This window comes from Onychostoma macrolepis, chromosome 21 (assembly GCF_012432095.1).
Source record: "Onychostoma macrolepis isolate SWU-2019 chromosome 21, ASM1243209v1, whole genome shotgun sequence".
Taxonomy (NCBI): Eukaryota; Metazoa; Chordata; class Actinopteri; order Cypriniformes; family Cyprinidae; genus Onychostoma; species Onychostoma macrolepis.
In genome coordinates, this window is record NC_081175.1 from 10,165,318 (window position 1) to 10,226,265 (window position 60,948).

Here is a 60,948-nt window from a genome sequence, read left to right on the forward strand (position 1 = left end):
TGCTTAAAACTTCAGGAGCATGTCATTGATTCAGTCCATGTCATCAAAAACATTGTTAAAATGTACATAAAATAAAATGAAATAAATAACACATTGTAACAGTGTATTCTTATTTTTATTTTTTATTTCATTTATTTCATTATGTTTTGTTTTGTTTTTGATGGGGCTGGGAGTGGGGGGTCTCCAGTGATAACTGGCAGCAATAACATTGTTCCAGGTAGGTGAATCCTTTGGGATTATTACAGCATCACAGCAGCACCTTTGAACCACGTATTTAAGGTGAGGGCAAGTAGATGTTTCTTCAGAAAAGTATGTTATACTTTTTGATTAGTTAAGGTTTATATTACTTTGAACATACTGTTCTAGACGACCTGACATCCACATAGCAATTAATCATTTACAACTCGTAATAGTGGAACACTTCTAGAGTAAGTGTATAATATTTTATTTGACAGCTACCAGTTTTACTATTTAGTTTATTTATGTTCGAGTTAAAATGCTATTCATGAAATGCTAGGTCTGGTTGTTTCTCTCCTCAGGTTTTATGAAGAGCTGACAATGGACAACCTGACCTTTAGACACAGCGTTCTCCTCCTGGAGGGACTGAAAGTCACACCTCAATCTTCCTATCCAGTTTTCATCCTGCTTCTCTTGGCTTATGTTTTTACAATGATATCCAACATTGGACTTATAGTTCTGATCTCAACAGAGAAGAATCTACATCATCCTATGCATTTCCTGTTCTGTAACTTGCCATTGAATGATATATTAGGGACTACTGTAATTTTGCCACGTTTAATGCAAGACATTTTACAGGAAACCTCAGAGCGCTATATCACATATGTGGAGTGTGTTATTCAAGCATATTTTGTACATGTATTTATAGCTGCATGTCACTATGTGCTGATAATCATGGCCTTTGACAGATATGTTGCTATTTGTAATCCACTTAGATATTCATCTATAATGACAAATAAGACGGTGATTAAACTATCAGCATCAGCCTGGGGGCTGGCAATACTTTTGGTGACAATTATGTTAGGACTCACTGTGCGACTGTCTCACTGCAGATCTAAAATTGAAAATCCTTTCTGTGACAATGCCTCACTGTTTAAACTGTCCTGTGAAAGTGTGGTCATAAATAATGTGTATGGAATTATTTATACTGTGGCTGTACTCTGCTTTTCAGCGGTATCTATATTTTTAACATATGTCAAGATTGCTGCTGTATGCAAAAGTAGCAAAAACCAAGCACTGAACAGCAAAGCTATAAAAACCTGCAGTACACATTTAGCTGTTTATTTAGTCATGTTTTTTTCTGGTGCTATCATGACGTTTCTCCATCGTTTTCCTGAATACTCTGACAGCAGGAAACTAGCCAGTATAATGTTTCACATTGTACCACCAGGATTAAATCCCTTAGTGTATGGTTTACAAACCAAAGAGATAAGACAAAAAATTTCTAAACTTTGGTGGAGAAAAAAAGTTAATTCTTTGTAATTTCTTTGTAATTATCTTATAAGAATAACGTTTGAATTGGGAGGGGGTCTGTTTTCTTTACTTTTTTTTACTTTAGTTTGCAGTATCACATATAGAAAAACCATTCTAAAATTATTTGTCTTATTTCTCTTTTTATACAGTTTGTTTAATAGAATGACCGATATATAGTTTATTTTCAGTTGATATATTTCAATTGACTGATATACAGTTCAATTTTAAATTACTTCATTTCAGTTTTCATTTATGTATACACATACATTTATGTACACAGAAATATGTAAGCAAAACTATATAAAAAAAAAGCTATATTGATTCAGACCGTCTTTGTTTTCCCTCACATTCCCCTTACATACAGTATGTATATTTTTCTTCCTATTATCGGTCTAAAATGGTCTCACTGTACTAGTGTAACATCTTTAAGCTAACCAAGACTTGTAATAGCACTTGTTGTTGCTCTTTTGTTGTTTTTGATTGCTTCTGATGTCCTCATTTGTAAGTCGCTTTGGATAAAAGTGTCTGCTAAATGACTAAATGTAAATCTTCAAAAGTAGTATTCATGGTGAAGCTTTTCTTCAGCTTTTTACAGCAATGTATTGTAACATCTTTAATGTCCTGTTTCAGGGACTTTGTATCTTCTGAATTTCTCCATTGTTCCGACTTTGTAATTGTTAATGGGAGAACAATATCAATAATTTAGTAATTACATAAATGTTTCAAATGTAAAATGCTGGAATGATCCTTGCAAACAAAAACATGTTCATATTGGCTAAAACTACACTATGTAACATTTGGCCCTTTACGGTCAAAAAATAAAACTACATGCATCTTGCGAATGAATGTTGTTTTGGTTGTGCATGGTTTGCACTGCTGTGGGAGGAATTTTTACACAAGCAAAGTCATGTCCCTAATCTTCTAACTTTACAAAGCAATTTACGCAATGTATGTGTTATGCATAATTTACCTTGCATAGAGAGAAAAGTAACACCTTCGTTCTGGTGTTTCCCCTTCAGGAGGTCCACAAAGATAAAACCATAAAAAGAATCACACACACCTATTCTATGAAAAACACAGCATATTTTTGTGGTTTAGTCCTGTCTGACTCCTGACACTTTTTTTATATTCTTCATATTCTGTGCAGTGATCTGTTCACAACACTGTCAGGTGTACATTATGGGTCAATATCTGAACCCCTAAATTGTTTCTATTTTATTTTTTATTTTTTCTTGTGTCAAACTCATGCATTTAATAATCAATATATTCAATTAGAATAAGGCATAGGCTGTTACCATTCAAATTCAGTATCAACAACATCCATCTTTGCCATGCACTGGGAAATCACATACTCCTGAATAGGTACTTATTTAGTAAGTAATTATTTTGTGACCTTTAAAAAAGTATGTTCAGTTACACTTTATTTCGATAGTCCACTTTAGACATTCTACTAACTATAAGTAACTTTGTAACTACATGTCAACTAATTCTCATTAATTTGCAACTGCATGTCTACTAACTCTCAGGGTAACACTTTAGAATAATGGTCCGTTGTTAACAAGTAACTATGCAGGGAGTAATAGGTAGTACTACATTAACACTCAACTTAATACTATTAACTAATAGAGAAGTAAGATTAACTAAGCAGTAAGTAACAATTTTAGGACAAAGGTAGTTCCTTATTAGATATGTGATAATTATTAAATAAAAATCTCCCCATTGAGAACTACTTGCGAACTATGACCAATTAATAAAGAATAACCAATTAATTACTAATCACAACAGTAACGTCTTAAAAGTGAGCAATTGGGTTCTTTGTGGAAACTAATTTATGAATATGATATCCCCAAATAAGTCGGCTACAGTTTGAAATTTTGACTTCTACTCTTACCAAAGGATGGAAGTTCTCCGTTTATTTCAATCAAAAACAGAATAATAATAAAAAAACGATAATTCACTTAAAAATGTTAATAATTAGGAAGTGATGCTGACAAGCTCATGATTGAATTAGTTCCAAATTATGAACTCTGTTTTATGTCATTTCAATATGTATCCCACTCCAAATGACTTGCTGGTAAAATATCACTTGTGCTTCACACAAATGTATGACTGTATCATGTGTCAGATATAAAACATTACATAACTTATTAATTTGTGTGTGAGTAATTACTGAGGGGTTAACGTGTTTTTCACTTTAAAATAATGGTCCAGATCACTAGTAGTTCCTTAGTAGCACCTTAGCTTTAAAGTGAAAATACATTAACCCCTCTCAGACGTTACCTTGTCAGCCTGCAGGAACTACTAGTGATCTGGGCCATTATTTTAAAGTGAAAAACACCTTGACCACTCAGTAATTACTAAGTAATTTAATAAGTTATTTAACACTTTATTTTGATGGTCCCTTTTGAACATCCTGTTGACACTAAGTAATGTTGCAACTACATGTCAACAAACTCTCATAAGAGTATTAGTAGACTGTCTGATTCATATCTGCTAACTCCTTATTGTGTTGGTCTCCCAGCAGATATTCTACTGACTATAAGTAACTTTGCAAGAACGTGTCAACTTAATCTAACCCTAACCCTACCAGTCAACTAATACACTACTAACACGCTAATGAGAGTTAGTAGAAATGTAGGTGCAACATTACTTATAGTCAATAGAATGTGTTAAAGGGACCATCAAAATAAAGTGAAACCAAAATATTTAAATCTGACACATACATACATTTGTGTGATGCACTAGTGATATTTTACCAGACACTGTAATCTGGAATATGCTGTTTTGTGCTTAACACAATATAAATGCAGTCGATGCCTTCATTAAGGATGTAAATTGCTTTTGTCAAGAGAACATCATTATTTATATTCAAGAAAAGTCCTCCCCAGCCTACTGTCACTATACTGAACTGACACAAACTAGAGCTCATAATTGTTAACTAATTCAATCCTAATTATTAACATTTTTAAATTAATTATTATTATTATTATTATTCTGTTTTTGATTGAAATAAACAGAGAACATCCATCCTTTGGTAAGAGTAGAAGTCACAATTTCAAACTGTAGCCGACTTATTTGGGGGATATCATATTCATAAATTAGTTTCCACAAAGAACCCAATTGTTCACTTTTAAGACATTACTGTTGTGATTAGGAATTAATTGGTTATTCTTTATTAATTGGTCATAGTTCACAAGTAGTTCTCAATGAGGACATTTTTATTTAATAAGTATCAAATATCTAATAAGGAACTACCTTTCTCCTAAATTTACTACTACTTACTGCTTAGTTAATCTTGCTTCTCTATTAGTTAATAGTATTAAGTTAAGTGTTAATGTAGTACTACCTATTACTTCCTGCATAGTTACTTGTTAACAACGGACCATTATTCTAAAGTGTTACCACTCTCAGCAAGGTAGGTTTAGAGTTAGTACAATTATTTGACATATACTTGCAAAGTTTCTCATCGTCCGTTTGTATATGTTGTGGACCCACCAAAATAAAGTGTTAGAAGATATTATCCCTCTGGTTGTGGTCAGATTTCTGTCATACTTGTGTCAAACAATTGTTTATAAAGCTCTCATTATGCTATATTATCATCAAATATTGGATTCAATCTTTTTGTCAACTTGTTTCCTTTTTATTTAGGACTGGTTTCTATTTGCATCTGATTAATAGTAGGACTCATTTATCCAAAAGTAGGTACTTCATTTTTTGAGTGAAAAAAGCATTTTTTATGAATAATTTTCACATTATGAGATAAAAAATTATAAAAATTTGCACTGTTTATCACACTAGTGTGCTTTAACGTTTAATCAGGAAGTTTGCTTTTAAATGCTTTTATTTTGTACAAAACTGCAAAAAGTCACACTTGTGGTGTTCCCGGTCAAAAATGACCGGACTCCAAACAATTGCTTATAAATCTCTCATCATGCTATATTATCACCAAATATTGGATTCAATCTTTTCGTCAACTTGGTTTCTTTCATTTAGGACTAGTTTTGTGTTTCTATTTGCATCTGATTAATCGTAGGCCTCGTTTATCCGAAAGTAGGCCTCATTTATCCGAAAGTAGGCACCTCAGTTTTTTGAGTGAAAAAAGCATCTTTTATGAATAATTTTCACAATATGAGATAAAAAATTATGAAAATTCTCACACTAGTGTGCTTTCATTTTTAATCAGGAAGTTTGCTTTTAAATGCTTTAATTTTGAACAAATTGCACAAAGTCACACTTGTCAAAAATGGCCGGCCATTGAAAGTGAATGGGGAAGAATGAAAGTAAGAGAAACAACTAGTGTTCAGGAGCATTTTGTGCTTGCAAACATAAAGGCCTTGGACCTGTGCATGTGTGGATGCATGTATACTCACGCTATCACACACACTCTTTCACACACACACACATCCATGCATACAATCTATTGTGAATATTACACCTATTTCATCCTACCCTGAAGTGCATGCAATATGCTTTTATGATAACTCTCTCTCTCTCACACACACACACACACACACACTCAAACTTTAGCCTGCATTGACTTCAAAATAATATTTTCTTTCATCACATATTCTAGACAAAACATTATGACAAAAGGTTGAGGCTTTCATGGTCTCACAGAGTACTGGTGCTGTTTATTGTGATCTTCCCCATTCACTTTCAATGGCCGGCCATTTTTGACAAGTGTGACTTTGTGTAATTTTGTACAAAATAAAAGCATTTAAAAGCAAACTTCCTGATTAAACATTAAAGCACACTAATGTGATAAGCAGTGCAAACTTTTTTTTTTTTTTTTTTTTTATATTGTGAAAATTATTCAAAAAAATACTTTTTTCTCTTAAAGAATGAGGTGCCTACTCTAAGATAAATGAGGCCTACAATTAATCAGATGCAAATAGAAACACAAAACCAGTCCTAAATTAAAGAAAATAAGTTGAAAAAATAATTAATCCAATATTTGGTGATAATATACCATAATGAGAGATTTATAAGCAATTGTTCGGAGTCTGGTCATTTTTTACCAGGAACATCACAAGTGTGACTAGGTGAAATAAAACCCACAAAAATTTACGAAAATTAAAAAAAAAATTCTGAGAATACTTATACCCTGTGTGAACAAAATCAGTAAGTTTAAGTCCAATGCGAAAATCTTCTCTGGGTCAATTTGACCCGAACACAACCAGAGGGTTAAGCAGACAGTCTACTCAGTACCGTTTCTAGGCATAGGCGAGCTAGGCGGTCGCCTAGGGCGCCACCAACTGAAGGGACGTTGAAGAACGTTTGTAACCAGGCTATTTTGGGGTACCATTGACTTCCATAGTCAATTGTGCCCCAGAACTGCTCTGTTTCCCACATTCTTCAGAATATCTTCCTTTGTGTTCAGCAGAACAAAGACATTCATACAGGTTTGGAACTACTTGAGGGTGAGTAAATGATGACAGAATTTTCATTTTTGGGTGAACTATCCCTTTAAGCCAATTTACAAATAATGCATTCAGATTTGTGGAACTCAATCTCCACAAATTAGTATCGTTACTATGACAACCAATTTGAAAGTAACAAGAAACTGGTGTCTGAAAAGAATATATGAAGAGCTCTTTTCCAAAACTTTATAAATCCATTTTAATAGTTTTCATGAAAATGACATTTTTTTACCTACATTTTGTTAATATTCAATTTATCCTGTTAAAATGGTCTGTTGGCTCAGTCTGAACATGTTAAACAATGATTGTTAAATGAAACAACAATATTGTCGATTATAAATTCAAAGTTTATTTTTATTTTTTCAAAACGCTACAAATCCATCCTTTTTTTCATAAAAATGTTGGTTTATGTATTTTTAAAAAAGGTCGTCCCGTGACAGCTTCTCGGCCTGACAGAAACCAGTTGCACCAGCCTTGTGTTGACATCCCACAGTGAGTATTAACGGTATTAACGTGCCACCTGAGTGACGAACCTTCTTTTTTTGTTGTTTTTTGTGATTTTCTTTGTCCAGTTGGCGTTTTCTACCCGCAGGTGCAGGTCTCACTGGCTCATCCAGGCCATTAAAAGTGTTATTAGCGTTTAAAGCACTCATTTTGAAGACTGAGCACAAACAAACGCTTCAAAGCGTCGCCATGTTGGATTGCATCGAACGAATTCTGATTGGTCGAGACGACGTATCGCATTTAGGCTAAAAACAGGTTCGGTGCTTATAGCGGTTTGGAAAGGAACTGCATCTTGCAGTACATTTTAAACAAGGAAATATAACGATTTGGCATGAAACATTGATGGAGCAGTGAATAGGTTCAGTACACAGCAAAATGGCATGACAAACTCATTTTTTTTTAATTTGGCATTTATCGCGTTTTGGAAAAGAGCTCTTCATTTATTTATATATATATATATATATATATATACACACATACATACATATATATAATTGGGGGGTGGGGGAATAAGGATTTCGCCTAGGGCATCAAATTGGCTAGAAACGGCCCTGAGTCTACTAATACTCTAATGACTGCTAGTTGGCATGTAGTTCAAAAGATACTTACTGTTAATAGAATGTCTAAAGTGGACTATTGAAATAAAGTGTTACCGTATGTTCTATATAATATGAATGTGGGTAAGTATGAATGTAAATTGGACATACTACATTCACAGCCTGGTCTCATTATTATACTTAGGTATTAATACGTAACATTTACAAGCACAGAACGTACATTTTTGTACGTTTTTATTGATGCTAAAACGTACAATTTAGACGTATTTCAACATCTAAAACGTACAAATCAATACTTATTTTTAGCTAAAAAACGTAAAAATATTTACATATCTTTTATATCATTAAGATGTCCGTGTCAATGCATTTTTATCATTTTAGCAATAAGCGATTTCGATTTTTAGACCCCTTAACCTATCCCCAAACCTACCCGTTTTATACCGAATATGCATTTTTATCATTTTATCAATAAGCTATTTAGATTTTAGGGTACTCCACCCAAAATGAAAATTTTGTCATTAATCACTTACCCTCATGTCGTTCCAAACCCATAAAAGCTTAGTTTGTCTTTGGAACACAATTTAAGATATTTTGGATGAAAAGCGGGAGGCTTGTGATTGTCCCCTTGACTGTCAAGTAAATTACACTGTCAAGGTCCAGAAAAGTATGAAACGCATCGTCAGAATATTCCATCTGCCGTCAGTGGTTCAATCGTAACGTTATGAAGCAACAAGAATATTTTTTGTACGGAAATAAAACACGGATGACACAGAAGAGTGTACACATTTTGCGTCCAGGGGATATTCTCCAAAATGGTGCTATGGTGACGCAGAGGAGACGTTACGGTGCCTAATTGTTGAATAAAGCTGTTATTTTTGTTTTATTTCCATACAAAAAGTATTTTCGTCGCTTCATAACGTTACGATTGAACCACTGATGGCAGATGGAGTATTCTGACGATGTGTTTCATACTTTTCTGGACCTTGACAGTGTAATTTACTCGGCAGTCTATGAGACAGTCACAAGCCTCCCGGGTTTCATCCAAAATATCTTAAATTGTGTTCCAAAGATGAACAAAGCTTTTACGGGTTTGGAACGACATGTGGGTAAGTGATTGACTAAATTTTCATTTTGGGGTGGAGTATCCCTTTAACCTACCCCCAAACCTAAAACTACCCATTTTACAGCGAATATGCATTTTTATAATTTCATTAATAAGCAATTTAGACTTTTAGACTCCTTAATCTACCCCCAAACCTTAACCAACCCATTTTATAGCAAATATAAAAGGATAAAAAAAAAAAAACACAATTGACCGAAATATGCAGGAAAATAAACATTAGTAACAATGTAGCATTAAAATGTTTTTATAGACACTAATCCCACTCCTACCTATAAACCTAAACATTTCTGTACAGTATAAGAAAAGCATGACAGACAGATAAATGCAATTACAATCATTTATTTATTGCAAAAATGTCAAAAGCACTACCAAAAGTAGTCCAAATGACGATGCGTTGCAGCCGCAGTCCTCTCTGGCGGAAGGTTTGTATGAGGTGCAGAGCAGATTTTATGTTGTTAATCACTGAAAATATTATCCAAATTATTTTCCCAATCCTCTCAGTGAACTCGTAAAAGCGTGCGCTCGCATCATTCAAACACACCTCACCAGAAACACAGCATGTCACAATCTATAACGAATGTAGGAGAGCCAATGAGCGTTCGATTTGTCATAGAATGAGAAATCGGAATCCAGTTGAAAGTGAAGTTTATTCAAGATAACAGTGAAATCAAGGATAAAGTGAGAAGTCAGATGATCTCAAGCAGACGAGCAGGTCTCAGAGGCACGGAGACTGATAGGCACTGACCCGATCCAACACAGCAGGAGAAATCCAACAACTGCTCGGCAGAGTATCCGTACGGTAATTAATCAGAGTCAGGAAGCAATCAGGAAACAGAAAACACTGAAGAGAATGACAGGCATGAGCAAAACAACGATCTGACAACATGCACAGCAAACGCGAGACAGATAAAGGCAGCGGAATGCACAACAGGTGCGACCACACTGATTAGCTCATCAGGTTGCCGGAGCAACACTGACAAGCAATCAGACAAGTGACGACACGCAGACACACAGGAATGAACACACAGACCCGTGAACCGTGACGCGACTATCCTGCCGTAAAACCTGTCATTTGAAGCGGTAACATTTGAATTCGTAACGAGTGCGTCAGTCAGCGTGGGCGTTGCTGTTTACCAGAGGGTGGTGACCAGAGGGTGGTGCGATCCAAGGATGAGAGGAAATAGGGGATGCCCAGGGAACTCAATAGGCCTTGAGAGCAGAACGTAACTGAAAAAAGGCAAAATATGATGATGCTGGTAAACAAAACTTAGTTCTTAGTTCTTGAAGTGAGCAGAGTCCCTGGTTATCATATAAGTCACCGCATGTGTTTCTGCCCAGTGTAGACCAAGAGGGCTGGACAAATGGCCGATTTCAACATAAAAAATTTAAGTTGTTATAAAATTTGAAAGGTCCTCCCATCAGACGTTCCTTAGTCCTTAGATGTAGTATTCTGGATTCTACAAAGATCGATTGCATTAAGTTACATGATAAATTAATTCAATAACTAAGAGGATGGGTTAGCTGTAGTATCAGGGATTTATCCAGTGCAGGATTTAAAACAGTATTACAATCGCCACCCATCACTAAAGGACAGTCAGTCTGCTCAAGTAATATATTGGAAATATTTGGGAAAAATCAGTGAAAAGTCTGCCTCATTCAGGCAGTAAATGGAGACCAGTGCTAACCTGTCATTATGTATTTTACAGCGAATAAAAACAAATCTACCTTCATCATCATTCCCGGTATGTTCAATAGTTAAATGTAACTTCCTATCGACTAAGATAAGCAACCCCTTAGTTTTATTATGAGCACAAGAGAATGCTGCCAGTTTGTAATACTTGTTTTGAAAACGTGCCACATTGCATTGTTGTAAATGAGACTCTTGTATCAGGGCACAGGAAATCGATTTACGGTGCAAATATTCTAATATCTGGGTACGCTTAATAGGAGAATTTAGGCCATTCACATTCAATAGCTGTGTCCCAAAACTAAGTATACGCACTTCGGAGTGCGCATTTTAAGTGTGAATGCGTCACAGTGGGCTGTCCCAAACTGAAGTGCGTGGACTCCAAGGGGCGTATTTCAAGTGCGATTGTGTCACAGCGTCACGACGTAAGCTTTCCCAATTCAGAATGCGCCCTCCGAAGACCGCATTCCAAGGCCGATTGCGTCGAAGGCGAAGGCTGCCGTAATTCTAAAGCGACGTCAAATGCACCCTCCGTTTCCCAAGAAAATGAAGTGTCCATTCGATGGACTTAAAAAATACAAATTAATTAAGTTAGACACATTTTTTTTAGACACGGGACAGGTGAGGGAGTGAGTGAGGACAGGTGAGGGGGCGAGTGTCCCGGGACAGGTGAGGGAGTGAGTGTCCCGGGACAGGTGAGGGAGTGAGTGTCCCGGGACAGGTGAGGGGGTGAGTGGAAACAACAAATTTCTGTAGTTTATTTTTGTGATGCAAGTTAAAAACGAAATGGTAAGTTGTATACATTATTCATTTTTGTAATGTAATTTATTTGTAAATGAGCCTGAGTAATTTCTGTACATTTTGTATTTTTTGTTATGCATATTCACATGTGTAAATAAAAGGGAATTAATTATGTACATTGTTCATTTTTAATGCAGCTTACAAAACATTCTTCTATACATTTATTTTTTTGTCCTGTAAATAAATGTTTTACACATTAAAACCAATTGTTCTATACATTATTGAAAGTACTTTTTACAACTATTTACAACATAGCCTAGGTTTTGTTACGGGGCAAACGAGACGAGAGACGTGCAGATCCATGTGCGAGCTTTATTCACAAAGGCGTAGTTAGGAAACAAGCAAGGTTCAAAGGTTTATCACAAGCAGGGCAAAGAGTCATCAAAAACGGGCATGAGTCAGTCGACAGCGAACAATATCCAAAGGGGCTTGACAAGAGAGGGGTATCTGAAAACGTAAGCAATAGTCCAGGCAGGGGAAAACACAATTCGAAACAGGCAAGGCAAGGCAAGACTAGGAAAACTACAAATGGCTCTGTAAGGTAGCTAAAGATAGGACAGCGATAAATGCATACAATACTCGGCAGTGAAAGAGAGGAAGTCCATGGCTTATGTAAGGTGTGTGATTGGCTGCACCTCAGTGCGTCTAATGAGTGCAATGGATTGTGGGAACTGAAGTCCGGAGTGACATGTGTCTGTGTGGTGTGAGAGTTAATGTAAAGTGAAGACGACATCTGGTGGTGAGTAACTGGAAGTGCGTGGCCAGGATTCGTGACATCCCCAAGGAGCGGCTTCCAGACGCTCCTATTCAATCCAGGAGGGCGGTGGAGCGGAGGCGGAACAGGGGGAGGGACGGAGGGCCAGGTCCACGTGGAAGCGGAGCGGCCAGGAACCGAGGCAGAGCCAGCCGAGCAGGAAGCCAGGGTGGAGCCGACGGAATTGGAGCCCACCAGGGCAGAGCAGACAGAGCAGAAGACCACCACGGCGAAGCAGACGAGACTGGAGCCCACCAGGGCGGAGCAGACAGAGCAGAAGACCACCAGGGTGGAGCAGACGAGACTGGAGCCCACCAGGGTGGAGCAGACAGAGCAGAAGACCACCATGGCGAAGCAGACGAGACTGGAGCCCACCAGGGGGGAGCAGTGACCCCTGGCAGAGACTGGGACCTAGGGAACACTAAGACACACAAGACAGACAGAGCATTTATGGCCCCAAGGGCCAAGGCAGGGAACACAAGAAGTTAAATTGTTTCCTCCAACCTGATCTCACAGAATTCCGTGTAATGTTCACGGACTTAATTAACCCCGAATCTGTGGTGGCATCACGGAATCGCCGAAAATTTTGTGATGGGCTCACAGAAGGCATCAGCCGTGGTCCACGCACGGATTCACTGTCAACACCAGCGCTGCATCGGACCACGTAAAAAGAGTGACTCCGATGCAGTTATACTTTCACTGGAGAACATGACCCCACCCCTACCCTAAACCTACCCAGTTCTGAACAATAATGATGACGATAAATTTCCCAGTATCGCGTCGGCATATTGATGCTAAGGGTTTCCGTGCGTGGAGCACGGCTGATGCCTGTCACTGATTTACATTGGTATCACTTCTGTGAGCCCATCACGGAATTTTTTCTGTGAGCCCATCACAGAATTTTTTCTGTGAGCCCATCACGGAATTTTCGGCGATTCCGTGATGCCACCACAGATTCGCAGGTTAATTAAGTCCGTGAACATTACACGGAATTCTGTGAGATCATGTTGGTTTCCTCGGTGACAAGTGAATGGGTAGACAGTTCAAAAACAACAGAATTGACTGAAATTGAAAGGGTAGACATTCCATGACCAAAACCGGTAACTGAAACAAGACTGACAGAAAGTTCAGACACATTACTCAGAATTAGGCAGACAGCTTGCTCAAAGTCAAGAGCATTGATTGCAGGACTGGCAAGTAAAGCACAAACAGATACATTAGTTGAGACTGAATAGGGAGACACTTCTAAACTGGGGGTGTTGGTAAGGACTGATAAGACAGGCTGTTCAAAACCAGAAGCATTGGCAGGTACTGGATAGACAGACAGTTCACCACTGGTCTCTTTGACGAAGACAGATATAATGGGGCAAACATAGAGTTCATTTATGGTTTTAGGATTCATGACAGGCAGGGTTAAGAGTTCAAAGGCGGGGCTTTGGGCTATGACAAGGCTAATAGAGCCTACAGGGAGCTCGGGAAAGGTTTCTGGGGTCGTGACTGGACTAGTGGGGCAAAAAACAGATTCATATACTGTAGTTCAACATCAGACACAATGATTAAATCAGGACCGACAGATAGTTCAAAACCAGACACCCTGGCTGGTTCAGCACAGGATGAGAGTTCAGAGATGGCCTCCTCGGCAGGTTCAGAACAGGCCAAAAGTTCAAGAGCAGCCTCTGTGGCCATGACAGAACAACCAGGCAGTTCATAGGCGCCTCCATAGCCGTGACGGGACAGGACGAGGATTCGCAGACGGCCTCCATAGCCTTGACAGGACAGGACGAGAGTTCAGGGACAGCCCTTCTGGCTACGACAGGACAGGACGAGAGTTCGTAGACGGCCTCCATAGCCGTGACAGGACAGGATGAGAGTTCACAGACGGCCTCTTTAGCCGTGGCAGGACAGGGCGAGAGTTCACATACGGCCTCTTTAGCCGTGACAGGACAGGGCGAGAGTTCACAAGCGGATACCACTGACAACTCTGGAGGTTCTGCAGCGGATGCCGCCACCACTAGAGGTTCTACAACAGTACAAATGCAGAGAGTTTAGCAATGGTACCTTCGACCAGGACATGACAGGCTGTGAGTGCATTACTGGGCGCAACCACCATGCAAGGAACTGAAGAGAGCACCGCCGCTTCAAGAGGTTCTGCAGCATCAGCCACAACTTCTGGAGAAACTGCAGCGGGCGTCACTAAACCAGGAGGTTCCGCAGCATCAGCCGGCACCTCTGGAGACATCATAGTGGGCGTTGCAATTTTTAAAGTTTGCGTGGTGGTATACGTAGCCCAAACACACCAAAAAGCAAGCCCCATCGTAGGCAACGCATTAGACAGGGGAATCAGTTCAGGAACAGGAGGGCTAGAATAAATGGGTTTGGGGATACCAGCTGCACGTGCAGACACTAGTGGTGCATCCCTTACACTGGATACCAGACTGGGAAGTTGAAGCACTGACCTTGAATATCTGGGTGTGACGGACAGGACGTCACAAGACTCTGGATGATCAGCGGAGACGTGAAGTGACTCTGGACTCTGGATGATCAGCGGAGACGTGAAGTGACTCTGGACGAACAGCGGAGACGTGAATTGACTCTGGAAGAACAGCAGAGACGTGAAGTGACTCTGGACTAAAAGCTGTGACATGAAGTGACTCTGGACTAACAGCTGTGACATGAAGTGACTCTAAACTAACAGCTGTGATTTGACTTGATTCATAATGATCAAATGTGACTTGACTTAGCTCATGAAGATTAACTGTGACTTGGCTTGACTCATGATGATCAACTGTGACTTGACTAGACTCACGATGATCAACTATGATCTGACTGGATTCATAAAGATCAACGATAACTTGACTTGGCTTTTTAACATCAACTGTGACTTTACTTAGCTCTTTGAGATCAGCTGTGACTTGAATTGACTCATGACGATCAACCGTGACTTGACTTGACTCATGACGATCAACCGTGACTTGACTTAGCTCATGAAGATCCGCTGTGATTTGGCTTGACTCATGAAGATCAACTGTGACTTGGCTTGATTCACAAAGAGAAGCTGTGACTTGGCTTAACTCATGACGATCAATGATAGCTTGACTGGATTCATGAAGATCAATGGTGACTTGACTTGGCTCTTTAAGATTGACTGTGACTTGACTTGGCTCATGTGGATCGACTGTGACTTGACCTGACTCATGACTGGCAGCAAGGACATGAGTGTTGTTGTGGCCGCCATTTTGTGAGCATGCTCTTGCGTGGTTGCGATCACACTTTGAGTGCAGTGAACACTGAACCAACAGTCAATAAAGCATAATCCATAAAATCACTTAGAGACGAACGGGGACCTTCAAGGGTTAATCGTGATTTGAGCGACTGGTTAATGTCCTCACACAAAAAAATCTATGAGCACACAGTCCGGCAGATCAGAAAAGTATGCAAGATCTTAATCCAGACTGTTAATAACAGTCTAGCAATATCCATACCTGGCCATTGTCCACTTGAAAAGCCGCTGCATCCTTGTGCGGCCGAGTATTCTGTTACGGGGCAAACAAGACGAGAGACGTGCGGATCCATGTGCGAGCTTTATTCATAAAGGCGTGGTTAGGAAACAAGCAAGGGTCAAACAAAGGCAAACAGGTATATCACAGGCAGGGCAAAGAGTCATCAAAAACGGGCATGAGTCAGTTGACAGCGAACAATATCCAAAAGGGCTTGACAAGAGAGGGGTATCTGAAAACGTAAGCAATAGTCCAGGCAGGGGAAAACACAATTCGAAACAGGCAAGGCAAGGCAAGGCAAGGCAGGAAACTAGGAAAACTACAAACGGCTCTGTAAGGTAGCTAAAGCTAGGACAGCGATAAATGCATACAATACTCGGCAGTGAAAGAGAGGAAGTCCATGGCTTATGTAAGGTGTGTGATTGGCTGCACCTGAGTGCGTGTAATGAGTGCAATGGATTGTGGGAACTGAAGTCCGGAGTGACATGTAAAAGTCTGTGTGGTGTGAGAGTCAATGTAAAGTGAAGACGACATCTGGAAGTGCATGGCCAGGATTCGTGACAGGTTTAACATCAGAAAAACAACATCGATATTGAGCGCAGCCCTGCCTCCAGGTGTTCTGGGGACTTTGGGAGGTGAATCTCTTGGTGAATGGCCAGCACCTCATCAGCGACTCAGAGAACAATGCGGTGGACAGTGGAACGAGGTATGCCAAACACTCTGGAGACCACTCTGTATGATGCACCACTGGCCAGACAGAAGAGAAACACCAGGGTCTGGATTGTGGCACTTCTCAGACGATCCAGCAGCACTGTCAGAACCTCCCAAAAGCATTAAAAACCTGTCCAGCGCTGGCATATTCAGCTTTATCCTGCAGTACAGGGGTCTGGTCTGATTTAGGGAAAGAAGGAAAAGAGAAATTGTTTAGAGCTATGACAATGTAATTGGTAGAAGAAATATTGAGATACTTTAGTAAACTACTTGTAGTAACTACTAATACCACACTGGCGAAAAACTACTAGTCATATTTAAAAGAAAACCTTAGTTAAAGGGATAGTTCAACCAAAAATGAAAATTCAACCTGGAAAAACTTGAGGGTGAGTAAATGATTACAGAATTTTCATTTTTGGGTGAACTATCCTTTAAGTAAAAGTATTATATTGCATACTCTAATATACTTAAGGTATTGAGAGTAAAAGTAAAGGTATAGGCCTACAGTATTGCTCTGAAAAAGAATTAGTCAGGATGGTTTTGCATTAATATTACTGCTGCACTAATGTGTGTTGCATTTTACTTCTGAATATGTTCAAGGTTGTTAAATTTAAAGTTGCCTACTTCATATACTGTTGGGTTTAATCTACAACAATTTGTACAAGAATACTTAACAAATGTACTTCCTTGCAGTCCACCACTGATTATTTTGAAAATGAAAGCAACAACATTTTGTCAGAATATTAACAAACTGATGCTAACTATATAAGAGGCTGCATCTGAAGGACTCGGACTGGCCATGCAGGGCACTGGTCAGCTGTCACAGCTGCCGCTGAACACTGAGCTGTTCAATGTCCTATTTATTTATTTTTCACCGTTTTATTTTTATGCTTAACTGCCTAAAAAAAATCCGGGTTGCAAACCTGTCTACATATGCATGGTCAAGACAATGAACTATAAAATCTCACCTTTGTAAGATATCAGGCAGCATTTGAACTGCTATGTGTGTGTGTGTGTGTGTGTGTGTGTGTATTTTGTAGTTTTTCCATTATTCAAGTAATCTCCAAGCAGTACCTGCATTTAAAGTTGTAATCCGGCAATTAAGGACGCAGCAAACCAGTGTAATTTACCTGGCCTCAGTCTTGGCTAAGCCTGAGGCACATCACCGTCTCCCCCATTATAACATAAAACAAAAACAAAAATTATCAACTTTGGCTCCACCTGTCCTGTCAGGAGGGCAGCTCTCCTCTCACACCGTTGCTATGCGACAGGAGCAGCAATCCGGAACACCTAGTGGCGCAATTAGTCAATCCTGCAAAGGCGGAGCGTCTCAAGCACTTCCAAGGGTCCTTCATGCACTTCGGAGGCGTGGCCTCACACATGCATTGTGTGCTCACAATGGTAAGATTCTGTCTAAGTGAAAAGAAAAAAAATCAATGCCATACTGCCAGTGACATGTAAAGATTAGTATGTATCCTAGATACCAATCCACCTAGATGCATAGTCCTTTTAAAAGAAAAGCAGAATAAATAAAAGTATTGATGTCTGTTGAAGGGCATAGAAAAAAGCAAAAGCAAGAAACTGTGTATAAAAACCAAAGCAGACCACACATTACCGAGAGTGCAGGTCAGCATAAACAACAGAAACAAATGTCGATGCGTGACCAGTCCACTTCAGCACAAGACATGTCCCCAAAAGGCCCACTGAGCCAAAAGCGTAGTGATTGAACCTGCTCTCCATCAGCCAATAATAATAATAATAATAATAATAATATTCAATAATAATAATAAATAAAAAGAAAGAAATTAAATCATTATTATTTACAGAGGTGGGTAGTAACAAGTTACATTTACTTCGTTACATTTACTTCAGTGACGTTTTGGGGTAACTAATACTTTTAGAGTATTTTTAAAGATGGGTACTTTTACTCTTACAAATACATTTTTACATTTTTAGTGAAAAAAACTTTTACTTCGTTCTTGTGTCGACGCTCCTCTCGTTACTTTATCTTAATGCAATACAAGTTAAAAATGCTTCAATTTATTCCAAACACGCCGTCTACTTTTCTCTGGGCAATGAGCGATGCCCATTCGTGAATGATTCATTCTTTTGACTCAATTCTGTTCAAAGGCTTGATCAAACCAGTTGGTAAACTGGTGAATTGGTTCGCAAATCAGTTTGAATGATTCGTTCAGTTCCCTGCCGCACACGCTGAGTCGTCTGAAGCGATTCTCACTCAGAGTTGTAACATCGAGAGCGTTGAAGACGTGGCTTTGTATCTACAGTCAATTGAAAGCAAATCTTGAAAGGCTATTGTTTGCTATGAAGATCTTTATTAGACGAACACCCCGTATGCTACAGTTTGTTGTACCTTATACATTAAATAAGCTGTCACAGAGTATGAAATGAACACCCGCCGAAACGCGCGTTAGCTCTGCGCAGCGGTGCACGACCTGTCTAGACACAATTAACATTGATATTTTCACAATATTTACGCTTGCAGAAATATACATTAGTTTACATTTTGCAGAACAGACTGAAGAAGATCCGTCTATGTGCATTTGTTTTGTTATGTTTAGATGTTCGGTTATGTGAGGAGTTTTCACTCTTCTCCGTGTCAGAGGTTATATATATAATACATAATTAATATACTTTAAAATATAATTTAATTCAGTGATGCAAATCAGAATTTTCATCAGAGTTACTCCAGTTTTCAGAGTCAAATGATCCTTCAGAAATCATTCTAATATAGGCTGTTGATTTATTACCAGTGTTGGAAACCATTTTGATGCTTAATATTTTTTGGAACTTATGACATTTTGTTCAGGATTCTTTGATGAATAGAAAGCTAAAAAGAACAGCATTGATAATAAATCAACATATTGTAATGATTTCTGAAGGATTGTGGGACACTGAAGACTGGTGTAAAGGTTCATGAAAATTCTGATGTGCATCACCAAAAAAAAAAAAAAAACTACATTAATAAACATTACAAATGTTGAACGGCAGTGTGTGTGTGTATATACACATAGATCTTATCTATATAAAAATAGACTATATATATACAGTATATGATCCAAAGTAATAGTAACTAACTACTTGAGTAGTTTTTTTATTCAATACTTTTTTACTCTTACTCAAGTAACTATTCAGACTATTACTTGTACTTTTACTTGAGTAAATATTTCTATAAGTACTTTTACTTTTACTTGAGTACAGTTTTTGGGTACTCTACCCACCTCTGATTATTTACCAATCAGTGGACGAACGTACAGGGCAGGGGCAAGATTCCAAAAAGAAATTAACGAGTGTCCATGGCCACCTTGTTATTGTCCTCTTCAGGGCAGTTAGGATCACCACAGATCTCATTGTTAATTTTCTCTCATTGAGTTGAGAGAATGGAGACGGTAGCCGACGCCTTCCTTCTGCTTTGTAGTGCTGCAGAATACGTCTTCAGTGACAGTGACATAATAAAATCGAACACCATCTGCTCACCTTTGTGGACCAACACCAGCAGATGACATGGCAGCCCAAATCATCACTGACTGTGGAAACTTCACACTGGACTTCAAGCAACATGAATTCTGTGCCTCTCCACTCTTCCTCCAGACTCTGGGACCTTGATTTCCAAATGAAATGCAAAATTTACTTTCATCTGAAAAGAGGACTTTGAACCACTGAGCAACAGTCCAGTTTTTTTTCTCCACAGCCCAGGTAAGACGCTTCTGACGTTGTCTCTGGTTCAGAAGTGGCTTGGTAGCCCTTTTCCTGAAGACGTCTGAGCGTGGTGACTCTTGATGCACTGACTCCAGCTTCAGTCCACTCATTGTGAAGCTTTCACAAGTGTTTGAATCAGCTTTGCTTGACAGTATTCTCAAGCTAGCAGTCATCCCTGTTGCTTGTGCACCTTTTCCTACCCAAATTCTTCCTTCCAGTCAACTTTGCATTTAATATGCTTTGATACAGCACTCTGTAAACAGCCACACCTTTCAGTAATGACCCTCTGTGACTTACCCTCTTTGTGGAGGGCGTCAATGATCGTCTTCTGGATCATTGCCAAGTCAGCAGTCTTCTCCATTATTGTGGTTTCAAAGAACAAGAGATACCCGGAATTTATACTGTAGGGATGGTCATTAATTGAAGCTCAAATGTAAATATTCTAATATTTTGAGATACTGATTTTTGACTTTCATGAGCTGTAAGCTCTAATCATCAAAAATAAAACAAAATAAAACTTTTTAAATGTTTTACTTTACATATAATGATGTAAAATAAATAAAATATATGAAAGTTTCACTTTTTGAAATAACTTACAAGAAAAAATGAACTTTTCCATGACATTCTAATTTATTGAGATGTACCTGTAATTTTATGTTATGTTATGTTATGTTACATTTTCACTGTTTACAATGGCAGGGCCTGCCATCTTGTCTTTTTGGCTTGTTGTTTCTGATTGCACTTTAAACCCATAGGGGAAATCCAGATCAAATCCCAGAAGGGAAAAATCAAAACAAAAAGTTAAAACTTGTTTTGAACAATTTCTTTGTCATCTGCAGATTGATTTTAAGTAGGTGGGGAAAAAATCTATTTAAATCATAAATCAGATTTTTTTGTGAAAAAATGTGGGATTTCTTTTTTGTTTGTTTGTTTGTTTTTTGTTTTTTGGCCATATCGCCCAGCCCTATTGGAATGCATTGGAAAATATCTCTTGTTTTTCTCTTTCCAGGTTTGTTGAAAAGGGCTGCCAACTATACCAAAATAAGTACTGTGATTTATATTCAAAACACATCAAGCATGTCTAGATTTTTGACTTGTTCTTCACAATTCTAAATCAATCCATCTAGATAAATAAATTTGCAATGTCTGTTATATGATGTTTTTTAGAGTGTCAGGGACAGGAAAGAAAAGAACTGAGAATGTTCCATCTTGTCAGTAAACCTAGTGCAATTCTGTTCAGTTCAAATTACGAATTGATTTGACATGATATGAGATAAGAGATATACAAGAGACACAAGAGATAATGAGGGCCCTTGTCAGGGACAAAATGCCATTCCTCACATTGTCGATACAGACAAGGCTCACTACAAAGGAGTGATCATAAAACATGTGCATACGAATATTAGGCCCACAATAAGGCCTCCCTAAAAAGGGCCTAGTAACATGCCTGATATAAATCATCATTATGGGATTAAGTGTATTTGAGTAAAGATTGGATGGATTTTTGCACTCTCTCATTAATATCATTTTTTAAAATAGGAACGTCATATGTAGTATTTACTTAAATGTATTTATTTGAACAAACTGTTGGACAGGAATATTCTGAATGCCATATGTTCATACAATCATATTATATTCACAGTTGACAGGTTAGAAGCATGAAAAAACTGTTTTACATACAATGGAAAATATTAAAAATAATAATTATAGCAGTTTATAAGAATTTACTTTAAGATGATCAAAAACGCATTGTATATTGATAACCTAAATGTGCCATGACAATCCAGGCACATCATTCAGTGTATACATTTGCTCTTCCAACTACAGTGTTGTTTGTTGTTCAACTATCAACCAACTAATACAGTTCTTGTTCAGAAATAGGCTGAACAAGTGCTTAGAATGCTTTTAGACTGTTTAATTCTTTTGTACTGGTGATTTAATCTGGATGTGTGTGTTTGGCAGTTTGTGGGGAAAGAAGAGAATGATGCAACTCTCTAGATTCTGGGACATTCATTTTTTATGTTATCATATTCTTCAGTATTTTGTTCCTCATGTCTCGGTCCACAGTAAAAACCATCTCAGTACTATTCAAATATCCATTCAAATACAAGTGAAACCGCAAGTCTTTAAGTGGTATTTTTTAAATGAAATATTTCCACGTTTTTTTTTGTTGTTGTTGTTGTTGTTGTTATTGCAGCAAATTGCAAATTAAGTATATTGTTTTAACAATGTTAAAACATATATTAAATATTATAATCTGAAATTACTTTGACAATTTTTCTGGAATATAAATAGATAAAAAATTTACTACATGAAAAACAAAAAACATATATATAATGTCAATAGAAATAGTAGGTCTGTTGATTTCTTGCACTACTGAAAATACAATGTATGGGAGAAATATTTTGAACCATGTTTGGCATGTTTTGTTTTCACAAGTAAAAAAAAAAAAAGAGAGAGAGAGAGAACATATTGTACTGTATATGCCCAATTAGAATTAATTCAAAAATTATTTTTATTTTTACTTTTTAATTTAACAACAAAATGTTTAGACCTAAATTTAAGGTATATGTATTTTAATTTAATATAAACAGCCATAAATAAACCAATAATAAAATGTATGTAATAGTACTACACTTAATGTGTTTTAAATACACAAAAACCAGGTTATATATTCATCATTATTAAATCTTCAATCTCATACATTGTAATTTAATTTTACTTATTCCACAGCTAGCCATATTTTAACCGTGTTCATACTTTCTAACTAAATAAATTGAATGCCTTTTACAGTTAACAGATTTATGCTGATTCTAAGCCACAGAAATAACTGTTTTACTGTTGGTTTTTGAAGCAATAGTGCATCTACAAAATGCTCTCTTCATTGCATCTTGCAGTTCTTTATTCCTCAAGCTGTAAATGATGGGATTCAGCAGAGGTGTCAGCACAGAGTACAGTACAGCAATGACTATACGAACATCTGGGTCAAATCTAGCTACCCGATATGAGATATACACAAAGGAGGCTGAAATATACGAGATACACACCACTATCAGGTGGGACACACAAGTGGCCGCAATTTTGAGCTGCTGTGCCTTGCTCATTTTTCTCATAGCTTTGCCAATACAGATATACGAAATTAGGATGAGAAGGAACGTACTGAGAATTGCAATGAGGGCTACTGTTAGGGAAAAAACGCTATTCCTGGTGGTGTCAATACAGGCAAGGCTCAATACAGAGGAGTGATCACAGAACATGTGTCTAACAATATTAGGCCCGCAATAAGGCAGCTGAGAAGCCCAAATAGTTGTAGGCAGCACTATACAGACCCCAAAACCCCAAGAAGCAAATATCAACAGAATACAGAGCTGTCTGGTCATGATAGTGGTGTATCGCAGGGGGTTACAGATTGCAACATACCGGTCAAAAGCCATCACGGTCAACAAAGCACGTCCTGTCACTCCAATTGAGAGAAAAAAGTACATCTGTAAAAAGCATCCTGTCTTAGAAATGGTTTTGACCTCAGTCAGGAACACTGACAGCATTTTGGGAATGGTCACTGAAGTGTACACAATATCAGAAAAGGACAAATTATGAAGGAAAAAATACATTGGAGTGTTGAGCTTGGGGTCAGTTCTAACAAGGTATATGATCATGCTGTTTCCACTCAGAACGAAAACATAGACAGTGAAGAAGATGGGAAGCACGTATCTGTCCTTCAGTCCATCGAGGATGAAATATTCCACAGGCCTGCTGGTGTTCATTGTGCTGATATGAAAGCATGCAGATCCTGACCTGGTCAAAAAAAATATGTGTGAGAAACAACAGTAAAAAAAAGAAAAAAGAAAAAAAAAAGCTGTTTATTCCTCAAGATTTATTCCACAATGTGCAATATAGAAGTGTCCATGCCAATAAAGAGCCTTTATATTAAAGACTTTACATGCCATGTTATTATATTATATATAGCTTTATGCTTTAGATGTGCCAGAATTTCAGATTCTGTACTACATTAAAAAAAGTGTTTAAATATTAAAATGTCTGACGGTTTCTGTAGAGAAATTCAACTAACCTTACAATAGAATATGAAGTATAACGAAGTCAGTAATATACATAATTATCATTCATAACACAATTCAATTCTGCAGTTTAGTTGAATCAGAGGCAGCTGAGAGTCGGTAGGTCAGTGTTGTCACTCTGGTGTCTTCCTATGCAGCAAACATTAAACACAGAACGGGGCTTTAAATGCAGTAACTTTCTAGAAGGAAAAAACGTATGGTGTTTTTTTAAACATTTTAATTGGCCATTTTCTATGCCTAGATGATGTTGTTCATTCTATATCCTTGGCAACATCTCTCATGGTGCATCATTAGAAGTAGCAACTAATCTAATCTAATCTAATCTAATATAATATAATATTTTTTATTTTTTATTTATATTGTTATCTGCTATCACTTTGAACATTTAAATCTTAGCCTTTATATATATAATATATATATATATATATATATATATATATATATATATATATATATATATATATATATATATACATTAAATATTTGGTGAAACCAATGTTTTGAAACCTTTTGTAAAATTTTCCATTCTTGTTTTAACATGCTTTATTATTTTCTAAAGTTACATGAAAACTCTGAAAAATAAAATAAATAATAAATTAAAAATAAAATAAAATATAATTTTAAAAAAAGCATATACACATTATACACATATTTTTTTTTCAGAGTATATTTACATATGAATGAAGATTAGCCTTGCATAAGATATCAAATAGGGACATTCAATTTCAGGCCCAATTTATATCTTGATCTAGTCCTTTTATTTTTAGTGTGGTAGCAGTGGCGCCTCCAAGGGGGGGCCAGGGGGCCACGGCCACCCCTAAAATGACACTGGCCACCCCTATGTTATATAAAACTACTGTTTGGCTATAGATTAGGCGTCACTAAGGCATTAATTACGAACTGATCTAAGTTTTTATTAGATTAATATTACTCTGGGCTCTACAGTGCGACCATTTCAGTTGCATTTGAGGCTGAAAACTAGGCTACTGCGTGCTACTATGAAAAAAATATTTAGGAGAAACGTGCGACTGACCCAATCAGCAAATTTGAGTTTGCACTGAAGGAGCTTCAAAGGTTTCTAACGTACTCACAACGTGTTTGGCTGCGTTGAGTAATGTAGCCTATCACTTACAGACGTATCCACTCATTATAACAAACAACGCGAAGACAGACTGTAAATTAGAGATTCACTGTGCAGTGTAAGGAGCTGATTATAATAGAGTTTTGTGAGATCGCAAACTAAGATGAGTGACAGCTTTTAATGATTATTAAGGGAGTTTGCAAATGTGATGGATTTAATACAACAGTTCATTAAACAAGAAGTTAATATTAATTTAAGTGACTTATATTTTCTGACTACAACAGTATTGCCTTATTTTGCTCTATTTCGTCAACGAAAATAGTTTCCGACAAAGTAACAGCTGAGCCGCTGCGCATCTCCATTCAAACACAGCTGTGTTTTGTTTATGCATGAGCTGCGTTTTTAAACGAATCTAGTGTCAATAAAGACAGTCATGTACTTCGTTCCTGAATGAATCAGCCGTTCAAAGGAATCAAATAAATGAACGATTCAGTGATAAAATCAGTGACATGCCGCCACCTGCTGGCAGTTTTAGTTTAATTTTTAAAGTGTATTTCCTCTTATTTAAATAATTTAATATTTCTATATTCAAAATTTTATATTTAAAACATTAACCTCAACATGAATTTATGAATTTAATTGCACTCTCAGCTTCATTAAACATTTGAAAATACACCTACAAGCCACTTGTGTGTTCTTCTGTGCAACCTCTGTAGTATAAATTTATTCCTTAAATACTGATTGCATTTGATTGATAACTTATAGTTATTCTACTTTTTATTCTGTTGTTTTAATTAGAAATGTTAAAAAGCTTATACATTTTTGAATTGATAAATAAAAGATGACATACTTTTGATAAAGTTAGAAAAATGCCATTACAAAGGTAAAAACAAAATTCCCTGTAAATCACTTTAAGGAGTCAAATATCACCTCGCAATGGGATTTTTAATTATTGATTAGAAGGTGCTCCTACATTTTTGACCATACTCGTAAAAAGAAAAGTAAGCATAGAGCCCTGTTACTCCATGAGTTGATCTGTAAATTATTGCAGATTTGGGCAACATTTAATGCACTATCTTTGGCTCTTAAAGTCACATATGTAGAACAGTTTTTGTTACCCAGACAGACAAGTAGTATTTTATTAATTTATGTCTGACAACAGAAACAGAAAATATTTAAATTAAGCACTGACAGCATATTTCCACAAAAATGTAGGGTTTATGATAAATAATCGAAATGAAGAGGAAAGCAGTCAACATCCACCTTCTTCAGCAAAAGGTCTGTAAATTCTGAGAACATTTAGAGCTTCATTTACTGCAACAGTCAGTGTACCAATTGTTTTGATGAAGTGATGGGTTAAACATCTATGCTTCTTGTTTACTTTTACTCTCATTTGAAATGAATTTGCACTCCAAATAAATATGAGGGTACTTGCAGTTGAATTGCAGAGCGACTTTTTTTTCTATTTTGCTCTATACAGATTTTTTAGATTTTGCTCTGTATAGTAATAGCCTACTGAACTTTATATGCTCCCAGAATTAATGGTAACACTAAAAATTATTGTCTGCCATTAGATTTAGGCATGCAACACCTTTTTGTATTGTGCCACCCTAACATTTTATACTGGCCCCTTTCGGCCACCCTATAAAAAAAAAATCCTGGAGGCGCCACTGTGTGGTAGATGTAAATGATAATGACAAGTAGGATATTTACTATGACTCTAGTTCCATCTAGTGTTGAAGAAGGAAAGTAACTTAACTGGAAACACTACATTAACAACGTGGAGACATTCAATATATTCAGTACACTAAATGAATGTGTGCAGGCTTTGGAAAAATCTAAGGCAGAAATAGGTTGTTATAAAGTACTTCACACGTGGTTTCAGGCTGAGGACCATTCTGATTAAAAGCCATTTTAACTAGCATAATTAAACATCATGAGATAATTAGCTGTAATTAATTTCTTGCAGTTGAATAATTACATTTAAATCTATCCACTGCAATTTAATGTTAATTTGATGGCACTGCTACCACAGCATTTGGAGAATGGCATACTGCTGAACCTGAAAGAAAGAGCATTTGAAACAATAGATGTGAGAAGTGATTTATACTTCACCCCAGATTTGGCCTTTTGAGCGGCATATTGTAAATACATCTGTCAGTTTGACTGCCTGTTTGAGAAGGATCCTCTATTTGACCTTCCTCCAAACTGTCCTGCCATGACATGCATGAGCACTCTTGATTACTGAAATCAAAGCTTCTCCTGCGTCAGCAAGAAATGTGGCACTGCAATCAAGTCAAAGCTGCAAGGCCAGAAACCAGCTTACCCTGCAAAGTGCAGTCTTGGTGATAAGGAAACTCTCAAGTTGAACTTTTAGTATTAGCATTTAAAAAAGAATTAAGGCTTGAAATCACAGGTAGGATACCTGCATAACTATTAGACTCATATTCTTTATGAGAAAACATCTTTAAGTTCCAGGAATGACATTATACACATTGCCTTTCAAAAGGTTTGGGTAAGTAGTTAATTTTAGTAGTTAATTTAATTTAAAGTAGTTAATTTTTTTAATTAAACTTTAACTTAAAATATTGTAAAAATAGTAATATTGTGAAATATTGTTACAATTTAACGTCAATGGCTACCGTCAACTGTTTGATTACCAGCATTCTTTATAATATCTTCTTTTGTGTTCAACAAATGATTAAAATAATTTTCACTTTTGGCTGAACTATACCATTACTATTCTTAAGGCATATTTAGAAAGTTTCAGGAAGGCCCTGTAATCTGAAAGTTGTTTGATAAGCCTCAATCTGTGTGATGAATGTAATTTTTATAGCTCTACTATCCCTCCTGAGATCTCTATTGAAGTCAAGAGCTAATTAACCTTACCATTGCTGTGAAAGCACACAGAGCAAAAGGTTAAATGGTGGGGTCTAAGAAATAATGAATATTTAATATTGTGATTTGATGATTTATGGTAGACTTGGCCCCTATATCAAATTCTTCATTTCTGACTGCAGCGTTATTCATATTCATTAACTAAATCAATCGCATCCCATCCTTAAAAGAGGTTTTAAAAGGGCTGAAAGGGTTAATTGCATAAATCTCACTATTAACAAATTATTGAAGGTCAACATTCAGTTCAGTTCTTTTTGTGCAAGTATGAGATTTCCATGGATCACAGGCGTTGTCTTCTGTTGTCACTTTAATGAGAATTTTGATGGATTTACATTCTATAAAGGTTCTATTTTGCAGATTCATTACATATTCATAAAAAACACAACATTTGATTCATTCAGATATTTTCGTTATCCTCTGCCTGGTACAAAGACATTGGTTAAGCATAACTAAACAATTAAATACTGTAAGCATTTAATAGTTTTGTACATACAGTAGCCTAGTGCATACAATAAAATATTTAAATATTATTCATATATATTTTATTGTATATTACATTTAGATATTATATAATGTATTTATATAAATTATATTTATATATTTACACAAATCAGACAGTAGTATTTGGATCACATGCACTAACAGACAAAACATTATAGGATAGGCCTATATCTGAAATAGTCAGAGTTATTGTATAATTGGCTCCATCTGTCATTCTGATCTGAATTCAACAGCTTTCCATTCATTTTTTCCCTATATACTGCAGGTATCTTTTCTCTACTGTCTATTTTGTTTACATTGAAAACATCATGTTTAATACTGTAATATACCTGCTTTAATTTATTGAGAGCAGTAAAAACATTAGTAAGGACATTCAACAAAATCTGAGTGCATCCATGTCATAAAAATCCTGTTTGGCTGTTTGCTTGGCTTTGGCTACAGAAGTCTATTTTCCCTACAGGCAAAACACATTAGTTTGATGCTATTTGTACTTTGAAAAATAATTTACCTAACATTAATGCTTAATAAATAAACAAACAAACAAACAAACACATGAATACAAGGAAAATGTTATTTTTGGGACCTCGTGACCTGACAGATCAACCCAGGGGCCTCATTAATAAATGTCCTGCACCAAAAAACAGACCTTATAGAGGCTTCAAGTGCAAATAAATAATTCCTTTAGAGAGCTACACTGTGAATAAAATATTGTTTGACCTTTTAAAGAAATAAATATAACTTTAAACTTCTACCATTATGCTTTTTTTTTTGGAGTTTGGCATACAATGGGTCTGATGACATAACCAAACTTTGATTTATTCTAGATTTAGTATAAAAATGACAAAAAAAAAATATTCCTGGTAGCCTTATTAACCCTTTCAGGAGTTTAAAATATTCTAGCGGTCCCCCCAGAGCGAGTTTTTTTAAGGCGACCGTTATTTTAGAATGTTTGCCCTTACTGTTTCCATGGTCATGATTGTCACGTGACACACAGTAGCGACAATACCACTGTATGACAGATGGATCACTTTTATTTAGTTTTTCATTTTTTATTTAATATATTCACAAACTTGCTTACCATGTCATGGACAATCTGATATTCCGATTCACAAATATGCGTAAATGAGTGTGTTTTGTTGTTTAAACACCTTTATAAATTATCTTGATCGTGATCTCTAACGTGAGATGGGCGCCACCATGTTTGTTCGCGCCGCAGTTCAGAGAGTCCTGTCAGTCAGATTTACAACATGTGAATTCATACATTGAAAACATGCAAGTAAGTGGCCGGTGAAGAATAGAGTGAACTTTATAGTTACTTACACTATGTGTATCTGATATGAATAAAACACATCAGCAAATTAAATTTGAATGGATTGTTATTGTTGCTTCCATAGACATCTGTGTGTATTTTACAAGCTCTAAATGTATTGTTTAACTAGTACCAGTGTTGGGAAGCTTACTTTGGAAATGTAATAGGTTACAGATTACAAGTTACCCTACTTAAAATGTAATAAGTAGTGTAACTTTTCAATTACTTTATTAAAGTAATGTAACTGATTACATTTGATTACTTTTTGATTGTTTTTCTAAATTTCTAATGTTTTCAACTGTTAATCATTTTCAAACATGTTAACCAGGCAGGGTTAACCTTACAGTAGTACTCAACACTGATTACTGTTAAACTTTCGAAATATTTCATCGCTTGAATTAAGATTATTTTATTTTAATTTTAAAGGAGACATTGGATGAAAAATACTTTCATTTGCATATAGATGTGTCTTAGCAGTTTGTGGGCACAACCATCCAACAATGATAGAAATTCACTCCTTTTTTTAATCCCCCAAAAACCTAAACAGTGTCAATTATCAAGCCATTTTGATTTTGGAGTGAATAACCAGCGCTCTCTTCCACCTTCAACACCATGACTGAAGTGAGACCCTTGAGCAAGGCACCAAAGCCCCAATGCTCCCCGGGCGCTGCAGCAAAATGGCTGCCCATTGCTCCGGGTGTGTGTTGATGGTGTGTGTGTGTGTGTGTGTTCACTACTGTGTGTGTGCACTTGGATCGGTTAAATGCATAGCACAAATTCCGAGTATGGGTCACCATACTTGGCCACACGTCACTTCACTTCACTTTCACTAAATTTGTTTGTCTGGCTGCGCAAATCATTTTACTCCCGACTGTTTTCTGAATGAGGGACAGTTCAAGGCAGGTTTTGTTAAAAAGTTAAAACTCAAGGATGGATCACTTCCACAGAAGAGAGGGGCGGGGTGAGCAGAGCTCATTAGCATGTAAAGAGATATGCACCAAAACGAGTCACTGTGAACGGAGCTGTTTTTGACAAGGTAAGACCAAGGAGACCATTTCAAGAAGACCCTATTGAATCATACCACCTTGTGGAAAATGGGCGTCCGATGTCCCCTTTGAAGCACAGCCACCACAAAATCAGACTTACTTTAAAATCATGCTGAGGTTAAATACAGATTTAAAATCATTACAAGAAATAATTTAATAGTTATGATACTGTTTTTTAAATCAAATCTTTGCATAGCTACAACAGGAAACACTGGATCTAGCAATGCCTTATAAAAAAAGAGATTAATCTTAAAAAAAATAAAGCATTATACATAAACCCATAAGAAATATAAGTTATCAGATAAGCATGTTATAAACTTCTGAAAAATGTTTCATATTTTAGAGCAGTCACTGCAATTTATGAAAGAAGTCAATTAAATCTTTATGTGGGAGTGTGTGTGAAAAAAGAAAATCAGATGTAACCCCCTTTGTAATCCTTAACATTTTCATAAGTAACTGTAATTTAATTACTAGTTTTTCTCTCAGTAACTGTAACTGATTACAATTACTTTTATTTTGTAATTAAATTACATAATTCCGTTACATGTAACTAGTTAATCCCCAACACTGACTAGTACTTATGTGTATTTAAATGTCTGAAAACTAAGATATGCATTATGTGGTTAAGAACACTGCATAGTTGTGATAAAATGACAATCGCAGTACACGTCTCTCTATGGCTCAGTGCCAGTCAACGCACAAAACTTTTTTTTGGTTTGAATTTGGCAGTTATGCGACGTCACCGAACATTCTAAATCCCATATGTGGGACCGTACTCCCAGGGGCAAGGAAATAAAAATCCCATATGTGGGACCGTACCGCTCAAAAGGTTAAGCTAAAATAAGCTAGTACAGTGGGTACGGAAAGTATTCAGAACCCCTTAAATTTTTCACTCTTTGTTATATTGCAGCCATTTGCTAAAATCATTTAAGTTATTTTTTTTTCCTCAATGTACACACAGCACCCCATATATTGACAGAAAAACACAGAATTGTTGACATTTTTGCAGATTTATTAAAAAAGAAAAACTGAAATATCACATGGTCCTAAGTATTCAGACCCCTTCCTGTGACACTCATATATTTAACTCAGGTGCTGTCCATTTCTTCTGATCCTCCTTGAGATGGTTCTACACCTTCATTTGAGTACAGCAGTGTTTGATTATACTGATTGGACTTGATTAGGAAAGCCACACACCTGTCTATATAAGACCTTACAGCTCACAGTGCATGTCAGAGCAAATGAGAATCATGAGGTCAAAGGAACTGCCTGAAGAGCTCAGAGACAGAATTGTGGCAAGGCACAGATCTGGCCAAGGTTACAAAAAAATTTCTGCTGCACTTAAGGTTCCTAAGAGCACAGTGGCCTCCATAATCCTTAAATGGAAGACGTTTGGGACGACCAGAACCCTTCCTAGAGCTGGCCGTCCGGCCAAACTGAGCTATCAGGGGAGAAGAGCCTTGGTGAGAGAGGTAAAGAAGAACCCAAAGATCACTGTGGCTGAGCTCCAGAGATGCAGTCGGGAGATGGGAGAAAGTTGTAGAAAGTCAACCATCACTGCAGCCCTCCACCAGTCGGGGCTTTATGGCAGAGTGGCCCGACGGAAGCCTCTCCTCAGTGCAAGACACATGAAATCCCGCATGGAGTTTGCTAAAAAACTCCTGAATAAGATTCTGTGGTCTGATGAGACCAGGATAGAACTTTTTGGCCTTAATTCTAAGCGTTATGTGTGGAGAAAACCAGGCACTGCTCATCACCTGTCCAATACAGTCCCAACAGTGAAGCATGGTGGTGGCAGCATCATGCTGTGGGGGTGTTTTTCAGCTGCAGGGACAGGACGACTAGTTGCAATCGAGGGAAAGATGAATGCGGCCAAGTACAGGGATATCCTGGACGAAAACCTTCTCCAGAGTGCTCAGGACCTCAGACTGGGCCGAAGGTTTACCTTCCAACAAGACAATGACCCTAAGCGCACAGCTAAAATAACGAAGGAGTGGCTTCACAACAACTCCGTGACTGTTCTTGAATGGCCCAGCCAGAGCCCTGACTTAAACCCAATTGAGCATCTCTGGAGAGACCTAAAAATGGCTGTCCACCAACGTTTACCATCCAACCTGACAGAACTGGAGAGGATCTGCAAGGAGGAATGGCAGAGGATCCCCAAATCCAGGTGTGAAAAACTTGTTGCATATTTCCCAAAAAGACTCATGGCTGTATTAGATCAAAAGGGTGCTTCTACTAAATACTGAGCAAAGGGTCTGAATACTTAGGACCATGTGATATTTCAGTTTTTCTTTTATAAATCTGCAAAAATGTCAACAATTCTGTGTTTTTCTGTCAATATGGGGTGCTGTGTGTACATTAATGAGGAAAAAAATGAACTTAAATGATTTTAGCAAATGGCTGTAATATAACAAAGAGTGAAAAATTTAAGGGGGTCTGAATACTTTCCGTACCCACTGTATATTAAGTTAAAATGTTTATTTATATACATTAATTATTAGTAATAATTGGATTTACCTTACAAAACATCTCACTTCTATCAAAATAACAAAAATGTTTAAGTGAAAATAAATTCTGCATTAATACACAGCCGATCGTGTCTATTCTAGTCCTATATAAACGCTGTTTATTGCATTCAGCTGGGTTTGAGAATAGCAGAGATGTATTACGTTAATTACTGTCCCATTACTTATCCCTCATTTAGAATTAATCTGGATTCATGGGCAATACAACAATAAAAGAACAAATGAGACACTGTATGTATCTGGCCTGTGTCATCAACATCAGTGTCAATGACTTTTTTAAGAACTACACAGACGATTATGCATGAGGCCCCTGGTGTCTTTCATATCATACCTTCAGACAGCTTTCCCTATAATAAGCAAACTCATAAAGAAGACCATGATGAAGAATATCCACATAAAAATGCGATCCATGACTTTGGCAACTTTCCGCCACTCCCCATTTCGTCTCTGTGTGGCCTTCTGTTCATGATAAAAGTTAGCGATGTACTCGATATTCTTCAGGATGTTTTGCTGATTTAATAAACACTGACTTTCAACCTGTATTTCCTTCTTCTTGACTGATTCTTTCCCAGTTGATCTGCTCTCACTCACTCTCTTTGCTGTAGCTCCTGCAACCTCTCCATGGTCAGTGCCCACACAGGTACCATCTATCCAGCCAGTATGGCACTCTTTACCTTGCCGGGGAGATAAGGTCGGACTGACATCTTCATTTAATGGATCTTTTATCTTCTGTGAACACCCTTCACCAGCCGAAACGCCTCGTAACCTCAGAGTGAAGTCCTCGCCCACAGCCTGTCCGTTTAAAGTGCAGTTGCTTCCTTTCTGCACAGATTTGTCTCTGTGCACAGACAGGCAGCCCTCTCCCATGTCATAGACAAAGCAAATTCGAGCCAAGTAGTGCAGGATAAAGCGACGTGCCCATGCAGGAACAGGCTGAGCCTCTGGTCCACAGTGGTGGATGTTCATAATGAAGATGGTCAGGGCTGTAGAAGCTGTAATCATGGTCATTGTGGCGATGTAATATTTACCTGTGGAAACATTGGGACTGATGAACATAGACAGGAGAATTCATTCCAAAGCTATCAGGAATTAATAGATATTTAAAACTACATTTAACTTGAGAATCGTTCATTATTTGACCTCAAGAGCAAAGTTTCTGTAAAGTATTCCAATGTTAAACACTGACTGGGCTACAACTCCAATAGTGAGTTTGCTTAATAAACAGCACAGTTACAGGCGGTCCCGTTTTTCATTAGGAAGTCTCATTAAACTTATTGACCCACGGCAGGCGCATTGTTTATTGCTTACCTTCTAAAGCTCCAGCAGCTTATTTGCATCTCATACAATCCGATAATTATTTATTTCAGGCTTTGTGGGTGGGGGTGTTTTTTCTTTGGTGAACCACTTAATTGCACACCAAAGGAATCCAAGGGGATGTTGTGCTGAATAAAGATTAAACATTTACACAGCATGTGCCCAGTTTATGGGTAGGAAATGAAAGCCAGAACTGATTTAGCCAGCCAAAGACACTCTGGGTCAGAGCACACAAGATGTGATAGAAAAATATGGTTATAATTGTCCATTATATGATGTTATTTGAGATCAAATTGACTTCAGTTTATGTTTCTGCAGCACAATTGTTAGAACATGGTGCTAGCAACACCAAGGTAATGGGTTCCAAGGATCCACAGTAGCTTTGGCATCTGTAGTCTGTTTGTAACCCGGGTAACCAAGGCTACCAGTTAAAATATAATGAAAGAAGGAATAAAAACCAATAATAGATGCAAGTTCAGAAAGAATCAGAAAGAAATCACTGATTAAATGTGGTGATGGGCTCTTTAAGAGCTAGTAGCAGCAGTGAACCAAGCCCCGCCTATCTGCCACTTTCTGAATGCGTGAGAGAAAGTTCTCGATTTTGCTAGAGAGAGAGAGAGAGAGAGAGTGCAAGTGAGACGAGGCAGCTACACAGAGCGATCTTCAAACCCCTCCATGTAAGTGATCAATTTAGAGATAAAAGTGATTGGATACAACAGAAAAATAGGATTTCTGAACTGATGCTATAACATGAAGGAGCTGTTGCCGGAGTAAGAAGCGGATGAGGCGGGGACTTGTGAAACAGATTGATGCAGACCCACGGTGCATCAAAGTGCCACAAATGAACTTCCTTGTTTGAAAATATATCAGTGCCTTGCCTTGGTATCATAAAGTATCATAAAGTACGGTATTAAAGTGTCAATGTGTTATTTGAAATGCATACATGTGATTTGATGATTAAATTGTTTGAACTGAAGATTAATTATTGATTCATGCTGAACATTCCGTTAAACACCTTACACGCTACATGTTGCTAATGTAGAAGAGTTTTATTAATCAAAATATGAATTAATCAAGTATAATCAATGTGAATATAGCCATTTATGTATGAAGTTATTCTACTATTATAAAATTGTATCTGCCTGCCTGTGTAGAGGCCTGCAGAAGAATGGAATGCGCAGACATATGGTTTAAGGTAAAGCTGCACATCCTGTTTTGACATGATAGGGTCTCTTCCTTTAACGTAACATCAACTGGGGCCTATTGTCTGCTCCAGGAAACAGATGGAGACATAAAAGATAAGCAGTTTTTGCTTATATAATTAGTTTGTGTTGTTTGCCAGTGTTATGTGTATCTGTGTGACACTTATATTCTAAGCCCATAGGTGGCGTTGTGGTGAGATTCCCATTCTTCGAGAGTCACGTGACATCAGCAAGGACTCCGGATAAAAGGCTGCGAGGCGACAATGGCGGACGCTCTCTCTCTCTGTTGTTCTGCTTCCCTTTGTTCTCGCTAGCGTCTCTCTCATTGCCTCTTTGAGGCTATATTTTTGTTTTTTCTTACGCTTAGGTAGTCAGAACTGAGCGAGGGAAGCAGTTGCCCGGAAGACTCACCCGTTCTTATTTTTATTTCGGGAAACAGGTAAGAACTTTGTTCTGAGGACAGGTGTAGTTAGGGGGTCTGTTTTCTTAGCTTTCCTACCCATGAGTACTTTAATCTTAATTATTCTTTCTTTGTATTAACTAGTAGAGATGTTCATATGTTCATATATCTTGGTGAATTGTTGTGTATTATTTCCTGAATGTTTAAGTTGAACTCCGTCAAACAATTAAATAGAGGCGTCTTGAAATTCACATCAGGTGTTGTGATTCTTTAAATATGTTCGGCCTGTGTCCTTTATTTTCATGTTGGAATTAACGAGCCTTAAAATGGTTATGGGCCGTAACAGCCAGTCTGCCTTTGGTGGTAAGGACACTTAAAAATGCTCTTCCAAATTTAAAGAACAAAAAGAAAAAAGGGTTTTGATTCCAGAAGTAATAATTGCATGCAAAAATCTGTGTTTATTGTTAAGTGGGCCTTGAAGGATAGCAATAAACGTTAAGCAGATAGAGTAAAGGGAAGCACGCAAAGTCCTGCGGATACCATTCTGGTTGTAAGGAAGTTACAGAGGTCTGCACAGGTAGGCAAAAATTCCTGCAGGGTACTGCTTTTTTACTGTGTTGAGGAAGTGTATCAGTGAAAGAGCGAGTAGAACTGACCGGTCACTCAGGAAGTGTGTAGTGTAGTCTGTTTTAATGTATGTGTCGGTGTCTGTGTGAATGACTGTGGTTGTATGAGAAAATAAATAAAGGTCCCACTTTATATTATGTGGCCTTAACTACTATGTTCTTACATTTAAATTAATCATTTGGTACAATGCACTTATTGTGTACATACAATGTTTTTACATTGTACTTATATTTTTAAAAATACCTATATGTAATCACATCTGTAATTAATTTCTGTTATTACATTTATAATTACACTGTTGACCGATCCCTTACACCTAAACCCACCCTTAAACCTACCCAGACCACCAAACCTGTCCCTAACCTTACCCATATCCCACCTCAATAGCAGCAATAGTGTTTTGCAATACAATATAACCACAATAAGTACATTGTACTTATTTGTTTGATGTAAGTACATAGTAGTTAAGGCCACCTAATATAAAGTGTAACCTAAATAAATTCTGTATCAGTTGGGCAAAACCTGTGTTCCCCTCCTGGAGTATCCCTTAAGTGGGGCCTGGCAAAGACGGGAGGCAGGTAGTGCCGCACCTGAGAGAGATGAATGAGTGAGTGTATGAGCCCTATAAATAAAGGGACATAGGATGAATGTATGAGCCCTGTGAATAAAGGGACTAGAAGGAGTGAATGTGTTTAGAAAAATTGATTCAATAAAGATTGGATCAAGATTGGCATTGTAGATTTTTCGTAAATATTTGAATGCATATATTGTGTGACTAAGATAGGGAGAATATTTAGGAAATTTAGGAGACTAATGCAGTTCAGATAGTAGAACATAATAGAGGTATATGCCTTATGTTAAATAATTAAATTGTAATAATTAACATTTAACCCTTAAAGACATTTTTGGGGTACCTGACACACCTTTACTTTTCTTTGTTTTTTCAGACCTATTCTAGCAGTCAGCATCAAGTGCCATATATCATTATAAACAGGAGAACTTGAAGTTTCAGTCTAGCTAATTTAAAGTCCCAATTTTCCCTTTGCTTTCTCTAAGAATTAACGAATTTCCAGAATTTTAAGAAAAACGTTTTTTTACTGTGTACTCAAACATAAACTCCTGAAGTTTGGATTTGTTTCCTTTAAAAAGTTGTATCTGTGTGTTTTACACTTCCAATTAAAATTTTGTCTACATATAACATTCCCCAAGCAAGTTATAGCCATTTATTACAATATTGTTATAGGCGCTTTTCAGTGAAAAACAGGTCTATTTACTTTACTAACAATATAGATGTATCCAGAAAAACATTTAGGGAGTAAAGAAAATGGAAACCGTGTTATATAATAACAAAATACAGTAAAAAAAAAAAACTTTTTTCCAGAAAAAAATATATTTTCAATCTGAGTATGAACAACAAACACAAACAGTGCAGCAACAAAAAATTGTCTTGTGCAACAAAAATACAAGCAGTGGAAATGATTCACAAACTACACACAAAATGGGTGAGAAATATATAGAGTGCAATAGAAAAAAATAGTGCAAATGATCTTTATGAACTATATAAGTATGGATCAACCAAATGGATCGATCTGCTGGCTGCACTCTGCATCAGAATTGATTTTACCGGGACATCGTCTCGCAACACGAATACCTAAATTCCAGTGCTTTATCCGATATGTACCGCTTTTTCATGCCAAAGTGCTCTGTCCTGTGTTTTTCTGGGCTTTTTCAGAGAGTGCTCTCATGCAAATGTGTTATTTTGTATTTGTTTTTATGCAAGCATGACACACTTTACTTTCACTTTGCGTTTGCTCAAATTCCCATAGAAACACACTAAACAATGGTTCAAAAGATCAAAACCTGTGTTTATTGGTTGAATATGTGACAGTTTGAACCAATCTGGGCACGTGGGTGGGACTTAGTGTCAACAATCGTTCCTGTTTGGCTCAGAGGGACAAAATGCAATGGTTTCTTCCGACCAATCAATGTTGTGAAAATGTGATGACGTAACACTTGTGTGTGCACATTTTCAATATAAAGTGAATTTAAACTCTAAAAAAATAGAGATCACACACTTGAAGATTGTAGGAATGATTTCACAGTGACACGAGATCTTACTGACGAGATCTCGCGAGATCAAACGTGACTAGAGAAGAAAAACAAATAGAGGACCATCAACGTTGTCAGCTGGCTCCCCTGGCGCGTGTTCTGTTTCACAGTGAAAAACATAGTATAGAAAAGAATATGAGTGATGTTCTCTGCTTTCATGTCATGTTTGTGGCTGCCAAGTTTCAGCTATAGAAGCACGCAACATCCGGTAGGTGACGCTTGCTCGCTCTCATTGGCTATCGTGGGAATCACGTCAGAGGCAGCCTGATGAAGAGTCATAAATATCAAACATGTTTGAGTTCGGCGACGCTCCGTCTCGATCGGGAGCAGATAAATAATCGTAATGACACCACACAATAGAGGATTTTTGGACAAAAAATCGCTTGCGACAAGCTGCGAATCGGGCCACACACCCCAATCGTACGGGGGTGCAAATCGGCCTTAAAATCCTCTAGTGTGCAGCCACCCTTAATTTGAATTGCTGATAAAATCATTTTTAGAACAGAAACAAAGAATGTCTTAGTGATTGGTTGGCACTTTTGGATACTAAGTGATAAATAAAAAAATTGAATTTAGAGTTTAAATTCACTTTATATTGAAAATGTGCACACACAAGTGTTATAATAAATATTAGGCTTAAAAGAAATTGGTTAAAATAATTAAATTAAGTTGGGGAGAATATATTATTTGGACAAAAAACAAAATAGTAAGTTAAATTGTGGTTTAAAAATAAATATTAAACTTTAAATATAGGTTTGTCATATTATAGGAAAAATTATGGCAGCCACTCCTTTGGAAATATTAGAATTAAAATACCCATTGTGTAAAGAACTGATAGACAAGCTCTCAAACAAATGGCAGCAGAGAACTAAAAATATGATGACAAAATGGCCAAAGGAAGGGACATTTGATGTAGCACTGTGTGAGGAAATGGAAACTGATAAAAAAATAAAATAAATCATTAAAGACAACAGTAAAAATAGAGAAAAGAGATAATCAAAAAGGGAAAAAGAAATAAGTGCTAGCCTTGTTCAAAAAGGAAGGAGAAGACTCATTAAAAAGTATAAAACAGGCAAGAAAAATACTAAAAGAGGCAGACAAAGAGACAAAGAAAAAAGAAGAGTTGTTTTCTAAACCACCCCCATATCTGCCCCCAGAAGGACAGTTGCCAATACTTAAGGGTACTGTAGAAGTGTCTGGAGAAATGCAAATGGATGGACAAAAGTTGGAAGAAAAACAAAAAGAACCAGATGTTAGACCAAAGGGGCAACAAAATAAAAAGATTTAGATTGTTATAAACAGGCACGCATAGCATTCGAAATGATGAAAGCAAACTATGAAGGAAAAACAGGAAATGAGGAAACGTTAGAGAAAATAAGGAGAGAAGATAAGGAGATTGAAGCACAAGCAGATGCTATGGAAGCAGAAATAGGAAGGAAAATTAAACAAACAGAAAAATGAATTGAAGATGCAAATAAAATGGTGAGAGATAGAAGTAAACTATTAGAAAGCAGAGAGGACGTGAGTGAAGGAGAGGAGTCATCATTTGATAAAGGAACATGGGAACAAGGAAGAGAAAAAGGAAGACTTAGACCACTGGCTGCACAACCCCCAATTTTAATTAAGGGTACACAGGGACAGTATGTCCCCTGGGCCTCACAGGACCTCGAGGGGCTTGTCACTTGCCTCCCAGACATCCATGAGGGGTCTGGAAAGTGGATTAAGGTGTTCGAAGAAGAAACTATGGGCAAACTTTTAGCTGTGGGGGACATTAAAGCACTTCTGGCAAAGATTATAGGAGGAACAAAGATGGAAGAAATTCTTCAAGCATGCAATCTAGACAGAGCTGTGGACTCTCATTACATGGATGGAACTGTTTTTGATGCATTCCATCCATCAGTGTAGCAGGCACTCTGTGCTGAGTACCCGATCAGACTGGACCCTAAATCATTAAAGGGAGAACAGCTGGGGGAAATAGAAAATCCAACCACATATGTCCAGAGACAGCTGAAAAGATGGAAGCAAGAAACTGAAGGGAATCCAGAAGGAGACCCATTAATGGCAACGTTGTTTAGAAATGCTGTGACTGATGCCATGCCACAAGCTGTAAAGAGCAAGCTGGAGGACGTGGTCAGCTTAAACTCTAAAACACACAAAGAGAAATGGAAAAGACATGGCAGGAAGAAACTGAAGGACAAAAAATTTAAATAATCTCACAGCACATCATAATAGGTAAACAGGGAGCAGCTCTAAGTATATCTGAATGTGAATTTGTAAAAAATAAAAATAAATAAAAATGGTTCAGTGTAACAGATTCTGTGTCACATGTGTCTTTGTATGTAGGAAAAAATTGGGAAGTGAAAGATTTAGGACCAATGATGAAAAAACGCAGAACAAACCAAATGGGAACCAACAGAACATCTGTTGATTTTTCATTCAGCTGACATAAATTACATCAAAATGTTGTGTGCAACCAACCAGTTTGATGGGAATTCCTCAGGAAGTAGTTATCAGTCAAAAGAAACTGACACAGATGACTACAACATCCAAATTGGACACTACTGACACTGAACTATTTAAGGAAGTAGAGCTTCAGGTACCAACTGAACTATGGTCTCAACATGACTCAGATGTAGGATTGATAAAATCAGCAAACCCAGTGAGAGTACAACTTAAGCCAGATGCATGTCTCCCCAGAAAATCACAATACCCTTTGCGTCCGGATGCTGAAGCAGGTATAAGAAACACTCCTGCCTTCACTAAACCTTCAATAGTATTAATAGAAACAACAAGTTATTGTAACACTCTAATTATGCCTGTGATCAAAGCAGACAAAAACAGATGGCGTCTTGTGCATGACTTAAGATCAATCAATGACATAGTAGAGGATTTGCCAGCTGAGGTACCAAACCCGCACACGCTACTGATGAATGTCCCTCCTGATGCAAAATACTTTACAGTAATTGATCTTTGTTCAGCCTACTTTAGTGCTCCATTAGCAGAGGAAAGTAGACACCTGCATTTACATATGCTGGTAAACAGTATACTTACACCAGAATGCCTCGAGGGTTTAAACATTCGCCACATTTATTCAATCAAGTTCTTAAGGCTGATTTAGAGGATCTTATGATAGACAGTATGTTACAATATGTAGATGATTTGATTATTTGTTCTACATCACTAGAACAATGTCATAAAGATTCTATTAAAGTCCTAACGAAGTTAGCACAAGGAGGTCATAAAGTATCCAAAACCAAAATACAGTATTGCCAACCTCAAGTTGAATTCTTAGGACGATTGATTGCATTTGGCACACAAGCTATAGCTCCAGCTCAATTGGTAGGCATAAGTAAAACACCATTGCCTCAAACAGTAGGAAAATGATGACTTTTCTAGGGATGACTGGCTTTAGTGCCGATTGGATAGAAGACTATGCAGTAAAAACAGCTCCATTGAGAGAAATCATGAAACAAGCAGGACTACAACATTTAGGTAATACATTCAAATGGAACACAGATGCATTACTAGCATTTGAGACTTTAAAAATAGAACTACAACAGGCCCCCACCTTGGGAAATCCTGAGTACTCTAGTTTAAACAATTTCATCTGTATGTTGCAAATAGAGCTGATGGTTATGCATCAGCTGTATTGATGGAAGAAACTTGTAGTGGTAGGAAAAAACAGCCTATTGCTTACTATTGTACAAAGTTGGACAATGTAGCTCAGGGTTACCCACCATATTACCAACAAGGCCTTGCAGCAGTATATTATGTATATGAGAAAGCATCCACAATAACCATGGGGTACCCAGTAACTATTTATACACATCACAAAATTGCGGAGTTAATAGAACAAGGGAAATTTGTTCTGACTCAAGCCCGAATTCTAGCCTATTCATCGCTACTTACATATCCAGATGTTACTATTAAGCGAAGTCATACAGTTAATCCAGCTGAATTAATTACTTTGGCTTTTGAAGGAAAGCCCCATGATTGTGTGACTGATTCATTGACATTTACTAGATTACAGCCAGATCTTGAGTCTACGCCAATCCCTGAGGCAGAAGTCACTTACTTCGTAGATGGTTCTAGCTTTAGAGATCATGTAGGAAATCATACATGATATTCAGTCTGCACATTTAGCAGAAATGTCAATTGGCAAAGACAGACAGCCAATATTTTCACTGATTCAGCATATGCTCATGGTGTATGTAATTTGTTTGGAGCAGTATGGAAGCAGAGAGGTTTTAAAAAGAGCGATGGGACTCCCATCCAACATGCTGAACAAATAGATCAATTAATTTCTGCTATGATGCTACCAAAACGACTAGCACTTGAATAATCAAGTGTCAGGCTCATAAAAAAGGAAATGATTTTGTCATTAAGGGAAACAATGCAGCAGATTTGGAAGCTAAAAAAGCCTCAGGGTGTCAGGTGGCAGTATTAACACCTGTAGTACTTATAAAACCTCAACCTCAGTTGGACGATATTATTCGAATAGGCCCTTATGAGCACTCAATGTGGCACCAAAGGGTAGCCAAAAAAGACACGCAAGATATTTGGCATACACATGAAGGGCAAATTGTTGCCCCAACTTTACTTTTGAATATTCTCATTTCAGATGCGCATGTTTTTGACCATTGCGCAAGGGGGGAAGTGATAAGGAAAATTAAAAAGCAAGGATATTGGTCTCCTTATTTACATGCATTATTTCTTGCCACATGAAGTTTGTGCCAAAAACAATGTGAGGAAAGGAATAACGACACCAAAAAGCCATACACCAGTACCAGAAGGACCATTCAAGCATTTGGTAATGGATTATGTGGATATGATAAAGCGAGTACAAGGTACATGCTTGTGGTCATAGACAGATTTAGCAGATGGGTGGAGGCAGTACCATGAGCAGATGAGGGAGCAGGAACAGTAATTAAATTTCTAACAAGAGAAGTAATTCCTAGATTTGGAATACCATCAGAAATAAGTTCAGATAATGGATCAGCATTCATACAAAAAAATGTAAAACAAGTACTTCAACAATTGAAAATAAAACAGAAACTAGGGTGTATTTACCATCCACAATCTACCATCCACAAGGGATGGTAGACAGATTAAATGGAACCCTCAAGACCACACTTAACAAAATATGTGAAAGTACTAAACTTAACTGGATTGACGTGTTACCTTTTGCACTAATGAGCTATCACATGCAAACTAACAGAAACACGCATTTAACACCGCATGAAATTCTTACGGGTCGACCCATGCCTGTGCCATATTGTAGAGGTCCCTACAAAGGACCTCCTCTAGAGCAATTGCAAATGGAACTTCAATCTTATATGAAGAAATTAACTGCCATACATACAGCTATCTATTTACAGGAAACAAGAAAAGAGCCCTGTGAGGAAACAGAGTCGGAATGTCCAATTGTTCCAGGTAACCAAGTATATCTGAGGGTATTCCCGAGAAAGTGGAATGAGCCCAGGAGAGAGGGACCCTACAAAGTGGTGAGAGGTACTCCAACAGCAGTCCAAGTGGAGGGAAGTACAACTTGGTATCATCTAAACCACTGTACTAGAGTTCCCAAAGTACGGACAGAAACAGAAGGAAACAGACAAGATGAAGTCTGATGAAAGCTCAAAAACAGATGTACAAGGAGCTCACATTCTCTTGTCAGAAAATCAGGAGAGGAGAAAGAATAAGTCTGACAACATATCTGATGATCATCACATGCCTAATGCATCTAATTTGGCAAGCTCACGCTATAACCAACAGCACCCAGACTTCCCTAGAATTTACTTTTCAACCCTCGGATGAATCTAGCAGTGGCTTTGACTTAATCCAAAAAGAACAAGAACTGGATGAGGAGGAAAAAATATCTAGACAAAATAGACACATTGTAGATGACAATCATAATATTACTTATAAGAAAATGGGCAATTCAGATATATTATGGGAAAAGGCAGAAGACAATAATTGGTATAAATGGGTAAATTACACAGCAGAACAGTGTCTTCGAAGGGAACTTCGCAAATTTGTGCGAGATCACCCGAGGTGCACAATGATAGATGTGCGAGATGAAGCTCAGCTTTGGTTTGTAGAAGAACCCTCAGCAAGTTCAAAAATGAGTAAGTCCCGCTGTTTTAGTAATATGACACAGTGTTCAGTTCTCAAGGTGCAAGAAAGAAAAACTGTCACCTTAGAGGATGGGGAAATTAGATTCCGATTGGAAATGTGCTTTCCAGAAAATACAGACGTGTACTGTGAACAAAAAGTTCTTTGTGCATGTAGCTGGAAAATGGATGGAGCACATACCTGCGGAATCAGTTGTGATAATTACATCAAAGGGCTTCAACAAGGGTGTTGGGGAGGGAAGTCCTATGCTGTTAGAGCCTCTCAGTACTCCCTTACCGGGAGGTTTGGTAGTCATCCCCACCCTCGTTGACTCACGTTGTCCCTGCATACCTGTTAAAATTGTGAATTTTTCTCAGGAGGATGTTTGGTTGTCACCCAGGACCCGGCTGGGCACCCTGTCTAAGGTGGAGTGCGTGGACAGCCCGCAGCAGTATGAAGTAAAATTTCAGATGATTTCAGCTGACCTTGAACAGGTGACATTAACTATGAAGGATGGGCAAAGCAGAGACCGTGTGCAGGAAATCTTGGATAAGATCGATATAGGGGGAAGCGAGGATGAACAAGCTCAGCTCAGGTCATTGTTGAAAAAACACATTGATATCTTCGCTTTAGAGGATGAAGACTTAGGTTACACAGACAAGGTAGCACATGAAATCCAGCTAACTGATGATGAGCCGGTCACACAGCCTTACCGTCGGATTCCTCCTAATCAGTATAGAGAAGTAAAGGATCACATCTCACGGTTGGTACAGAAGGAAGTCATACAAGATAGTAACAGTGCCTACACTTCGCCAATCGTGCTGGTACTTAAGGCAGATGGCAGTATCAGGCTATGTGATTACCGTAAACTAAATCAGAAAACAAAGAAAGACGCCTTTCCCTTACCGCGGATCGACGAGAGCTTTGATGCCCTGCAGGGGGCTCATTACTTCTCCACGATTGATTTAGCAAGCGGCTATCATCAGGTGACGGTGGCGGAAGGAGACAGACACAAGACTGCTTTCTCGACCCCTTTTGGCCTCTATGAATTTTTGCAGATGCTGTTTGGGGTCTGCAATGGACCTGCAACCTTCCAGAGGCTGATACAGGCCACCATGAATGATCTCGTTTTCCAGATTCTGTTAGTGTACCTCGATGATATCCTGGTGTATTCATCAACATTTCAGGAGCACTTGATAAGGCTGGAAACTGTGCTGAGGAGGCTGCAGGACACTGGTCTCAAGGTCAAGTTAGACAAATGTCACTTTCTTCAGTCAGCGGCTGTGTTCTTGGGACATCGAATTTCTGCCGATGGTATTGGCACAGACCTTCAGAAAGTGGCAATTATAAAACAGTGGCCAGTCCCGTCTACGCTAAGGGAATTGAGATCATTTCTTGGGCTCTGTAGTTACTATAGACGGTTCATTCAGGGGTTCTCCAAGATAGCTGGCCCACTTCATGATGTGGTAAATTCATGTCTGACTACTGAAAGCTCCGGCCGGACTAATGTCCTTTTGGGGAATCTGTGGACTGAAAAATGTCAAACCGCTTTTGACACTCTCAAAGATAAGCTGACTAGTGCACCCATTTTAGGGGTGGCTAACTATTCAAAACCCTTTATTGTGGAGACAGATGCGAGCAGTCAGGGATTGGGTGCCGTTTTTTATCAGCAACAGGGAGATGTAAAACGTGTTATTGCTTTTGCAAGTCGATGGCTAAGGGATGCAGAAAAAAATGATAGAAATTATAGCAGTATGAAACTCGAGCTCCTTGCTCTCAAGTGGGCAGTTGTTGAAACGTTTCGGGGGTATTTGTTGGGGTCCAGATTTACCGTGATAACTGACAATAATCTACTGTGCCACTTGAAGACAGCAAAGTTTGGAGCGATTGAACAAAGATGGATTTCACAGTTGTCCATATTTGATTTTGATGTTCAGTATCGTCCAGGGCATCGAAACACAGTAGTTGACACACTATCTAGACACCCTTTTGCAGGGGAGCCTGAGCCAACCTCAGAGGATGTCGAGTATGATGGGTGTGTGGCAGTCTGTGGTAGGATTCACCATGGTATAGACCTGGATTTGGCACTTGTGGCTGCTGGGATGAACAGCTGTAAAATAAGGCAAATGCGAGCTGTGGTGTCCAACTCTCATAATGGTAACGGACTAGGTCAGGGAAATACCCCCACCTTTCCAGGTTACTCAACTGATGAATTAATTGCCTTCCAACAGCAAGACTTGGTGATTAGTGGATTCAGTAAATTGTGGGATCAAAAGAGAAGGTCTCATGGAAAAGAGCTAAAAGTTCTGCCAAAACCTGTCCGGTCAATGCTGAAGCACTGGAAAAGCATCAGGGAGCATCAGGGTCTACTGTACCGTGCCTTTGAGGATGTCAGGCATGGGGAATGTTATCAGCTCTTGTTACCTCTCAGTTTGAAGAAGCCTGTTCTGGAGTATGTGCACAATTCTATGGGACACCAATGTGTCGAGCGTACCCTTCACTTGCTGAGGCGCAGGTGCTTTTGGATTGGGATGCACAATAATGTGGACAAATGGATACAAGATTGTCAGTGCTGTGTGATGACTAAGCTGCCACAACCCAGGGTCCACCCCCCCATGAAATCGTTCTTGGCTTCTAGACCTCTTGAGGTAATCGCTATAGATTTTTCTGTGCTGGAACCCACGTCCGATGGTCGGGAGAATGTTCTGGTAATCACTGACATCTTCACAAAGTTTACTCAGGGCTTCCCTACACGAGATCAAAAAGCAGACACCACTGCCAAGGTGCTGTATAGGGAATGGTTCATGAGGTATGGTATTCCGGCATGCCTGCATTCCAATCAGGGCCGTAATGTTGAGAGTGAGGTGGTGGCCGAACTTTGTAAGCTTTATGGTGTGAAAAAGAGTCGCACCACACCATACCACCCCACTGGCAACGCTCAATGTGAGCGTTTCAACAGGGCGCTACATGACCTGAACAGAAGGCTGCTGAGCGCATTTCCTTGCGCAAGGATCAAATATATTGCCCGAAGATCGAGGTCGGAGCACTGGTGTACCTGAGGAACAGACCAGTAGGCCGCAACAAAATCCAGTATGCCTGGGGACCAATCGTATACCGGGTTGTAGGGATCTTGAACAACACTTACACAGTGGAACCGTTGGAAGGCGGGCCTACAAAAATAGTTAACAGGGTGGACATCAGGCCCTGTGTGAATCCTCCTACTCCCGCCCCTAGGAAGAAGCCAAAGGCACAAGATGAGAAATCCGGGTCCCTTAGTGAAGTGGAGTCTGAAGATTCTGAGGAGGGTGTAGTTTTGAGGTAAGAGAGATCTCATACGCCTGCAGTAAGAAATTTTAGCCCCCAGCCTGTTGGCCAACAAAGTGTAGGGCATGTGCCCGATGTGTTACTCAGCAGAGAATCGGTTGATTCCAACGGCACCAATGCTCTGTCGGAGCCTGCTGAGACTCTGGAGACTGAGGAAAGGGCAACTACCAGTGGGTTAACCCTTCCTGTTGCTGCACCACGCAGGTGTAGTAAAAGGCTAAATGCAGGCCAGCATTCAAATGTGTACCATGAGCCAAGGTCCGTCCTGGACCGTATTCCTATAAGCCCGGCAGCAGTTTCACAGAGACTGCCTGATCTGAGTTCTGTTCTGTTTAGGGAAGCAGTAAAAGAGGTGAAGAGTACTTTAAATGTATTTTAAAATGAGTAATCGAGGACGCTTACTGTGATGCAGGGGAGAATGTAACCAGGTGATGTTAAGGGAGGTTAAAACTATCGAAAATGTTAATGATGCGCATAGCTGTGGACAACGAAATGAAAGGTCCTTTAAGAATAAGCAGGTGAAGTCATCGCGTACGTGGTTGAACATGCGAGCGCGCGCACGCAATGAGGAAGTCACAGAGTTACAGTGAGGAAAATAAGTATTTGAACACCCTGCTATTTTGCAAGTTCTCCAACTTAGAAATCATGGAGGGGTCTGAAATTGTCATCGTAGGTGCATGTCCACTGTGAGAGACATAATCTAAAAAAAAAAAATCCAAAAATCACAATGTATGATTTTTTAACTATTTATTTGTATGATACAGCTGCAAATAAGTATTTGAACACCTGTCTATCAGCTAGAATTCTGACCCTCAAAGACCTGTTAGTCTGCCTTTAAAATGTCCACCTCCACTCCATTTATTATCCTAAATTAGATGCACCTGTTTGAGGTCGTTAGCTGCATAAAGACACCTGTCCACCCCATACAATCAGTAAGAATCCAACTACTAACACGGCCAAGACCAAAGAGCCGTCCAAAGACACTAGAGACAAAATTGTACACCTCCACAAGGCTGGAAAGGGCTATGGGGAAATTGCCAAGCAGCTTGGTGAAAAAAGGTCCACTGTTGGAGCAATCATTAGAAAATGGAAGAAGCTAAACATGACTGTCAATCTCCCTCGGACTGGGGCTCCATGCAAGATCTCACCTCGTGGGGTCTCAATGATCCTAAGAAAGATGAGAAATCTTAGAACTACACGGGAGGAGCTGGTCAATGACCTGAAAAGAGCTGGGACCACCGTTTCCAAGGTTACTGTTGGTAATACACTAAGACGTCATGGTTTGAAATCATGCATGGCACAGAAGGTTTCCCTGCTTAAATCAGCACATGTCCAGGCCCGACTTAAGTTTGCCAATGACCATTTGGATGATCCAGAGGAGTCATGGGAGAAAGTTATGTGGTCAGATGAGACCAAAATAGAACTTTTTGGTCATAATTCCACTAAACGTGTTTGGAGGAAGAAGAACGATGAGTACCATCCCAAGAACACCATCCCTACTGTGAAGCATGGGGGTGGTAGCATCATGCTTTGGGGGTGTTTTTCTGCACATGGGACAGGGCGACTGCACTGTATTAAGGAGAGGATGGGACAGGGCGACTGCACTGTATTAAGGATTGATTTTCTCAAGTGTTCAAATACTTATTTGCAGCTGTATCATACAAATAAATAGTTAAAAAATCATACATTGTGATTTCTGGATTTTTTTTTTTAGATTATGTCTCTCACAGTGGACATGCACCTACGATGACAATTTCAGACCCCTCCATGATTTCTAAGTGGGAGAACTTGCAAAATAGCAGGGTGTTCAAATACTTATTTTCCTCACTGTATGTTGCATGGGTGTGCGATTGCTGTTTGAGTGTAATCTGATATCATCCAGCAGTTGGATGTTGACGCAGGACTGCGTTGAGTGCGAGTGTGGCTGAGCTAACGCACTGCATGTACGAGGTCTGTAAAATATTACTGTGTACCATAAGAAACACAGGGGAAAAAGTGAGTAATATTCTCACTATGTTATTTCAGGTGCATTTTGACAATATTATTGAAATCTAACTGTTCGTGTAGTTCTAAGATGTTGTGTTTTCTTTCTAGAGTGCCACTACCGTATTATTATCACTAGTGTTTCAATATCTAAATAGTCTTATTGCACACGAGAAAAAGACAACAAATTGTACTTCACATTATCTTTATTTTTAATGGTGAATAATTTACTGTGGAATCAGAAGATATTCCAGCACTGTATTTTATTTTTAATTCTGGTGGTTTTGACCCACAAGCCTAAACGAAAAAGAAACAGAAACTCCTAACAACTTTTAAAAAGGAATAAATAACAAACCCCACCTATATACGTTGGTCCTGTGTGTCAATTTCCTGCAGCCACACTTAATTCAACTTAAATATTCTATATTTCAAAGAAATATTCTTTTAAAGCATGTTTTAATTACAAAATCTTATTGTCTAACCAAATTTTGTTTTTAAGTAAGTTGATTTAAGGTTTTATAGCAGCAACCATGACAAAACAAAAAAAAAATACTGATTAAGATCTTTTTGTTTTTATGTTTTTTTTATTTACTTTTATTTATTTATTTATTTATTTTACTTTTCTTTTTTTTCTTTTTTTGCAGTGAACGATAGTCGCTGAAAAGTGTCTGCAAAATACATAAGTAAATTATGTGTTGTGCCAGAAATTGTGTTACTATCCACTGCTGTCATTAATAATACAATTCTTAATGATCATAAAATTATGGTTATGTAGAATAAAAACTAATGATCTCACCAATGAGTGGCACATTCTCTGAAGGAGGCATGCTTTCAGCAACCAGAAGCTGGAAGACGGTAAGGGCTAGTAACACTGTGACCCCTAAAGATACTTTCTCTCCAGAGTCGGCTGGAAGGTAGAAGCCTAGCGGAGCCAAGAAGGAGATCATCATGCAGGGAATGAGCAGATTAAAGATGTAAAAGGAAGCTCTTCTCTTCAGGTGAAGTGTGTATGTGATATCTGGATATGGGTCTGAGCAGCAGCCATAGAGAATAATGTTCTTCTTTGCGGGCATTCCCTGAACCTCCCACTCTACATTTTCCACAAAGTCAGCCAGATCAGCACTGTCCAGGGCATTATGAAGATCCATCTGGTTGCCATTGTGGGTCCAAGATCCAAATGTGAGGCGACACTGCTGGACATCAAAAGGGAAGTAAGACACATCCACTTTGCAAGAGCTCTTGGTTATTGCCGGCTGGTCCCACATAATCTGGCCATCATGACGGATCACCACATTGGTCTCCATAGAGCTGGAGAACTGGTCATCTGCACTGGAAGACAGAAGGTGAAAATCAATAAAATCACTAACATAGTCACCAACATTGAAAGATGAAAGATGAAAATTTGGTAACTTTATTTCGATAGTCCACTTTAGACATTCTACTAACAGTAAGTAACTTTGCAACTACATGTCAACTAGCAGTCATTAGAGTATTAGTAGACTGTCTGCTTAATATCTCCTAACACTTTATTTTGATGGATCCACAACATACAACATACCGAGTATGAGAAACTTTGCAAGTATATGTCAACTTATTCTACTAACCCTAAACCTACCCTACTGAGAGTTAGTAGACATGTAGCTGCAAATTAATGAGAATTAGTTGACAAGTAGTTGACATGTAGTTACAAAGTTACTTATAGTTAATAGAATGTCCAAAGTGGATAAAAATAAAGTGTAACCAAAACTTTCTTTAAAATTTACTCACTCTCAGACCATCCAAGACATAGATGAGTTTTTTTCTTCATCAGAACAGATTTGGAGAGATTTAGCACAAGTAATCCACATGACTCCAGTCTATCAAATAAACTGTCTCAGTGATGGATTTGTTTCTTATAAACACCAGCTTTTCACTTCACAAGATGTTAATTGATGGACCAGAGTTGTTTGTATTACTTGTGGATTATTGTGATGTTTTATCAGCTCCTCATTCTCGTGGCACCCATTCACTGCAGAGTATTCATTGGTGAACAAGTGATGTAATGCTAAAGTTATCCAAATCTGTTCTGATTAAGAAATAAAACACTCATCTACATCTTGACTGGCCTGAGGGTGACTAAATTTTCGAGAAATTTTCATTTTGGGGTGACAATTCATGGTTATTTTTTTATACTTGGCCCCCTCCTATCCTGAATATGTATTTACATTGAAAACAACCACATGTCACAGAGTCATTTCAGAGGATGGTCATGTGAATCAGATTAATTAATTTGTAATTATTTTCTATATCACACACAAAACTATCAAAAAGCACTGAAGGGTCAGAATCTGAACTTGCTCTATAAATTCATTACTAGTCGTAGCGTGTTTTTCTATGATGAGGTTTCGGAATATGAAAAATAATGAGTAGAGAGTTCAGGCCATCTGTCAGCTATAAACAGTATCAGATCAGGAAAGAGCTTTTAAGACTTTCTACATTTGACAAAGCTGCAATGTCATGGCTATATCTGTCTTACAGGACTCTTACTTGTAAATACGATTCAGAAATGTAGAAAATTTAGATAGATAGATAGATAGATAGATAGATAGATAGATAGATAGATAGATTATGATTAACAAAGTATTTTAATTTTTATTACTTGTTTGCAATTAAATTAATTGATAACATTGCAATCAAGGTTATTATGAGAAGAAGAAAGAACAATTTGACTGGACCCTCTCATGAACAAGCAGTTAATGAAAATGTACAGCCTGTGTTCTTGGCAACAAGAAACTGATGGACAGGACATGACATTCAGTTGGTGGCTGAATCGATGAAACCCAATACCAATCCGACCTACTTGTTATATAGGACAATATCGGGTCTCCATACATAACTACTAGGTATACGGATGGTATCAAGCCCATCGTAGTCTGTCTTATTCCAGGTGAGGTAGGCATCAAACCACACCTGACGAATCCACAAGTATGTTGTGAGGATCTGGTTTCTTTCATCCTAGGAAAAAAAGTTGGATTTAAGAACCCATATTAATAAATATATTCCAGTCAGCAAAGTAAACATTAAAATCACTGATCAGTAAAAAATAAATTGTTGAAATGTTAGTTGATATGACACAGATTTTGTCAGGCATCAACTGAAAAATAGATTGAAATGCAAATCATACAGACAATAGTTGAATGATAACCATGCATTCAGTTCATGAATTACAAAGATGCTTTTAACATGCCTAACAAAAAATATTAAAATACTATGTAACAAAAAGTCACATTAAAAGTCTGAATGCCTTGAGTTAATTAGCATAATATTTTAGTTTAGTTCAGATTCATTCATAAATTGAAGACATTTTTTTACAAAAATGTTTTAAAAATAGTTTTGTTTTTTGTTTTTTAATAGCAATTAAGATGTATACAAGGTGTAAGGAAAATACCGACTTGATGATTGTACAAGGTGGCATTTTAAAACCATTAAATTAAAATAAAAAAATTGCATTTTCTGGGAAAAATTTATGGAATATAATTACAATATTACAATAAAAATGGGTAACACTTTATTTCGATAGTCCACTTTAGACATTCTACTAACAGTAAGTAACTTTGCAACTATATGTCAACTAGCAGTCATTAGAGTATTAGTAGAGTCATTCCACAAAACCGGTACGATTTGAGTCTCTCTCTGACCTTTTTAAGTGTATTTTATCTATTGGGTCACCAAAATCTATTTTTAGAATATTTTTGTATTAACTGAAATGTCTCCTTTAATAAGGTTTAAAAACATGACATACATTTTATCTATATATTAGAAATAATGTTTTTTTCAGTTGACACCACCTATTTTGTCATGTCCCTCATGGCCTTCTATGAAAGTGTACTTGGGATATGAATAATAAAATTAGAAAAAAGTCCATACATTTTGCTATTCTCATAAATATCTATCTGTGCTTTTTTGCTAGTAATGTTTTAGTAATTCATGATTATTCAATAAAACCCCTCAACCCTGTTACACAAATCATTCTCCCCCCATAAAAATAATGAACTGATGCTTATGTGACATCATTAACAGGGAGTGACATCATATAACTCTTCTGGACAACATTGTGAGCAGACAGGCAAGTTACCACCTTCTTTTATAACTATAACATTATTAATATTGTGATATTGTGATTGTCAAGCTTAACGACTCAACCATGTTACATCAAATAAAGATAGAAAACAATTACTTGTGAAAACGATCTTTGTTATTTTAACAATATACATGACTACTTAATATCATGCATACCATGGGCTCTCCTGTTATTCACTACATTTAGGGCAGGGGCCGTTTTGAGCAAAAAATCACAACCCCGTCACACTCAACCCCGTTATTTATTTGATCATAACGGGGTTGTGAGATTGTGATGGGGTTGTATTTTTAACACTTTGGTTCTGAAGTTATCCAGTAATTTAAATGAATTATTATAGTTGATCAAGAATCTTATACCACATATGTTGAATGTAGTAATGTTCATGTCAAAGTTATGTGTGTGTACGTGTGTTCTGCCTAGATTTTCACATCTCAGTGTTAAGTAAATTCTACAAACAATACCCCATAATGACAACGTGAACGAAGTTTGTTTGAAATCTTTGCAAATTTATTAAAGTAAAAATAAACACATACACACACAAGTATTCACAATATTCCTCTGGCAGCAATTACAGCCTCAAGTCTTTTTGAGTATGATGCTACAAGCTTGGCACATCTATTTTTGGACTGTTTCTCCCATTCTCCTTTGCAAGACCTCTCAAGCTCCATCAAGTTGGATGGGGAGCGTCGGTTTTCAGATCTCTCCAGAGTTCAGTCGGGTTCAAGTCTGGGCTCTGGCTGGGCCACTCAAGGACATTCACAGAGTTGTCCCGTAGCCACTCCTTTGTTATCTTGGCTGTGTGCTTAGGGTTATTGTCCTGTTGGAAGGTGAACCTTCTGCCCAGTCTGAGATTCTGAATCATTATCATTAATGCCATCTCAATATTTTGGTGCACTGAGCTTTTCTTCTACTCTGACGAGTCCCTCAGTCCCTGTCACTGAAAAACAGCCCCACAGCATGAGGCTGTTTCCAGCACACTTTACTTTTCGGATGGTACTTTGCAGGTGATGAGCAGAGCTGGTTTTCTTCAAACATGATGCTTGAAATTGAGGTTTATCAGACCAGAAAATCTTGCCTGAGGGTTCTTTAGGTGCTTTTTTGCAAATGCCAAGTGTGTTTTCATGTGTCTTCACTGAGGAGAGGATTGAGTCCTGCCACATTGTCATAAAGCCCAGATCGGTGGAATGTTGCAGTGATGATTGTCCTCCTGTATGTTTCTCCTATCTCCACATATGACCATGGAGGTGGAGGATGATCAGGTTCTTGGTCACCAGTCTAATCAAGGCCCTTCTCCATCAGTTGCTCAGTTTGGCCAGGAGGTCAGCTCTAGGAAGAGTCCTGGTTGTTTCAAACTTCTTCCATTAAGGTTAACAGAGACTACATGCTTCTGTGAACTTTCAATGCTACAGATATTTTTCTGTACCCTTCTCCAGATCTGTGCCTCAATACAATCCTGTCTCATAGGTCATGGATGATCAGTGGAAACAGGATGCACCTGAGCTCTATTTTGAGTGTCATAGCAAAGGCTGTGAGTACTTATGTACATGTGATTTATTTTTCCCGTTTTTTTATTTTTAATAAATTAGCAAAGATTTCAAAATCTTCTTTCACATTATCATTATGGGGTATTGTTTTTAGAATTTTGTGGAAAATAATTTAATCCATTTTGGAACAAGTTTGTAACATAACGTGGAAAAAGTGAAGCGCTGTGAATACTTTCCGGATGCACTGTACAGAGGTGTTGTATGTTGGTGGAAAACTAGAGCCTGTGTGCTTCGGCACCATCTCCATCTGGAGATCTTGAGAGAGGTGTTGGCTAGATATTGAATGCCACACAAGTTATATGTGTTATTTTGATGACCTATTCAGTCTGCAGTCTGTTTTTTCTGCAGTCGGATTAACAAAACTCAGTTCAATTGCAATTTATATCTGTTGTCTTTCTTGGTCACATAATGAAATACAGTGTTTATAGAGAATCTTAGAAAATCTTACAGTGAATTTGAGTAAAAAACAACTATTTATAGGTTAAGCTGTATTTGTCTCTTCAACCCCGTTGCCATCTTTAACCCCTTTACCCTAGTCTCAACCCCGTCACACCTATATTTTTATTAATTATTTTTTTAAGTTTAAGAAAAAGTAATTTAATGTTTGTTGAACTCAGTCTGAAATGTTCAAAGCAATCATAAGAATACTGATTTTAGTTCAAATTCTGAAGTTAACCCACTTCTTTTATCAAAAATGATGAGGTTGCTGTCACAAAAAATTTAATTTCAGGCTTTAGTATAGCAAAAGTGTGAGATTTTATGTAACTTTTATATTTGCAAATACTGAATTAGTGTGAGGGACATCTGATTAATAGGAAAATGTTGATTTCATTACAAATACATTTTATGATCATATTCAGAGAGCTCACATAGTGTCCATAGCGGGGTTGAAGATTAATAGTGCCCATATCTTAAATTAATGACCAATAATAATAGGGATTTGATGCCTGAGGTGGGAAAATATGTTTTTCAGGAAGTTAAATATGTCATTAATGCTGTGGGGTGTTCAGAAAAGTAATATTTTTGGGTAAAAAATCTAAAAATGTGTAAGTCCAAATCGTACCGGTTTCGTGGAATGACTCAGTAGACTGTCTGTTTAATATCTTCTAACACTTTATTTTGATGGGTCCACAACATACAACATACTGACTATGAGAAACTTTGCAAGTACATGTCGACTTATTCTACTAACCCTAAACCTACCCTAACAGTTTACTCTGAGAGTTAGTAGATATGTAGTTGCAAATTAATGAGAATTAGTTGACTTGTAGTTGACATGTAGTTAAAAAGTTACTTATAGTTAGTAGAATGTCTAAAGTGGACTATCGAAATAAAGTGTAACCAATAAATGTAATTACAATATGATTACAAAAATTACACTTCTTAGCATGCATGTGTTTTAAGATATTTAAGACAAGATACTACAGGCAAAACCATAGTTTTTTTTCATGCACTGGTCAATTTTGAGATTTTGGGTCAAAATCAACGCTTCAGTCCTCTTTCAGACTAGTAGAAATAAAATGGAATAAATAAAATATATAAATTGATATATTTAATTATATAAATAATTAGCATATTTAAACATATGTCAGAAAATCTGTAAAGCTAAACCGTTAAAACACTGGGGAATTAATTAATCAGCTGGGGAATATGGTGATATGGTAACAAATTTGCGTCTCGGAGTCTTGCCTAAGAAATTACAGCACAATTCAAAAGGGCAAAGCTAGGGCAAAGCAGCAAAATGAGCCCAAAATCCTCAGAGAGTATGAGACTGAGAAAGAATGTGTGATGTTATGTGTGTTACCATGTCAATGATCTGGGAGAGAGTGATCTGCAAGGTGACGTTAATGATGTTGTCCGTGTCCTCCACAGGCCTCAGTGCATTGGTGTAATTCACAAATAAATCATTCAGCAGCTTGAATGCATATCTCCCCTGGGCACACAAACAGACTGTCGAAAAGGAAGAGGAAAATGAGAGAGTTATATATTAACTATAGATATAAAAGTGTACAATCCAGCACAAGCAGCCTTGACTTGCTCATTTTCTTATTAGTAACCAGTTGGATGTTAAAGGAATAGTTCAGAAACTAAAAAAATAGAAATAATATTTCCTCCAGTAAAATAGTCTTGTCTGAATCGGGAAAGAAAAATGCACAGATCAAGCACTGATCAAGTCGTACAACAGTTCTAAACAAATTTGCCAGTGGCCTTTGAAAGATGAGAACAGGGCATGCACTTCTTCACTGGAGGAATCATTTTTTATGAATTATGGACCCACATTTTGGCTAGAACCCAGAAGCAACGGTTAAAATGTTAAAAGAATGGATGTTACAAACATGCAAATTTTCACTTCACAAGATGTTAATTGATGAAAATGTCAGTGACTTGTGGATTATTGTGTTGTTTTTATCAGCTGTTTGAACACTCATTCTGATTGCACCCTGGATCCATCAGAAAAAGTGATGTAATGCTAAATTTCTCCAGATCTGTTCAGATGAAACAAATTCATCTACATTTTGGAGGGCCTAAGGGTGAGTAAATTGTAAACAAATATTTTTTTTACTGTATATAAACAGTTATTTTTATAAACTTTGTGTACTCCGTGTATTGGATTTGGCTGCCAGCTCAGGGCAGCCTCATGTCTCAGTTATGATGAATGAGAATGCTGCTAACGGACTTTACCAACAAGTGCCAGAAACAGGAGAGCTACAATAACCTTTCAAACTGCTGCCCATATATTTAGTTGAACTACGGCCACACAGAGTGCTGCAGGGAAACTCTAGTGAACAAAGCACGTTTACTCAATTACTCTCTCCTGTTCCCTGAGGATGAGTGTGGTCAGCGCTTTCACCAGCAAATCAATTCACCCCAAGTGCCAGACAAAATAGTGCTCTAATGAAAGATAAAAAAGGAGGCTGTGGTGAGAAAAGGATGTATGAGATCCAGCTGGCAGCTCTACTGTCCTGCAGCATGAACTGAGCAAGTGTGCAGAAAGTATCAAATTCTTGTCATCAAAAACACTTGTATTAAAGATGCTTGGGTCATATATTACTATTTGGGTAGCTTCCACACATAGAAATAAACTTTTAAGATAGTAAAATTAATAATACATTTATCATATTTTTCTTTAAAAAAAAAAAAAAAAGAAAAAAAAGAAAAAGAAAAAGAGTTTCCCATATGTGTAGACTTGAAAATAAGCAAAGTTGCTCACTGTCACCAGTATACACACAAACCACTCACAGGATTTCCATTGCTGCATAATTAATAATTGGGGGGTAGGCTACTTCTGGGACTACTGGTCTACATGCCTCTATTGTATTGTAAACACTAATTATTTATCAGTGAGTCAACACCCTTGAACAATATATCAGGTTGATGAGAATATAACACAAATTTCATCAGTTCACTTGTCATTAGGTTTGAAACCACAGATGTTCCAGATTAGTGTGGGACATGTCCATCTCAGAATCTCTTGGAGGGAGGTTCATGTGTAAATTGATGCTTAATTTGGAATCTTTATCAAGTGTAGTATTTAAAAAATCACATTAATATATCTACCAAATACCAAACAAACACACCATTACCAAATACCATTATCAACAACATATTTGCACTTAAAAAAATAATAATACAAAGAAACACATATATCCAGTATAAGGAGTGTAAAACATTAATGTCAGTTCTATAAATAAATTTAATTTTGATCTTGTTCAAATTAAGGTATAGTCGACATATGCATACAAAAAATACGCTGGATTCCTGAATAAAGTCATTCATTAAAGTGAGCGCAGTCTTACCTGGAATAAAACCAGTGGTGGTAAACAAATGAAGGGAAGCCAAAATTACACGTGGATTCATTTTGTGGCGTGAAAGAGGAATACAATCTTTTCTGTGGTTTCTCAGGTATTCCCATAGTTCAGTACCGTATTGTTACCAGGCAGCTCAAGATCCATGCGCAACTCGCGAGGCTAGAGAAGTGTCGCGTGCTAGTTACAGAAAGTGATGACGAAGAGTGTCAGTAGAGTACTGTTACTCGAGCTCGAGAGAACGATGTCGTATGGTAAAGTGAAAGAGATTTATTTTATTTTCACACTTAGGTTATGCTGACATAATTTGTTATGAAAAACATTTCATTCACAGATTTCACACACACACACACACACACAGAGAGAGAGAGCGAGAGAGAGAGAGGAGAGACAGACAGAGAGAGAGAGCGTTCTGGACCTCACTCTATATCTACAGTCATGGCCAAAAATATCGGCACCCTTGGTAAATATTATCAAAGAAGCCTGTGAAAATTAATCTGCATTGTTAATCCTTTTGATCTTTTATTTATTTATTTTCCTCTTCTCTAATCACATCACATTGGCCACAATTAACCGCACCCTTTTATTTTGAAACCTCCATTTGCCAGTTTAACAGATCTAAATTTTCTCCTATAATGCCTGATGAGGTTAGAGAACACCTGACAAGAGATCAGAGACAATTCCTTCATCCAGAATCACTCCAGACC

At 37.7% G+C, this 60,948-nt stretch overlaps 3 protein-coding genes across 3 annotated transcripts; 1 reads left to right on the forward strand and 2 right to left on the reverse strand.

Annotated features, from left to right (window-relative positions):
• Nucleotides 1–558: 558 nt before the first annotated feature.
• LOC131528961 (olfactory receptor 8G17-like) lies at nt 559–1,500 on the forward strand. Its single transcript, XM_058758444.1, has one exon. It carries the CDS (start codon nt 559–561, stop codon nt 1,498–1,500), a length of 942 nt encoding a protein of 313 aa, XP_058614427.1.
• Nucleotides 1,501–22,026: 20,526 nt separating this feature from the next.
• or6at1 (odorant receptor, family 6, subfamily AT, member 1) lies at nt 22,027–24,026 on the reverse strand. The gene is made up of 2 exons (XM_058757440.1): nt 23,139–24,026; nt 22,027–22,083 (listed from the first exon to the last, which is right to left on the reverse strand). Exons 1-2 carry the CDS (start codon nt 24,024–24,026, stop codon nt 22,027–22,029), a joined length of 945 nt encoding a protein of 314 aa, XP_058613423.1.
• Nucleotides 24,027–34,034: 10,008 nt separating this feature from the next.
• Nucleotides 34,035–60,576, reverse strand: LOC131528885 (neuronal acetylcholine receptor subunit alpha-10). Its single transcript, XM_058758341.1, has 5 exons — nt 60,233–60,576; nt 58,240–58,385; nt 53,611–53,765; nt 51,568–52,100; nt 34,035–34,729 (listed from the first exon to the last, which is right to left on the reverse strand). Exons 1-5 carry the CDS (start codon nt 60,291–60,293, stop codon nt 34,035–34,037), a joined length of 1,590 nt encoding a protein of 529 aa, XP_058614324.1. The 5' UTR covers nt 60,294–60,576.
• Between the last annotated feature and the right edge of the window lie 372 nt (nt 60,577–60,948).

Bases quoted from the DNA above. Each gene is read 5' to 3' on its own strand.
- LOC131528961 (XM_058758444.1), top strand. From the start codon at position 559: ATGGACAACCTGACCTTTAGACACAGCGTTCTCCTCCTGGAGGGACTG.
- or6at1 (XM_058757440.1), bottom strand. From the start codon at position 24,026: ATGAACACCAGCAGGCCTGTGGAATATTTCATCCTCGATGGACTGAAG. The intron at 22,084-23,138 runs GCATTTTGTAGA...ACAACACTGTAG, and splicing joins TGCAAGATGCAATGAAGAGA to TTGGAAGAGCAAATGTATAC.
- LOC131528885 (XM_058758341.1), bottom strand. From the start codon at position 60,293: ATGAATCCACGTGTAATTTTGGCTTCCCTTCATTTGTTTACCACCACT. The intron at 58,386-60,232 runs GTAAGACTGCGC...CCTTTTCGACAG, and splicing joins CACCACTGGTTTTATTCCAG to TCTGTTTGTGTGCCCAGGGG. The intron at 34,730-51,567 runs GTGAGATCATTA...ATGTTTCCACAG, and splicing joins AGAGAATGTGCCACTCATTG to GTAAATATTACATCGCCACA.